The sequence below is a fragment of the Citrus sinensis genome, chromosome 1 (genome assembly GCF_022201045.2).
Source record: "Citrus sinensis cultivar Valencia sweet orange chromosome 1, DVS_A1.0, whole genome shotgun sequence".
Lineage (NCBI taxonomy): Eukaryota > Viridiplantae > Streptophyta > Magnoliopsida > Sapindales > Rutaceae > Citrus > Citrus sinensis.
Window position 1 is genome coordinate 18,834,969 of NC_068556.1, and position 72,089 is coordinate 18,907,057.

Here is a 72,089-nt window from a genome sequence, read left to right on the forward strand (position 1 = left end):
AGTGGACATTGAATTGAAATTGTGGGACCTATTTAAGAATCATTCTTATTGATTTCATTCCTTAGAGGTTTTCCGAATCCTTAAATTATTCATTTTATCTTATTAAATTTTTATAATTCCTAAATTACCCTCAATCAAGTTATGTAATTTTTATATTTTTGGTCCCTACAGAATTTATGAAAATACCTAAAATTTTTGTATTATTTGTAAATAGGTCCTTTATTATTTAATAATAATATTAATAATATCATTAATGCTGTCATTATTATTAGTACTACTACTACTACTATTATTATATTAATATTATTGTTATGAAAATTTACCAATTTTATTATTTTAATTAATATTATCATTATTGTTATTATTTTCAATTTTATTCTTATTTTTATTCGTATTATTGTTATTATTATAATATATGCAAATAATATTAAGGACAACAATTAACAAAGAGTATTTTAATAACTTGTAACAGTCCATCTCGTTCCAAGATAAAGTAAATACATCAACGAGAATGCAATTCATTTTGTTTCCGATTCTTACAGTTCAAGTATACAACTTATTTTAATTCTAATTTCTCATTCTAATTCCAACTCATTTTGATTCTTGTTTAGTAAACGCACTATTAGAAAAATTATGGATTTGACCCACTTTATGTTTTCTCACTAACCTATTTACATATTTCTTTAATAATAGTTCCACAATATATATATATATAGAAGATGAGCCGGGGGGCCCCGGGGGGGGGGGGGGGGGTTAAGGGTTTTGAACGGATGCATGTTGATACACTCAATTGGTGAAAGGGTTGATGATAAACAAAAGATTGCATTAGAAAATAGATTTGAGTTATTGGCACCCCTTTAAAATTTTGTTAAAATCCGTTTTCTTAATTTACCTTGTTAAAAAATATATAAAGAATTGTAAGATGTTTATTCCACCCCACTTAAATCCCAAAATTGCCTTGATTCACACCCCCAGTCTCCTTCATAAAACCCATATATTACTAGCAGGTCCACGACAAAGGAAAAACTATTAGTTTAAAGAGTGGAGATTTTTAGATCCCTTTAAATTCCTTATGAACCCCATGCCAATCATACTTAAACCTCCTTTACTCTGTTTTTTTTTAACTAAAATAAAATGGAGTCGTTCTTCTCTTGCAATCTTATTCCCTATCCTCTACATAAATAATTTTTCTAGGTAATAATTCTGATTTAAAATAAGCATATTTAAGCTTTAGTTTAAAAGTGGTGTTTAGGTACGAGGATGATTATTATTATTATTATTAAGTATGAGAATAAAGAATTTGTCAGCAAAGGAAAAGAAACAAGTTATTTCAATAATATTGGATAGATGAGGAATCACAAACATAAAAAAAGAATAGAAAATGACATGTTAATGTATTGAAGGAGTTTGCCGAGAAAACAAATAATAGAATGCGTTGGATTTGTTAAACGAGAGAGAAACAATAGATGAGTTTAATTAGAATTATATGATTTTCTAGAAAATGTAATTTCATAAGGGAAGTGGTGTTAATGGCAATACTTTACTTAAAAATGGATGGGAAGCCCAAAACGGAAAAGGCCCAGAACCTAATAAGAGAGTTGCCTCCTATGTCCTGCCGTCTGATTCAGTGCAATAACATTCAATGAACCAACCTTAAGGTGGCGGTGGATTTGATATACGGATTCATTTGAACCAATTAATTCAAGAAAATGACAAAGCTTGTATTTGATATATGGATTTATTCCTCTAATGGTATATTGTTAGTTTCATGAGGAGGAGGATCATAAAGAGAGTGCTAACAATGAAGTAGAGATGGTTATAATAGAGGAAAGGGTGTGTTCAAGCGGGTTAGCTGATGGAAATATCGCCATTGTCAATCTTACTACAGGATTATTGGCATCTTTCCCTCAGAGACCTGCAGATCCGGAGTGCTCCAGAAGGTTAAGAATTCAAAACCTATTTACTCTTTTGTGGAAACAACGGGGAGCTTTCTCAGCAGATGAGAGCACCAGTGCCAACAAAAGGGAATGCCGAAACCATTGATCCTCTTGCTCGTCAATTGAAGACTGTTAGCAGTGTTGTCCCCATGGCCATGGAGGAATCTGTAATGGCATTGGCTTCAAAGGAGAATTACAACCCTTCTAATAAAAGCAATGATATGCAGGTTGAAGTGTATGCTGCTTTTACTTGGTAGATTGAAACTTTGATACTGACTCTTTTCACTAAATTGCCTTGTTCTTTTATGCAGGAACCTACTGTTATTTCGAGCCCAATGCCATTAAATCCAATTGAAAACAAGCTGTTGATTTTGACTCCTCTGCATCTAAGTTCAAATCTAGGGATGACAACTGGATCGCTCCATAATGAATATCTACAATATCCATCTAATTGGATCGGATAATATCCATCCAAAATTTTTTAGATTTTAAAATGGATATTTTAAAATTATATCCAGATGGATATGGATGGATATGGATAATTATTTTTACCCAATGGATATCCGTTTAACCCAATACAAGTTTAAAAAGTTTTAATTTTATAAAATTAAAAATAAAAAATATAATAAACAAACAATTGTAAAAATATTATATTAACTATTGAAAAATTTAAATTCCTCTTATATTAAAAACTAAAGTTTTCAAAATTACCCTTTAATTTTTTAACTTATTTAATACTATTAATAATTATTATTTTATTTTATTAATTTAATATTATAAATGGACCTCCACTGGAAGGTCGCCGGACCTCCACTGGAAGGTCGCCGGACCTCCACCGGAGCTCGCCGGACCTCCGCCGGACCTCCACCGGACCTCGCCGGACCTCCGCCGGAATTCACCGGAAAGTTGCCGGACCACCGCCGGAATTCACCGGAAAGTTGCCGGACCGCCGCCACCGACCACCGAACCGCCATTTTATTATTACTATTATATATATATATATATATATATATATATATATATATATATATATATATTACTAATATAAATAGTGTAATAGTCAAATTTAATATTAGAATTTTAATTATTTTATATTATTATTTTTATTATATAAAAATAAAATATCCATGGATATCCGTAGTTATATGGATATGGATATATCCATTATGGATAATTATGGATTTGTGTTTGGATGGATATTATCCATCCATAATTGGATATTTGCCATCTCTAATCAAACCCCCTTAATTACTCTTAAAAGGGGCATTAGTTGAGTGCAGTGCGCACTGTGTGTTTTGAGTACATTGCATGTGTACTTAGTAAGCATTGTGATTCTGTTGATAATCAGATGCGCTTGATATGTTTCTTTTGTTGATAAACCAATGTCCATCTTTCTAAACAACTAATAGGTAAAAAACTTCAGCTCATTGTCTGAGTTGAGATATTCTGAACCTTATCTGATGAACTCATTGCTTTTGCACGATAAATTATCTTTCTTGTCTACATCTATAACTGCTCCTCAATATCTAATTTCCCTTTTCTTTTGGTTTACTAAAGTTTGTAAAACTGATACATTTTCGCTATTGAATTATGCGTATTAACCTGAAGAAAGGGATCTTGCATTTTCGATGATTGACCGGATAGGAATATTTGAACTCACTTTTTCATGAGAGTGTAGCCAATGTTGAACCTGTTCCTCTAAGCGCTCCCTAAACCCCAAGTACTTCTGCAGAAGACCGCATCCTTTTAACTAAAATATTATTTATTAGTAATTACAATTTCTTAAAGGACAAGGTAATCTCCTCCATTCACAATTAAAAAGCGGAAGCAAGCAACTATCCTTGAAATGAACCTTTGGTTCTGTGCGTTCCTCGGGAAAAAAGGGCAAAGTTGGGACTTCGCCCATCTGGAAACAAGGTCCCATTTGGGATCCTTGAAAAAAAATTTGTTTCCACCATTGGTAAATCTTGTAATACTCATTTTCTTTTTTGGTGAAATCAAAGTGTCTCAACCATAGAATTATATAAACATAAAAATGACTCCTCTCAATTTCTCAACCATAGAACTGTATAAATAAACATACGAAGAAAAACGTCTTGTGCAAATAAAAAAAACACACAATTCAATTTATTCCTAAAGCTAAATGTTAGGGTTTTTCTTTGTGATTTGTTAATTGTATGAGTGAGTTGTAACGTGTGATGCGTGTGTGTTATTTAAATCTTTTGCTTTTTTTTTTTAATTCAACGGTTAAGGTTAGGTTAAGACTTTTTGGTAGAGCTCAAATCTTGATTGGAATGTAACCAAACCTTAGTTATTAAGCCTTAACTTGACCTTTAATTCTTAAATTAGTATCAAAGTACAAAAAATTTAGATTGGCTTAATTGAACCCAAATTGAGTTGGGCCATTTTTACCATCCCTGAGTAACTTAGTGGTGAATGTCGGAAGATGTTTTGTTCCATTAATATTGGTTCTAGGAGAAGTACTTAATACTTGCATTGGTTCTTATAATAGCTTCTTGGGTCATTAATTAAGATCCAATCATATAGCTTTAGGAGATAAATGAAGTTAAATTGAATTTGCATTCTGTGCAGTATTATTATAATAGAAAAGCTTCATAAGTCTTCTGCACATGTTTTAACCTTGTCTGACCTGGATTATGTGCAAAGATTTATTGTTACATAGTGTTAAAATACAACTAATTCGTGCTGTGAAAGAAAGATGGCTTTTTTTTTTCTTTTTTTTTTTCAAGCGGCGGGCATATTTGGTTGTGAATATATTTGGCCTTGTGAAAGAATTGTTGACAAGATTCTTGCGTTTTAAGTACGGCGCTGTGGAAAATCGAACCATTTTACAATAACGAACAGTCGGTTATGTTTTTATATCTAAAAACTCTTGTCCATAAGTCTGAAATCGTTTTGCACCATTCTTGATTATACTCGTCCAAAAGGTCTCAAATCATTTTTCCTTCCCATCTTCTTGCGCCATTCTTGATTATACTCTAGCCCAATATGTCACAAATCATTTTTTCTTCACCTCTTTTTGCGCCATTTTTGGTTATACTCTTGTCCAAAAGGTCTCAAATTAATTTTTCTTCACCTCTTTTTACGCCATTCTTTATTACACTCGTCCAAAAAGTCTCAAATTATTTTTTTCCATCGCCGAAGTCAGTGGTGTGCTGTGGCTTTTAGCCTGTGGGTGGGGGGGGGGGGGGGGGGGGGGGGTGGTGGGGAGGGGAGCTTCAGTCACTTCAGGTCTTCGAAATGACTCCCGTCTTTTCGAGTGGCCTCGCACCGCCCGCGGGAAGGTGTGTGCAGAGGCCTATTCCAAAACTCGACTTCTATCCCGAGGGGACGTGGCAAAAAATGTGCCGAAGCCGGTGTGCTATACCTTTGGCCTGTGGGAGGAGGGGAGGGGGGCTTCAGCCACTCCGAGTCTCCAAAATGACTCCCGTCTATTCGAGAGACCTCGCGACGCATGCAGGAAGGTGCATCTAGAGGCTCGTTCTAAAACTCGACTTTTGTCCTGAGGGGCGTGGCAAAGAAGGTGTCGAAACCGGTGTGCTATAGCCTTTAGCCTGTGGGGGTGGGGAGGGGAGCTTCAGCCACTCTAGGTCTGCAAAATGAATCCCGTCTTTTTGAGGGGGGTCTCGCCGCCCGCCGAAAGGTGCGTGCAGAGACCCGTTCCAAAACTTGACTTCTGTCCCAGGGGGCGTGGCAAAGAAGGCGCCATAAATTCAATAGTGAAGGGTTTAAAAGATGGAAGAGGATTAATGATGGAAAGAGATGTTCATTTTTGCATAATGAAGAGGGAGTTTCATACTGTTATATAACTATTTTCAGATATTTAGATTTTTTATTTTATTTGTTTTTCTTTTTATCTTATATCTTATTTTAACAGAGGATAGATGCTTGTTAGTTTGTATATTTTGACTTAAAGTGTTGTTTAACCCTTATATTTAAAAAAAATATATTATAAGACACCTATACTAATAAATATGTTATACTTTTACCCTTACTTTTTCTTTTCTTTTATGATAATACCCTTTCAATAATATTCTTGAAGATATTAATAAAAAAATCATAATTTATTAAATTAACCTCAAAAGTAGCATAAGAACTTATACAAACTTCCATATTATTATTTTACTTTTATAAATGGTTATTAGTAAGACTATCATAAGGATTTTAAATATTGCTTTAAGTTGGTTGATATTAATTTATTTATAAGTAATTATCAGCAAGATTGTCGCACAAGTACAAAAATTACTAGTCATTTCACAGTAATATTTATTAGTTAATTTGCTATTATATAAATGCTGGTTAATTTAATAATTAATTTTTTTAGATAAAATAAGTAATGTCAAGAATATTGTTGGTGGGGTATTATTGTAAAAGGAAATAAAAAGGAAGGGTAAGAATGTAATATTTTAACTATAGGAATGTTATGAGATATTTTTTAAAATATAGGAAGTAAACGGATACTTAAATTAAAATATACGAACTAAATGAACATTTACCCTTTTAAAATATTTAGTTCTGAAGAGAAGAAGTTAAATTTACTAACTTTTGTTTGAATAGCAAAATATCTTAGTAGAACTTTACTATTCTCTTTTATTATTACTTCTATTAAACATATTCATTTCCTATTATATAAATGATCCTTTTGTTATTTTCTTTGATCTATCAACTTCTTTCTTTAAATTATTAATTTTTTTATTTTTTTAATACGGATGAGTATTTTAAACACAATAAGACTTTTAGATGAGTGTACTTTATAATAGATCCATCTTTTTGTAAATAACCAAAACAAACTAAATTATTTCTTGTTTTGAAAGGATATTCAATTGAATATTTATATAAATTATTCTGTTAATAAAATTTTTACACCCACCCCATTTCATAATTGATATTTATAATTAATATTTTAATTTAAAAAAATATAATTTTTAGAAACTTATAAAAAATTAAACTTATGGAAATAGAAATTATGTAATAAGAATAAACTAAATTAAAAGATTTTATATATAAAAACTCAAAGCAAATATAGTTTTTTAGTATGAAGTTTTATAGGAAGATAATAGATTTTAGTGTAGAGATTTACACTTTTTAAATAAAACTGGAGGTTTTAAGAAATAAAAGTTTAGAACTCCAATCATCTTTAAGATGGACGAGAAGCCCAAGACGGGAAAAGGCTCATAACCTCTTATAGTTAAGAGTTATGCTATTGGCACTCTTCTAAAATTCTTATGCAACCCTATTTTCTTCAAGTACCTCCGTTATTACATATTACCTTAGGATATGTTTTGCAGCATTGCATAGTACTATTTCATGGGCTCAACATTAATTGAAATAAGCTCATGTTTGACAATTAAAATGAAATGCATCGCACGACATTAACTAAAATAAACTCATATTTGACAATTAAAATGAAATGCATTGCACAACATTAACTAAAGCTTTAATACAGCTTTTGCCGCATCATCAAAACCCTGCCTCCCTCGGATATAAGATGTATTGCTAAATTTTAAAATACAAAATTATATAATCAATTAAAACGTATATTTGGTGGTTCATATGATTAAAATACGAAGATTGTGCTTTTTGGATTGTTTGGAGAACCTGGAAGATGGTGCCTTGTCTTAAATCTTAATAATGCTAATGTGGTTCAGAACCGATTGACTTTATAAACAACATGCAAATAAACGACCTTCATACAGCAAGATTTTGCCTATGAAATGTCCTTACGCTTTTCTTCCCAATCTCAACTCAAACTAGAGCTTAAACTCAATCACATTCACCTCTGCTATTGCCAAATTAATCTTATTTATAAGCATGGATTTTTTAGTTCATTTGAGGTTTCTATTTCTACCATTGCTAAATCTTCTACTCTTTTTTCTGCTCTCAAGTCTCAAGATCCTACCAATCATATAGTTTTTAATCCAATTTTAAAGGTTGAATTCTCGTTCCTGATTCTAGCAGTCGCCATGCCATTACTGCTCTTCCTCCTCACACCCATCAGAGTTCCACTCAACGTGCCGAGCCCATTTCCTTGAGTTGTGGAGAACTCTCTGTTGTGGTGGCTATCTCAGATGTTGCCTCATCTCATTTTGGCTCCATCTCTGTTCTTGGTGCCCTTTTTCCGCTCACGTCGGTGGGGAAAGACTATATAATGTAATTGTAGGTGCAGATTATTTGAACGCAGGTGCAGAGTTACACACCTTACTCCATCTCAATGAAGCAAATTTGATGAAAGTATAGGTGCAGATTACTTGAACTAGTAAGTAGTGAGTCATCAGGTAGGCATAGATTTCTCTTGATTCAAGTTATTTGTTTCACAGTTCACACTGCATATTTTTATTGGACAATTTCATTAAAACCTCCCCGTATAATTTTTTTTTTCTCGGATTCAAACTCCCCAAAATTTTTAAAATAACTCCAAAGGTTAGAATATCTCCAATGCTGTATCATACATTAAGCAACTTGTTTTAATGGATTACTGAAAAATTAAGTTTGTGAAGGCCAGGTTCTTTAATTTATGTTAGTACTTTGAATAACCGGATCTACTTCTGAATTAATTAGATACTTCTATTTACATAGATAAAAGTTATTCTAACCAATGGAGCTATTATGCCTTTCCCTTTTTTTTAATATATATATATATTCTCATTCGTGAGTGTCTTCATTTTTTTTATTGCAGCCGTGTGGCTTAATAAAGTTAATTTTCTATGTATTATAAAGCCGTGTGTTTAATAATGTTCTTCATTGACTCTATTAAGTCACACGACTGAATAGCATGTCTGAATGAAAAAAAAAAATGAGAGTGTCCGTACTAGAGAATGACTATATACACACGCTCTAATCCTGAATCCTAGATTTGTGAAAATTTGGGAAAGCTATTAATCCATATGATTAAATAGTGTAACATTCGTGAAATCTATTAAGCCAAATGATCTAAGGTCATGTTTGGTTGGAAGGAGAGAATGTATGAGAGGAAAGTAATTTAAATTCTCTTTTTATTTCTATTGTTTGGTTTAACAAAATGTATTAGAATTTAATTTCCTTTAGAATTTAATATCCATCATAATGTAGAATTTGAATTCCACACTAAGTAGTGAAGAATTTAAATTCCTCTTATATTAGAAACTAAAGTTTCCAAAATTACCCTTCATCTTTTTAATTTATTTAATGACATTAATAATTATTATTTATAATTATTATTTTATTAAATTAATATTATAAATGGACCATCGCCGAAAAATCACCGGACCACCGGCGAGGTCTCCGGATTACCAATGGACTTCGCCGGAATGTCGCCGGACCACCGTCGGACTTCGGCGTAAAATCGCCGGACCTCAGCCGGACTTTCGCCGCCAGCCACCGGACCGCCATTTTATTATATATATATATATATATTATTACTAATATAAATAATTTAATATTTAAGATAGAGGATAAATTTGTTTAAAGAAAAAAATTATAATTCATTTCCTTATCAAATTTTATATCAAACCAAACAACAAAAATTTAATTTCACTACTCTTTTCCATTCCTTTCTTCTCCCTTCCTCTCCATTCCACTCTTTTCCTCTCCTCCATTTTCTTCAAACCAAACATGACCTAATAGTGTAATGGTATAATGATATTAAATTATATGATTTAATAGCTTTTTTAGAGTTTAATATCTAGGATCTTGTCATGATTAAATAAATATCAGTAGAATTATTAGTTTTTTTCTTAATTTCTTTAAAATTTTCAGTAATCACATCCAATATGAACAGCTAAATCCATAATAGAATAAAAACAAATATTAACTAAATATATAAACATTACCAGTCAATGATGTCAACATGCGGAATGATTTTAGAATAACTTTGTTATATTATACCCACGTAATGCATGTATAACATATATAAATTTATTTTGAAAAATGTTTGTGTAATTACTAATTATATTTAATTTATGTGCAGATATCATGTATGTACTAAACGTTTGTAATACAGACGTTGTTTAAGAATCTCCCCAATGTGCGGTGCCATTGACGAAAGAGAGCAATCAGTGGGCATTACGTTTATTATATTTTTACAATTCAAAAGCATGCGGATAAGAGCAATTAAACAGCAGTTGCGGCGTGCTTGAAACTCACCAGAGTTTTAATTTTTATTTGTTATAAACTAATTATGTCTTATCACACTAATTTGTATAAATATTTGTTACTCTATATTCATTACTATATTTTTATCAACTAATTATGTCTTGTCGGTGTGGCTTCCAAAATCACATACGTAATTTTCTAATTTATACGAATTTGACTTGCATGTGATGAGTTTGTGCCGATCTTCAAGCAGTGTTTGACTTGACGTATGCCGGTAAAACAAATGAAGTGAGCTGTGTGTGATTGTGTGCGGGATCAGGATGGATTTTATTATTTAACAAATTTATTAAAATATTTTAGAATTTATTTAGAATTGAGATTAAATCATTATAACTTAATAGTTATAGTATTAAAATAATTAGTAGATAAAAACTGTTTAATTAGTTAAGTTAATTTAATTCACTATTTAGATTTAAAAATTTATAATATTTTTATCATTTTTGTCAAAATTTATTAATTTTTATTTATAATTACAACTTATTTTTAGGGTTAGCATCTTTAACCACCATTTTCATATTTTTTTAATATTTTAAAATACTTTAGCCACAGCAAAATTCGCCTCATTAACGTTAAAAGTAGTATTTTCCTGTAACTTTCTTGAGGACGCAAACCGAATACACGATGATTGGCTTCTTTAAGTACTCTTCTCAGCTGATCTATTTATTTACTGCAACAAAGCAGTCTCATTACATCGAAACCATTATGGATTTTTCTTTTGATTTGAGGTTTCTATTTCCACCTCTGCTAAATCTTATAATCTTTGTTCCGTTCCTTAAATCTCAAACTAGCAACTCTTGGGGCCTCAAAGATATAATGCAGAAGATTCTTTTGTGTTCAATTCTAAAGATGCCATTCCCAATCTTGATTCTTGTTGCGCTGCTTTTACTCCTTTTACTCTGGCAACACCAGTAGTTGCTTCTATCATTTTGGCTCCATCACTATTCTTGGTGACCTATTTGTGTCGTATAATGTTATCTCCCTGGTATGCAACAATGTGGAGGCTGTTTACAGGCTTTGTTATCGGGTTTCAGAGAGTTCTACGATCCATTCCTACTATTTTCATCAGATGTGTCAATCGGAATCAAGGAAGCATAGATGCAGACTCTCCTCATCAAGATGACAGAGAATGTAATTGTTATTAACCAGCTCATCCAAAACCTGCTTATTAGCCAGCTCATCCAAAACCTGCAGCCAAGTCCAGAACATTAAGGTCATAATTAACCTTGTAGTTGTTGTGGTTATATAGTTGATAGGTACGTAATTACATACATAGTTGTTGCCCCTGCTAGTCAATAAAAATGATTGTCTTGTTGTGCAAGTGTGTTACACTGTAAGGAATAGTTTTTTTTATTCTATGGGAGTTAGGCGGGACCCTTACCTGTCATTAAGAACAGATAAAGAAAATACATTTGGAGGGGGACATAAACCAAAACCTCCAATCAAGAAAAATAAAAATAACAGTAAACGAAATGATCTAGGCATAGCCTAACATAAGAAGAAAATGACTAATGCAAACGGTGATAATATCTCTTACGATACTTGCGGCCGGCAAGTAATTTAATGCCTTTTTTTGAATGACTAATAATGCTAAAATCAAGGCTACAGTCAATTCTTTCAGAATTCTCAGGAGCAGACAAGAAATGGTCATTATTCGCCAAATGATCGTCAGAACTATCATCATTATCAGTATGAGAATTGTAAAGCCTAAAATCTTGTGTTGGATGATCGATGAAGATGTGTATTATACTCACCTGGTTCTCGGATCCTAGAATCATGAGTCGTGACATCCTGGCCAATCGGCTCCTGAATGGAAGTAGAGTCTGTAGCGTTAGCTCGGCTCTCTGGAGGGGTGGGCAAAATCGGGTTCGGTTCGGGTTCGGATCAACCCGATCGGGTTACAGGTTGGTCAGGTTAGATAAGAACTCATTCAAATTCAACCCAAATCTATAACCCGATCCGACCCGATCCGAATAAAATTCGAATTGGATTGGGTCGGATATAAAAAAATATACATACACAATCTACCCATTTATACACACATGATCTACACATTTACAGAAACAACCCAAAGCTTTCAAAACTCAGCAGCTAAATGGAGCTTGAATCGGATTGGGTGATGGCAAAGGATTGGAGGTGTGGAGGTGGCGCAGCAGATCTGGTACTTGGTAGCAGTAGATCAGTAGATCGGGTCACCATCCTCGCGGAGTAGCTTCTGTTGGCGTTGTCTCTTGGCGGTTGCTGCGTCTGGTGGCCGGATCTAGCTTGCTCTGTGAACTTCGTGTGTGTGTTTGACTGTTTGTGATTGTGACTATGTTTTGTTTGTTTAGCTGTGGGCATGGGCTGTGTAACTGCCGCTTGTTTCCGTCGATAGTGGGATGCGAGAGAGGGAGGTTGTGGCCTGTGGGTGGGTGTGGGTGATTATGTTGCTGGTTGGCAGGGGGCTGTGGGTGTGTTAGTGTGTGTGGTGTTCACTTCGTGTTCCAGTGTGTGTGTGTGTGTGGTGTGTGTGTGTTCCAGTGTGTGTGTGTGGTGTGTATTTGGTGTTTAATTTTTTTTTTATTTTGTGTCAACCCGATCGGGTCAACCCAATCCGATCATGATCCACCCGATCCGATCCGATCGGGTTGACACAAATGCACCAGATCGGGTTTTATTTGATCGGGTCGGGTTGGGTATTTTGCCCACCCCTAGCTCTCCGTAGGACTGATCGGAGACCCTGCATCTGCAATCTGCTTAGTGATGGACGGCTCAGGTCGTGGAGTGTCCAAGGGTTGAGGAGTATCTGACGGCAGAACTTCTGACTTCTTATTATCTATTCTGGTATGCCAATTCCTATTGGGCCGCTGGGGATGGAGTCCCGGATTGGCCACGTAACACATCTCAATGGAATGGCCAAGGTGCTTGCAAAGCACAGTACATTGGGATTTTCTCAAAATTTACACCAGAATCTCCCACGCCGATTCGTCTCCGTTGTAACAGAGGTTGAGTGACATCATACTCCACTAACACCCTAGCTACATAAGGGCGAGCTAAAGAGGTAGTAGCTTGGTCAATTCGCAATGGTTTACCAATAGTTAATGCAATAGAAATTAATGCTTCCTTACAGTGCATGAAATGGACAGGCAAGTAAGGAAATGAAATCCAAACTGGGACTATAGGGGACTCCTCGGACCATCGAAAATCGTTGGTCCATTTAAAAATTTTCATGGCACTCCCATTGATGTACCATGTTTGCCTAACCCATAGGTGGGAGTAGTCCTCCTCAACATCCAATTGAATTAACACATGTCGATTATCTAAAAGGGACACCTTAAAAGTTCTCTTCAATCTCAATGTATTAAAAAATTTACGAATTAATTCCATACTAGGTCTATTGTAGGAAAATTTACCTACCAATGTCAGCTTGAAAGGAATGGCCATCGCTTGAATTTCCGCAGTAGAAAATTGCACGTTAGGCTCTCCCTCGAATGAAGTAACGGTTTTGATAGAAATTGTCGAGTTGGATGGGCCGTTCATAATATCTACCAAAGATTTTTTAGTGGGTTTATTTTGATTTAGATTGGGGACGGATTTCAAAACCGAGGCGTAGGAGGGTGCGGACGTGGGCTGAGTGGTATTTTGGATTAACGGATCATTTTGGAGGTTATTTAATAAAAATGTGGAGGGCATTCGATTGGGCTGGGTGTTGGGATTTATTTCCGAAATGGGTTGTGCTTGGGCTTGACTAGTGGGCAAAGCTAGTGGGGCATGGGAAGTGCTAGTGGGAGACACACATGGGGAACACAATTCTTGAGTTGCCGAAAGTGTTCCATGGGCATGGAAATTACCACTAGTGTGCAGACTTTTGAGCTGGAGTTGGTTGGATGTTTCCTGACTTTGGCTGGGTTCGATGATGGATGATGGTTGTATGCAGCTGGCTTTCGGTTGACAGCTGCAGCTGGCCGTGAGCACTGTTCCGAGTGCTTGCTTGTGATTTGCATGTGGCTTTTTGTCGTGCGGGAGTTGTTTATGTAGGTGGTGATTGTGGCTGGCTGGTGCTTGTAGCTTGAACTGAATCTTGAGGCAATTGGCCATGGAGTACACTGTAAGGAATAGTTATGTGTGAAGTATTTGGAGTTTCCTCATTGTAATAATACTACTCAAAAGTGGCTCACCAGTCATCTAGCTAGCTTTTAGTGAGAAGGTTTTATTAAATAGCAGTTATGGAGTGGAAGCAGGCAATAGCAGCGATTTTGGCTCCAACTCTTTTTCTTGGTTCTTGGAGGCATATTTGTGTCTCATAAACTTATCACTACATATGTTATCAATATTAGCTTCTCTGTCTTAAGCTCTGCTTCAAATTAGTTTCCACGTCTCACCGGCACTGTAATGGCATCCATTATTAATCCCACAGAGGATAATCTGGTAGTCTAATTCGTGGCTTCTGATTTGTTCTCTTGTTGGTCTATTTTATGTCTTATACTGTCGATGGCGTGTTGTATTTACGTCAACGAATAGAAATTCTGTGATTTATTAAAGAAGGCTGAATATAAATATCTGGAGACAAGCAAATTTCTGTCTTCACTAGCTGGCGTGTACCCAGGACAATTTCTTACAAACTCAGTTGTGGATCATATTTGGATCCACCAGCCTTATGAGAAGTTATCTTACATTACAATTACATTGCATGTAAGGTAGCAAAAGCCTTAATTCAATTTAAAACTCTGGAAAACAATCAATCTACTATTCGCATGTGATGATATTTTATGGGCATAATAGTAAATTTAGTATTTATTGTCTGAATAAACAGTAAAAAAAATAATAGAAGGAAATTTTGGTGTGTATTATTAAAAAATTTTTGCCCTTTTTCTCCTATTATATATGTTATCTTCTTATGCGGCACGCCCAAGAGATTTTTCTACAAAAGAAAATTTTAAAAGAAAAAGAATAATAATAAAGAAAACCGAATAACTTTGCATGACAGAGAAAAGTAGACAGTCACTCGACTCACCCCCTTTTTAGACGACCAGCTTTTTCTCTTCACTAGTCAAGGTTTTTGTTAAAAAAAATCCTTAAAAAGAAAAAAAAAAACAAAGAATAGAAACTGGAGGTTTCTGTGCAGTATCAATGGAGTCATCCAGCGATGAAAATCAAGCAACTCCCACTTTGAATTCTCCTGAAGAAGAGGTTTCATTTTTTTCAACTTCATTTGTGCTTTCACTGTAGTTTTGTTTTACTGTTTTTTTATTTTCTTTCCGTAGTTATCACGTGTTTTGCCATCTATTGACATAATTATTTTTTTTTTTGCTTCTGTTTCGAAATAGATTAAATGGAAATAAAAATGCATTAAACAGAGTGTTTTTGGGGTTAATTCCCTTTTTTAAACTAATTAGAAGTTGTCCTGTTTTTAGGATCAATTAGAATGTAGGTAATTACCAATTGTTTTAGTGATTAATTGAAGACCTACTAACTTGAGATATAGATTTATTCCTCTAATGCTTTATTAGTAGTTTTTTGAAGTTGTATTGTTCTGCTTATATGGGTTCTGAAATCTGAATCTCTTCTTTGGCCATGCGTTCTAATCTCTGTTTCTAGGTCCTGCATTCCTTGTGCGCTATATTCGAATATTGAAGGGGTATAAATTATTTAGTAAGGATTATTTTCAAATGAGTCTTGAACATATGATGGTAGGAAGTTAAAGCGAAGTTGCATTCTGTTTCTGTCCAGGAAGGTTTATAAGTCATCTTTTTCAACGCTGTTTCACCTGGATCATGTGCCAAACCTTGTTCATACATAGTGTTAGATAATTAAGTCTGTCTATTTGAAGTTTAATATTAGCTTTTGGAGATAATTGTCTCCTAAGTAAATGCTTGCAGATACATGTATTGTGATTGATCTCAGTTACAGTACAGTCTCCTGGCATTGCTCTTGAACTGCTATCATAGATGAGGAAATGGAGAATGTTATTGCTTTTGGGATGTTCCAAGTACTTGTTGCTCTTCTGTAATGGATAATGTTTTTGCTTTTGGATGAGGAAAGAAAGCTAAGGTTCTCTTGCAGTCTAGCTTTCTTCTGGGTTAGTTGGCAGGAAATGGGTTATTATGTTTATCAGTGGACACAAGAATTTGGATTTCATTTTGATCCTAGTTGTTTGAGGTTTTACAAATTTTATGTCACATGAGCATTTTGTAGATTTAATTAATATACTTTTTTCCAAAACCATTGGTAACAAGCTTGTATTTTTGCATATTTTCACTCCTAATTTGTTTTTTCTCTATATTTTCTCAGATAAACTTATACTTCACGCTCAAGAAAACAATAGCCATGAAGGTAAAGAAAACAGAAAAAATTGAAAAATTGAAATTGAGGATTCATGCAAAGGTGGAGGAAGAAATTTTAGAAGATCTACCGGAGCTCTTTTATGCAGGTCAACAGCTTGAGAATGGGCTTACAGTTATAGATTATGGCATCCCCAATAACTCTGTTATCCATAATGACAGCGGAGTAATGAAACTATATTTTAAAACTCCATCAAATGAGAAAACTTTTGAGCTTAAAGCGAACAGGAGTGATACCATTGAAAATATCAAATTCATCATTGAGGTAAGAGAGGGGATCCCCGTGCATGAATATGATATCTATTATGGTGGAAAACTCATTGAGAGTTACATAACTTTGGATGTACTCAATATAAACAATGAAGATACTCTTCAGATGATCTCTGTTCCGAAAGAACTGCAAGAAATCTTTGTGCAGACACCAACGTCCACGGTAAAACTTGAAGTTAGGCGCGCACACACTGTTCTGGATGTGAAGAAAATGGTGGAGAGCATGAGAATATGTATCCCTAGTGAAGATTGTGAACTGTTTAGGGGAGGAGAGCAGCTTCAGAATTTGAAGACCTTGGCTTATTATGACATCAAGGAGAATGAAGTTTTACAGATTATACGGCATGTTAAGCACTCAATATTTGTGAAATTGCTGAATGGAAGGTACATAATTCTTGAAGTGGCCAAATTTGATACGGTTCGTGATGTGAAAGATAAAATATTCAGGGAAATAGGGCAGGCATCTGATAGTCAAAGACTTGTTTTCAAGAGACAACAACTGGAAGATGACAGGAATCTTGCCTCTTACAAAATTGTGAACGAATCTATAGTCAACCTGACTGATCTGGGGATGTGATCAGGTCCTTGAAAAGGTAGTTCTGGCTTCTTTTATAAGACTTGTGCATGCACGTGTTAGGTCGGAATTTTTATCAATCTCCACAGATGAGATGATGAAGTTTTAGTTGTGAAAGAATTTAGTGTTTCTGAGGAAATTTTCTAGTCTTTAAATTGTATTTGGTATTTTATATGTGGTCTTTTGTACATTGATTAACTGTTCTTTGAAGCCTTGTTATTTTGATACATAACTAGAGATTTAATGGTACGATGGCGCTTCATGCAAAGAGATCTCCTCATTTATTTAAATTCAATGTATTCAAGTCAAGTAAATTTCTGTAAGTGAATTTCGATTGAACCAATATTTTTTAATTTCATGAAGGACCATGCTGAATCCCTGCCTGAAACCCTAGTGCTTTGTCCTGTAATAACTGGGGAAATGAGCACAACCATGGAATTATATTTCTTAGATGAGCAGTTCTCCGAAAAGCATTATGGTTCTTATTATATCACTCAATTCCCATTATTAATTTCTTTACTGGTTAATTGTTACTTGGCCTAACTTCACCATGATATGTTTTCTTATGTTAATCATCAAGAACTTGCATTTGGTGGACGAGTACTTGAGACACTACAAGAATCTTGTATTTTACAGCATCCAGCAGGAGTTCACACTCAGGGAGCTTATTAGGTGAAGCAATATATACAGCCAGTTGATCATAATAAATAAATGGTAAGCGTTCAAGAATTTGCTATTGTTCCGAATATGACTTTTGGTGTTTGGGAGTCAAGGCTGTGGACGTTCATGTATTGTGGTTAAGAATGAATGCAGCTCTAATTAATGAAAAGAGAAACTCAGGAAAATAGGTAGAATGTCAAAGGAATCTAATTAGAAAGGATAAATGTAAATCCTTAGTTTGCATATCTGTGTACTAAATGAAATTATAAACTCATTTACTTAATTGGACCTATAAACTATAAGTTTTCTGTGACTATCGATTTTTTTCTCAAACTAATTGTTGAGTTTGAACACAACAGAAGCCAAAAAGCAACTCCAAGAATGAAGCAAAGAATCGAGAAATCACTTGCAAGATCATACACCAGATCTTGAACACCAGTACAAGACACCACAATTCAAAGGGAAAATTAGCACTCTTTTATTACTCAAAGTGATTACAAATTTGTCAAGCCTTGTAGAAGAAATCACAAGCTTTACAAAGAACTCAGAATCACTCAAATTGGATGAAAAACGAAAGAGAAATGCAACACACGACAGATGCCACGAACCAGCTCTGTTTATAAAGCAAACACTGAGGATTCTCAAAAGTTGCTCAACAAACATAACGAACTATTAAACACGTCAGCATTGAAGTTGCACATCGATCCTCAAACTTAAGTCAATCTGCACAAAAGTCACATAAGTCTTAACTCTTTGCATTTAACCCCCTAAAATAGAAACTGATTCTTCACAATCTCCACCTTACAGACTTGATTCAGTTTGATTCTTAACCATAAAAGTTGCTTCAAAAAAACCTTTTAAGCACACAGCTTATCACTTGATTACACAAAGTAATCACTGTAAGTTTGCCATGATTCCCATCAAGTTTACACAAAACTTGAACTTAGCAATGGGAACCACTTTTGTAAGAGCATCAGCATGATTTATATCAGTGTGTATTTTGGTCACTGATACAACACCTTTAGTTACTTCGTCTCTAATGAAATGAAGCCTCACATTAATGTGCTTAGTCCTCTCGTGATAGATCTGATTTTTAATAAGGTGGATGACACTTTGATTGTCATAGAAAATGGTGAAAGTCTTCTGTCTTAACCAAAGCTAATTCAAAATCCCCCTAAGCCACTTTCCCTCTTTTACTGCCTTTGTTGCAGCAACAAACTTAGCCTCTGTAGAAGACGAAGTGACCATAGATTGAAGAGTTGCTTTCCAACTGATCAAACAACCATTCACCATAAACAAGTAACCTGAGATTGATTTCCTCCCATTCAAATCACCTGCAAAATCTGAGTCTATATCTCCCACTATACTATTCTCATCCTGTTTTGACCTTCCAAACATCAAACCATGATCAAGGGTACCTCTAAGGTATCTCATAATCCATTTCACAGCATCCCAGTGCTCTTTCCCAGGATCACTCATGAATCTGCTAACAAGACTAACAGCATAAGCAATATCAGCCCTAGTACATACCATTGCGTACATAAGGCTCCCAATTGCCTGAGCATATGAAACTTCACTTATCATAGACTTATCTTGATTTGTGACAGGAGCTTGCTCTTTTGAAAGTTTGAACTGAGATCTTAGTGGTGTCTGAATAGACTTTGCATCCAGCATATCAAATCTGTCAAGAACCTTTAAAATGTACCTCTCTTGACTGACAAATAGAGTTCCAGCAACTCTATCCCTTATAATGTCCATCTCAAGAATCGTCTTAGCACATCCCAGATCCTTCATTTCAAATTCTGCATTTAACAGGTTTTTGAGCTTCTTGATCTCACTTCTATCCTTGCTAGCAAGTAGCATATCATTAACATACAGCAGATGGTAAACAGCTCCACCTGAACTTGAGCTTCCAGAGTAAACACATCTATCATATTTTCTTATAAGATATCCATTGGAGATTATGAACTCATCAAATCTCCTGTACCATTGTCTTGGAGACTGCTTTAGTCCATAGAGAGATTTGTTTAAATGACAAACATGATCTTCCTTTCCTTTGATTTCAAAACCCTCTGGTTGTGTCATCAGAATTTCTTCCTCAAGCTTCCCATGTAGAAAAGCAGTCTTTACATCCATCTGATCAAGCTCCATATCAGTTAGAGTTACCATTGACAATAGCATCCTTATGGAGGTATGTTTAACCACAGGTGAAAAACCCTCAGTGAAATCCACACCTTCTTTTTGTGTGAAACCTCTAGCAACTAATCTAGCTCTGAATCTTGAAGCTTCAGCTCCTATGATTCCTTCTTTTCTTTTGAAAATCCATTTACAGCTTACCAACCTTCTGTTGCCTGGATTTTGAACAAGAGTCCAATTCTTGTTCTTGATTAAGGAATCCATTTCTTCTTCCATAGCTTTGATCCAGTTACTATTGTCACTACCTCTCATAGCTTCTCTGTAGCTTGCTGGTTCTTCAATAGCTATTTCCTCTGCACTGTTAAGAGCATAAGCTATCATCCCAGCATATGCATATCTGGAAGGTGGTTTTGTCTCCTTTCTTGCTCTGTCCCTTGCTCGCTGATAATCTTGTAGCTCAGTCACTGAAGTTTTTAAATCATCCACTTCAGACCTTTCTTGAAGATCTTCTATGGTACCCATATCTTGATCCCCTCTGTTACTGCTATTGGATGACTCCACGTCAATTCTGGAATCCTTCCCTTTTGCAGCTTCCTTCATTGATTCATCAGTATAAGGGCTGAAGTTAAAGATGGCAGAGTCTTTGTCCTCCAGCATAGATTCCTCATGAAATGTAACATCTCTACTGATGATACATTTATGAGTGGCACCACACCATACCTTATACCCTTTAACCCCCTCTGGATATCCCACAAACACCCTTTTCAAAGCCCTTGAATTCAGCTTTCCTTACTTAACATGTACATAGGCTGTACATCCAAAAATTCTCAGATGTTTGTAATATGCAGATACACCAGTCCAGACTTCTTCAGGAGTCTTGAACTTGAGAGCTGCAGAGGGACTCCTATTAACTAAGTAACAGGCTGTAGTTACAGCTTCAACCCATAAGCTTCTTGGTAGCTTGGAGTTTATGAGTAGGCATCTAGTTTTATCAATGAGAATTATGTTCATCCTCTCAGCTAATCCATTTTGCTGAGGGGTGAACATGACAGTCTTGTGTCTGGTGATTCCATACTTTTGACAGTACTCATCAAACTCTTTATTACAAAATTCAAGCTCATTATCAGTCCTTAATGCTTTCAGCTTCATCTCAGACTGATTTTCAACCAGAGCTCTCCATATTTTGAATTTCTCAAAAGCTTGATCTTTAGTCTTGAGAATGTATAATCGGACCTTTCTTGAGAAATCATCTATGAATGTTACAATGTATCTGCCACCATTTAGGGATGGCACTTGAACAGGCCCCCATAGATCAAAGTGTGCATAATCTAATACAGCTTTGGATTTATGCAATCCCCTTTCAAACTTCATTCTGTGGGCCTTCCTAAAGATTTAATTCTCACAGAACTTTAGCTCTTCAACCTTATCTCCACATAACAGCCCCATTTTACTCAGTTCTTGTAAGCCTTTGGCACTCATGTGCCCAAGCCTTAGATGCCACATCTTGGCTTTATCTACATCAAAAATAACATGCAATGCAGACAACATAGGTACTGATAACCCTTCCAACACATACAATCCATTATTATTGACTCCCTTCATTACTATACTGAAGTTTTTCATTACCTTTAAGCCTCCATGGTCAGACTTAAAGATATAGCCTGAGCTATTTAACATGCCTAAGGATATCAAATTCTTCTTCAATCCTGGTACATGCCTAACATGCTCTAAGGTTCGTCATTCCATCATACATTCTGATTTTGACATAACCTATACCCACAATTTTACAAGTATTGTGGTTTTCCATTAAGACTCTACCTCCATCTATAGTTTCATACTCATGAAAAAGAGTTTTATCATGACTCATATGGAAAGAACAACCAGAGTCTAGAACCCACTAACCTTCAATATTTCCATTTGATGCCACCAGTAAGTCTGCACTTTGATAACCTCCATCAGATGATTCATCAGATGCTACAACAGCATCTCCTGATTTTTCTTTGTTGTCTCTCTTCTTCTTAGCACAGTCTCTGATGTAATGACCTGTTTTCTTACAGTAAAAACATTTTCTTCTTTTCATATTTTCTTTCTCAGACTCATCTTCTTTCTTAAACTGATTATTGCTCTTCTTTTTCTTTTTATCTTTCTTCTTCTCAGCTTTTGCCATTAACCCTTCACCAGGGTTTTGATCTAGATCTCCAGAGTGCCTTTGTATTTCTTTTGAACACAAAGAGGCCTTCATATCTTCTAGTGTGAGAGTTGTCCTCCCATATAGCATGGTATCTACAAAACCCTCAAAGGATTTTGGCAGTGAACTCAGCAAGAAGAAGGCCTTATCTTCATCACCTATCTTGATGCTTTCCACTCCTTCGAGATCAAGAATGATCTTGTTAAACACATCAATATGCTCCTGTATTGACACACCTTCTTTCATAGAAAATGTATACATCCTTTTCTTTAAGAATAATTTGTGAGCAAGTGATTTCTTCATACACAGAGCCTCCACTTTGTTCCACATACCCAGAGTTGTTTTCTCCTCTAAGATTTCTCTCAAGATCGAATCACTTAGACTCAAGATCAGGGTACTGTGGGCTCTATTGTGTATCTGCTTCATCTTTTCATCAGATCTCGAACTTCCAGCAGTTTATGGATCTTCTTCTTCTAAAGTTGACTCTAGTCCTTGATGAACAAGGAGTGCTCTCATTTTCATCTTCCAAAGTGAGAAATCACCACCAATGGTGAATTTCTCAATCTCGGGCTTTGGAAGTGACATTGTTGCGATCCCCCTAAGGTTCTGATACCACCTGTTGTGTTTGAACACAACAGAAGCAAAAAAAAAACTCCAAGAATAAAGCAAAGAACCGAGAAATCACTTGTAAGATCATAAATCAAATCTTGAACACTAGTACAAGACACCACAATTCAAAGGAAAAATCAGCACTATTTTATTACTCAAAGTGATTACAAATCTGTCAAGCCTTGTAGAAGAAATCACAAGCTTTACAAAGAATTCAGAATCACTCAAATTGGATGAAAAACGAAAGAGAAATATAACACACGACAGATGCCACAAACCAGCTTTGTTTATAAAGCAAACACTGAGGATTCCCAAAAGCTGCTCAACAAACATAACGAACTATTAAACACGTCAGCATCGAAATTGCACGTCGATCCTCAAACTTAAGTCAATATGCACAAAAGTCACATAAGTCTTAACTCTTTGCATTTAACCCCCTAAAATAGAAACTGATTCTTCACACTAATCAATTGCGTGCTGAACCCCAGAACCCCAATTAACTCTGGCTTTTGTTATCTATTCCCAACATGTGGTTCATGAATAAAGTATTATTATTATTATTATTTTTCCGTTTCACGTATCTGTAATGAATACTGGTAAAGCAATCTGATGCAATAATGGATCACTATTTTAAACTTAATTTCAAGTGCATGCATGCATATGAGAAGACTATATATAATGAGATCAAGCACCAACGTAGTTAATTGATTACTCGAGCAAGAGTTAAGAGGGACAGAGTCTTATATAAGAAATTTTCTTTTGAAGTTGGACTTTACTCTAATCAGCAACCTTCTAGCTGGTTAATTTTAATAACCAAAATGGTAGTAGCCACGAAAACTCCCTGTCAAATGAAGCCGACGAAGAGGTATATGACTTTCATTTAATCAATTTACATTAACTGGAAACGTATACCGTTTAACCATTTTTACATGAACTAAATATCCTGATCATCATTGTTATTATTAATTATTAATAGTAGTTCAGTTTCAGAAATTATATGTGCTCTTCCATATTTTTGTGGAAATAATTTATGCTTAAAGCCCATCTTGCAAATCCGTCCAAGATTGTACCTTGATTGGCCATGGATGAGCTTGCTGCCAAGCTCCCTTCGTGCTCGTGAATTTGGCTACTGTCTTCTTCAAATTTTTTGCAAATCTCAGCTTCAATCACAACTGCAAAACGAAGCTCCTCACCCAATGTACACACTCAATCGGGGTGAGAAAGAGGGAATGCCGAATGCTAAACTCTTGCCAAGTATCAATCGCGTCAACAGTAAACACGCAATAGGCCTGAGTCACTTTTATATTTGGTTTAGCTAAGTGTGGGGACTCTTCGTAGTTCATACTATAAAATTTCTCATCTTATTATGAACTAAAATTGCATAATTAAAAATTATATTTGTTCATAATATATTAATATATAAGGTATAACACAATTAGACATATTAATACAATATTTAATCACTTGATAAATGAATCTATTAAAATTACTTTTTAATATTTGATATTAGTCACTTAGTAATCTAATAAAACATAGAATAATTAAAATAATTTTTGTTAGTCCATAATATGTGATAAATAAATCTAACAATTTTCTCTCATGACGCATTATCAATTGAAGTTTCTAATAAGTCAAGTAGTTTTGTTTCTTCACGTACTCTGAAAATTTTCGCAGATAAACTTATATGTTAAGGTCGACAAAACAGTTTCCTTAAAGGTTAAAAGATCAGAGACAATTGAAAATCTCAGGGTATTGTTACGTCATAAGGAAGGGGTTTCAAAAGATCTTCAGTTACTCGAATTTAATGGCAAAGAGATCTGTGATCGCAGTGGTTCTGTTACGCATTGTGGCATTCAAAATAACTCCACCATCAGTCTCCGTCAAATGTCTGGGAAGAAATTGTATTTCAAGTTTCCGTCAAACAAGGAAACTATTGAACGTCGTGCTACATCAAATGATACGTTTTCATCAATCAAATTTGGGATTCTAATGACGAAGGGGATCCTCTTAAACCAGTATAGTTTATATTATGCTGGAAAACTTATCAAAGATTTTATGACTGTGGCGTCACTTAATATACAAGGAGCTGAAGCTACAATTAGTTAAAATTGTTTTAATGACTGTTTGGTTAACAAGAAAATGAAAGAAAGTTGAGAGAATAAAACTGAAGTTCAGAGGATTCTAGAATATCATTTGATTTATTCTGAATGAATACAATGTGATTACATTGTTGTTTATATACACAGCTGAAGATAACAGCTCAGCTAATTATAACTAATCAAAACGAATCTTCACGTGTGCTGGTAATTACATAATCACCAGGTGCCACCTGGACAGCCATGTCATCAACCTTTAACCGTGTGCTGTATTGCTGCAATCCTCTGCTTTATCTTCTGTTTTGCTTATTGTACAGCAAGCAAGATGAGCTTCCTTAACATTCAACTGATCCCTAATCCAATAGATGAAAAAGTATCATTTTCTGGGGAGACACCAGCTGAAGATACAATAGAAGTTGAAGTAAGGTGCATGCACACTGGTCTTGACCTGAAGAAAATCGTTGAGAGCATCACAGGTTTCCCTAGTGATGATTGGGATCTGTTTCATGGAAGAGCAAGGCTCCAGAAAGTGAAGACCTTAGCTTCTTATGACATCCAAAATAATGATCAATTAAAGATGATGCCTGCTAAATTTTGGTTAATGGTCAGGATTCGCACTGGGAAAGTTGTAACTCTTTTGGTGACGCAGATGGATACTATACGTGTTGTGAAAGAAAAGGTTTTCCAGAAGACGGATCATCAACAGCTTGTGTTTGGCGGAAGAGTTCTTGAAGATGACAAGAGCCTTGCATTCTACGGGATTGAGGAGGATTTCACTCTCTCGGATTCTACCAGATGAAGCAAATAGTCGCAGGCAACATGTGTTTTGCGTGTGTAGTGAAAATTTCTTTTTCTTTTAGTTTCAGGTTTGATTGGTTTTTATATTTGTGTAATTGTGTATCAATTTTCCAAGATTGATGGTTGTATGTATCTTTTGGTTCCAGATTTTTTTTTTCCCTATTAGATTGTCCTTAAATGCGCTAATTAATCACCCCAAGATCTCAATTTACTCGGGGATGATCAAAGCAATCCTATCGAATTAATCAAGATCATTAAAGTAAATAGAACTAAAAACATAGGGATGACGAAAAGGGTTTGGGGCCTACACAACCCAAGTCCAATGGACTTGAGCCCGGGTCGGTTAATAAAGGCTGTGAATCCAACATGTACGCTCTACACGGGGCCGGGATTTCGGCTTCCGTGTAAGATTGGAGCTTCTAGCACCCTTTCAAAATTCTTTTTAGGATGACTGGGATGATTTATGTAGGTTACTACCAACTCTTCGAGTGATCATTTAATTGTAGACCTATTTATTCATGAAAAAGGCAAAGCTTCATATGGCTAATTGGGATACATATGAAGTTGTTTTGTTTCATTGTTAGCTTTAGGTAATTAAATTATGCTTCTTGGAGATATTGGTTGGGAAAATAATTGTCGAGTAAACCAATGCTTGTTGATGTGTAATATAGACGATGGGTGCCTACATATTTTATTTATCTTTTGGAGTGATGGTACCTACATATAAGCATAGAGAAATTTGGGATTTATGTACGTGTTGGCTTTCGAGCATGCCTATAGTGATTGACATGGAAAGCTATGTAATTTCTTTTCGTATTGTTTATACTTATGCCATATTTTCTGTATTATTATGTTACATTCTTAGCGTAACTTCACATTATATGTTTTTCTTTTTATTAGAAGTGCCAATGGTTGTCTCAAAGGGGTAGCCCAGTTGGTTTGGCCTCTTGCAGCGGAAGCAAGAGGTCGAGGGTTCTCCTTCATGCTAACCTTGGACCGAGAATTATTTAATATCAATAAGCTCCAGCTGAAATGAGCTTTCCAGGTTTTATTGAAGTCACTCTTTTCGCCCTGGTTAAAAGTTGTCATGTGAGGTGTGCTTGTATAAATTCATTCACAGTTCTGTTAATTCTTAATAAGTTTGTTTGTTCTCTTAATTTGTCGCAGATAAATATAAATGCTAAGGTCAAGAAAACAAGAGCAATGAAGGTAAAAAGGACACAGACAATTGGCAATCTTAAATTTTTCCCCATGATGTTCTACTTTTCAAGGAAAAATGCGCCCGTAAGCATAAGTCAGTTGCGGATTGTGGCATTCATAATAACTCCACTATTAGCCTTGAGAAGCGTCTGGGCAGAACTTATATTTTAAAACGCCATCAAATGAGAAAACTATTGAGCTTGAAGCGAACAGTAGTGATGTGTTTCATAGGATTAAATCCATCATTGAAAAGAAAGCTGGCATTCACTCATATGACCATTTGTTCTATTATAATGGAAATCTGATTTCTGATACACGGTCTCTAGACTCGCTCAGCATATCAGGCAAAGAAGCTACCCTTCAAATGATCTTTGAACCAAACGACGGCGTAGTATCCTTTTCTGTGGAGACACCACACCAGCCAAAACTATCATAGAAGTCCAAGTTAGATGTCTACACACAATTCTTGATGTAAAGGAAATAGTCGAGGACACGACAAATCTCCCTAACGAAGACTGGGATCTATTTATAGGAAGAATCCGACTTCAGAATGTGAAGACCATATCTTATTACGACATCAATGAAAATGAAAAGTTAAAGATGTTGCCTGCAATGTATCAGATATCACTGAGAACTTGTATTGGGGAAACCATAACTCTGGAGGTCACACAAGTGGATACTATTTCTGATGTGAAAGAAAATTTTTTCAAGGAAACAGACGTGCCAGTTAGTTAATCATCTAGTCTTGCTTTTTATGGTATTGATGAGGATTGCACACTCCATGAACTCACAAGGTGAAGCCAAATTGCGGGCTGGTCAAATGTCTATTTATGTGTTAGGTTCAAACTTTGAAAGTGTGATCTCAAACATTTTAACATCATGTTACTATGTTTTTGACTGCTCGGGAATTTAGCCAGTAACTTTTTTTTTCTGTATTATAAGATCTCATGTAGAAATTAATCGTTATATGTTTCTTTGGCTCCACCCTTACTTCCAGCATAGTGGCCTAGCCTGGTCAAATGAAAATTTTTGGGCCTTTGATTGCACAGAGAACTAACATAGGTTGTTAATGATACGCATGTGCCATTGTACTTGTTAAGTTTATTAACGTACTATGGAAGGTTACACCCATTGGACTGTCATTTGGGGACAAACACATAACTCACGAGGATTTCATTCATTTTATGGGGTTCCATCAATAATTTCTTATAAAATGAACATCTGTTGGCAGCAGGCCTACTCCATTGTAGTCTTTCTGTTATTAACTTGGTTTGTAGAGTTCCCTATGTTTGATCTTATAGCTCAGTAGCAGCATTTATCACATGGATTCCAAAGTGCCTGAGCTCCAATCGGGATGATATCACGAAGGATTTGATTTTTCTAAGATTCTTAATTTCTGAAAAAACGATGGTCGATGGATCGAGTACTGACCTCAGGGCTTTTACGGGCGTGGCCAACCTCTTTGTTTGCCTAGACACCCCAGTTTAAACCTTGGGGAGATAGAGTTCATGTTCAGTGCGGAACCTTGAAGCTAAGAAGAAAAATCTGCTATGATTTGACATGATGATATTTCTGTATATGAAGTTCAGAGGAAATTGGAGGATGTGATAATTTGAATTATCAGTTGTTAACCTGAATGCTCTCAGTTAAATGCAATGGGATGCCCCAGAAAAAAAAATACTTAATTTCTACTTTAATTTCTCTAGCTTTATCGCTAATTCGTGACAAAGACAAATCATTTAGTTTTCAATTCATTTAGTAATTTCACTTTTTGTTTTGTCTTAGAATAAAAAATAATTTATTTCAAAAATACGGATTATTGGACGAAGGAAAAAGAGAACAGCGAACAAAATTTTTAAACACAAATAGGCAGTGAAAACTGAAAGGAATCAAAAGTTTTCTTAGATTTAATGAATTGAAATATTTTCACTTAAAATATTTTTGGTTTAAATTTTAATATAAATTTTGAGCCATTAATCTCGAACAATTGAATGGTGAATATTCAAAATCACTATTTCAATTATGTCGATTCATTTATCTTATTGGATGAAATCATCGATCCAAAATTTAGGGTTAAAAAAGCTCAACTCTTTGCACAATATTATAATTTATTGTAAGCCCAACTTTTTGGTGGCATGACCGTAAATACATAGTTTTTTTACAGGACTCGACATCTCGTATCTCGTATCTTATCCTTATGTAAGCTTGATTACTTATTGCCACTTACCTCAACATATTATATTCGTGAATTTTGTATCTAAATATAGTTTCTTAGATCCTTTTCTACATGGCTATATGATAAGATAACAAGATATAAATCCTATAACGAGGAAGTACCAAATTTTAGTATCTCAAATGCACGTTTCTAGCGCTTTTATCGTAATAGCGCGATCATCAATTACATACGTTTATAGTCCGTTTGAGAGTGTAGTGAGGTACCTGAGCTGTCAAAGCCGAACTATTAAGGTGTTTGATAACACTTGTAACTGAGTTTTAGTGGCTTAGCAAATTTGTTTTTCTAACTTCTATTCTATAGTTGTACCTTTTATTTCACAACAGCTGCAGTTTAAAATTTACAGCACCTCACTCCTAAACACACCCTTAGTAAGACAAACCCAACATTACTAACAGAAAAAAATAAATGAGATACCGGAGGTATACTATAAATTATATATAATATTTCATAGTCGATGAAAGTTTTAGAAAAACAAATGTAGAGGAAATTGGTCACGATTCTACATTTCATACTTTCTATTACGCAATTTATCCATTCTTCTACATTTCATACTTTTCAATATGCAACTTTTCCATTCGCCCTGAGTGATATTATTTATAGCAATTAGGGTTGCAACATATGGTAATTGTGCTAGATTGAGATTGGCCAAGTCCAAACTCATATAAGTTATACGACAGCCCTTATCCTTATTACCCCCTGCGCTCAGCATCTCGACAACATTAAGAATAATGTATTTCTGGCAAATCGTGGAACTGGGAAGGGTGCAAATGAGCAGAGTTACAAAATGTTTGTTTTCTGTGGACCGAGCAAATGTGAAACTTTATGTCAGTTAGTCAAAATCTGAACAATTTCAACACAGGAAACACATAAAACCGAGAAAACCCATGACCAACCTCATCAAATCCCACATAATTATCACTTGCATGTATGTAATCTAACATGTATCGAGTAATTCTCCAACAAAAAAATCCACATGAACAACATTAATACCTCACCTCAATGTGTGCAGACTGAAGCTGCAAAACCCAATCTATCCCGCTCTCTAGGGGTGGACAAAATATCCGATCCGATCCGATCCAACCCGACCCGATCCGATCCGATCCGAAAAATATTGGGTTCGGATTGGATTGGGTTGTGGATATAACCCGATCGGATGTATTCTTGCTAACCCGATCGGATCATGATCGGATCGGATGAAACCCGATCCGATCCGAAAAACCGATCGGGTTGCCAAAGAAAAAAAAGAAATTAAAGGTCAAAAAACGAAACCTAAACCCAAGAGCACATGCAATCATGCACACGAAGAACACTCAACACTCTTTAATAGCTAAAGACAAAATCACATTTTAGCCAAGCCAAGAACATTCTTCAGTTGCATCAAAACGGAAAAAAAAAAGAAAAAAAAAAGAGAACCATATTCGGTTCACTCTAACAGCCACAACCACACCTTTTCTCCCTTCCTCAACTTCTCAATCTCATCTCAAGAACACTCTTCACAATTTCATGCACACAGCCACGCACACATATCAGAAAAGTAAGGGGCAGCCGGATCGATTTTGCCCGCAGTCACCGCCGACGCTAACTGCTCCGCGAGGACCGCAAATGGATCTGCTGCTACCGGATCTGTTGCTACCAGATCTGTTGCTACCGAATTTGCTGCTACCGGATCTGCTGCTCTACGCTGCCAGTCCTCCACCATCACCTGATCCGATCTAAGATCCATTCAACACGGTAATTGCAAGGCTGCAACCCGAGTTTCCTTTTCCTCTTTTGAAGCTTTATTAGTATAATAGTACTATACCAAATTATTCGCCATTTAGCAGTAATATATCATATATTATTATATTACATGTGAAATTGTTAATTTGTAATTATGTATTGTTAAATCTTAATAAAAAAAAGAAAATTTGTAAATCCGAACCCGATCTGAACCGAATTTAACCCGATTTATTGACCCGATCCGATCGGAATATATATCGGATCGGATTGGATCGGGTTATAAGTTCGGGTTGTGTTCGGATGAATTTGTGTTCAAACCCGATCAATCCGAAATCCGATCGGGTTGATCCGAATCCGACCCGAACCCGTATTTGCCCACCCCTACCGCTCTCACGACCCAATAAGCTGTGTAATCCTCAAGCTTCTTGAAAAAGGAACATGTGGTAGGTAAGAGATCAAGCAATTGGCGCGAAATTGTCTCCAACACGCAATATTTTCCCTCCATATTATTGCTTCGATATTTGTTGGTACATATTACATTTTGCAGAGAAGAAACTGTTTTTCTGAAATGACAACACTATTCTCTTCCTTGTTCTCTTTCTTCTGTGCAACAACTTTAACTTAATTTTTTATTTGTTTATTACACAATCTCCATTTTACCCTTGGCTTGTTAAATTAAACAGGAGAACTTAACCGAATGGGTGCGCGGCGATCATTGTTGAAACAAGTGGGTGCACAGTAATATTTGTCGAAACATATGGGGGGTAGCGAAAAATAACCCTTCTTACTTCCATTAGAATTATTACAAAATAACCAACAACTAAATAAGAACTATAATAGATATGGACTTTAAGTTTCAAGAAACTAATTTTTTATTTTTTAAATTAATTAATGAATGTAATAATTTTCTTTGTAAAGAAAGGAGCAAGAAATTTTTTTATCTAGTAATTTTTTAGATTATAAGGTTTTAATAGAAATTGAAAGGAATATTAAAAGTAAAAGATTTTAATGTTAAATAATCAAGTTTTTTTAAGAAAAAGAAAAAGTAAAGAATTTAATTTTTTTCCTTAGAAAGACTAATAATGAATGAATTAATGGTTAAACAATATTATTAATCATATATTTTTAACAATAAGATTACCAAATATTGATTTTCTATAAAAAACAATTCTTAATTGTAAGATAGTTTATTAATTAGATAATTATTAAGAAACTACTAAAAACATGAGGCTTTTAAAAAAATATGGAGCTTTAAGTGACCGCCTTTTTGGCCTATACTTAAAGCCACCCATTTATTGAAGAGTTTGAGCCCGCTTAAAATTGCAATAAAATTTAAAATTTGAGTGAAATAATTAGAAAATATTAAAATTAAAGTTTGAGAGAGTATAAATTATAATTACCACAGTGCAACAATTTTATTAACTACTTACTCAACAACTAAATTAAACACTTGGGCAATAACTTTCTGGAGTGGGAGTGAGGAGTGTGGATTCCTTCCACTTCAGTGTTTACTTCAACAAAATAGAGAAGGATTGAGAATCACACTCCGTGGGTCCTGCTCATTTTTGGAGTGGAGAGTGGGAGTGGGAATCCACTCCCACTTTGCCCTTTTCTACCTTTTTTTAAAAAATTTAATTTAATAAAATAAAATAATTTATAATTATATTTATTTAAATAATATTATTATATTGATTATAATAATAATATTATAATATTATTATTATATTTAACTAAATAATAATTTACATTGATTATAAGTTAAAATTACTTAAAAATAATATTATTATATTAATGGAGAATTAATAAATATATGCTATCTTTATTTAATAATATAATATTATTATATTTATTTTAAAAATAATAGTACTATATTTATTTAATATTAATAATTAATAATAATAAATAGTTTATTCTAAGAAAATATTAATTTTGTACTAAATAATATTATATTAATAAATTTAATATAAGTATATAAAATAAAATAATTGTTCATTTTATATTTACCCTTCTTTTTATTAAATTTACTATAACTATATTTAATAAATATTTAAATATTATTTTTATATTTAACTAAATAATAATTGGGTTTGATTCTAAGTTTAATTTACTTAAAAATATTATTATTATATTAATAGAGAATTAATAATATTACTATATACAATCTTTATTTGAAAATATAAAAATTATTAACAATTTTTAATTTATATAATTAAAATTAAAAACAATTGTGATGTTCATAATTAAGAATATTAATAATTATTATAAATTTATAAATATAATAAAATAAATGTTTATTCATTAAATATATTTTTATTAACTTTGTAATTAAAAACTATAATTGTTTACATAAGGATAAAATTATAATTTAAAACTATTTACTCCCAATTCAAGACAAAGTAAACACATAAATTGGATTCTAATCTCCATTCTATGCTTTCATTCCGGTGCAAGTAAACAACCTATTCCCACTTCCACTCTACACTCCCAATCCTAGGATTCCCACTTTTCAAGATTCTCACTCCAATCTAAAAAGTAAACGCTACCTAAAATAATAGTTAGATTGATAGAGAAAAATATAGTTAAATTAATCACGTGATTGACCTAATTCCTTTATCTTTAATTTAAAATTGTGGGGCATACAGATCATGCCATTAATGATTAAACTAATTTCTTTAAACTGATTAAATATTACTATTTAGCATTTATTTTAAAAAATCCATACAATTTTTTTATTTAATTTTCATAGCAGGTGGGGCCGAGCCTACGCTTTTTAATGGAAGCTCGAGTTTGGGCATGAAAATGATGGCCGAGGCTCAGGCCCTTATGTACTGGACTGGGCTCAAGTTATGCGAGTGAATTAGGCTATTCCTTTCAGTCTTTTCCGGGAGTGTGGATTAGAAAAAAAAATTATATGTACCTCCATCTTATAAAATATAATTTTATTTTCTTTGTTTGGTTGCCGAGGGATTAAAATGGACTAAATGAGGAGGAAAAATGGAAAAGATTGTTTGCTGGCGTTTGAAAATGGAAGAGAATTTAAAATGTAGAATAATAATATAAAACTCACTGACATGAGATATTTCCTGAACCATGGAAAGACTTGAGAAGTTATACAAATTATTTCCATGCAAGATTATGGTCCTAAGAGATTTGGTATATGGCAATAACAATGGGTTTCCGTTGATAATATGATATGTTTTGAACTTGAGTTAACATCTTGGTAAGAATTTTGGGAAACTTGGAAGAGTTAACAAGAAAATTAATTAATTTGAACTAAATTTGGTTGAAGAAAAAAAAGGGTCTCGCAAACCAATGCTGTGCTGATGGAGAGGTTGGTCCTCAATTATAGGGTAATAATCTTCGGGACTTTTATTCTCTTGAACTATTTTGACCAATAATTCATAGACTGATGCACAGTGCCTGTGTTTTAAGAATTCCTTCAAAATTTTTAGTTTTTAGTTTTCAATTTACACTTCTTTCAGATCCATGTTTCCCATTGCCTCATATTTTCTCATGGAGATCAGTGCTTCTAAATATCTCCCAAGAGTTTGTTGTATATGTTTCCCATCTGTTATGCCAGATTTCCACTTTTATTATCAGGATAGATATGAATAACTGATGCTTCAATCAATTGAAGGCTGGAACTCAGGAAGGTAGCTCAATGCTTCACAGCATTGGTAAAATGCTGCACGGTTGAATTTTGAAGTAAGCATCGTAAAATGGGTTTCTAATGTTTTCTGTAAAAATGACATGTTGTCAAGTATTCTTCCATTTATAAGATTAAATATATGATTATATTTTGTGTCATTTCACGCACTCTAGATGCTTTTTAAGATATTTTTCAATCCTAGATTCTCTACTAATTAAAGTTTCTGATAAGTTCAATAGTTAATTCTTAGTTCCTATTTGTCATAGATAAACTTTTATGTTAGGGTCAACAAAACCATTGCCATGAAGGTGAAAAAAAAAACCGAGACAATTGAGAATCTCAAAGTAATATTACGCGAGAAGGAAAGCATTTAAGAAAATCTTCAGGTGATCCATTTTCGATGGTCAAAGGCTCGAGGTTAGCAATGGTTCGTTCTATCATGGATTGTGGCATTCTCAAGGACTCCACCATCAGTCTTCAAGAATCATCTTGGAAGAAATTATATATTAGAATGCCATCAAGCAAGAAATTATGTCTCAACATTGAAGGCATTTTCTTGCTTGATCGGTGAATCAATCCCACAGTTAGCCTGAGAATATTATCAGGCGGTGTTTGATATGAAGAAATGAGAGGACGGGGAGGACAAGATATAGAAAATTCAATTTCCATTGTTTGATTCAGCATGGATATTGGGAAAGGAACAGGAATTGTATATTCTTTATTTGGACGAGTTTAACTTGTGTTGTGGGATTTTTTTATTGCTACTAAAATTAGTATAATGATTTTGAAGATGCAGATTGCATCGTTTTGAGTATTGGAAAGGACAAGAGAATGATAGTTTGGAAAAATGATAACGATTTTTGTTCCAGAGTTTTGTGCATCCAGAGGAAACTTTAGAGTTAAATTAGTGGAGATTTGAATGCGGAAATAATATTGTTATTAGCTTTCTTTAGGTTCATTCTTGTGTTAAATACAAGAAATGCTTTGGTGGCTTAAAGTGAAGAGTAAAGGCATAAGAGACAACTAAGACTGGAATAAATTTATAAGGTCGTTCCGTGGATCCTAAAACCAGATCCATTTGGCTCGACATTCAAATTTAGTACTTTCTATGTTTAAGGGATGGCATTTTCGTCAAATGACTTTGACGCTAATAGGTACACTTATGACCATAGTCTTTACAGAATAGCAGTTTCTTAATTTTGTTGACAATGATATCTTCGCTTATTGGGTTTCTTCAGTGATGGAAAATTTCCAAGAGCGGACGTTTAATGCGGATTTGAGTTTTCACTATGGTTTATAATATGAAAGCCATCCACACCAGTGTGAAATCCTAAATTCGATCTAAAATTCATACCAACATTAGCAAGAGAGATGCACTATTAAAGTTTTAATTATATATATGTAAATAATAGTATATATTGATATTGTAAAATTTACACGTATACAAATAATTTATATATTTACATTCTGAAAGTTCTAATCTATATAAAATGTTATAAATGAAATATTTTGTATATGTTCATTCTTTAAAAAAAAAAAAGAAGAAGAGGAAGAAGAATAAGAAGAGAGAATTATGTCTAATATTTAAATTTTAATGACAATAATGTACAATCTAATTTATAATAAAAAATATAATCATATTATTGATCGAGTAAAAAGGGTTCAAAACTTTAACCTTAACCCGACACAGATAAAATTGTGTCAACCCGGACCCAATTTATTTAATAACTGTGTCAAATTTAAAAATCCATACCCATGTACTCATGTCGCTTTCATGTCGGGTGATCAGATCGTGTCAAATTTTATCAGCTCTAAGTTGCTATTTAATGATGCAACATAAAACATGAGGGTCCAAATAGTGGAATAGAGTAGGTGTGTTTCGTTAGTGGATTATAGTTGATGTGTCTGTTGAGTGGAATGCAGTAGGTATAGCTGATTAGGAGTACTATAAATATGTGTTAAATCTAGCTATTGTAAAAATCAACCAATCTTCAATCAAATTTGAGTTTTCTTCAATACAAATTCTCGTTGTGAATTTGTAATATCTTCTTCTCTCTGTGAGAGCACAAGTTAGGGCGAAATCTAGCAAACCACTGCGTCATTTAATCAACAAGTAGAAAAACTTATTATAAGGAAAAAAATAAAATAATCAATTAACAATATAGCATTGTATTCTATCTTCCTTCTCTCTATCTTTTGTATCTTTTCTTATGTACTCAGTGTTTGGACAGGACAAATTCCTGAAAGATATGATTTTACCCTTTTTTCCTTTTTTTTTTCAAAATTTATTCCTCCTTCACAAAGCAAATATATGATTCTTGATTCCAGTGTACGTGACAGAAGTATAAAAATAAGAGATTTGTAGTTCTGTAACTTAGATTTGAGTCTGAGATGTCAGCATCCAGGTAAGCTTCACCAAACTGTTGAAAAGTCAAAGAATTGCTTGCCAATTTCAAAAGGCAAAGTTGGTGGGTTTGCCAAATTCAAAAAAGCAAAGTTGGCCGGCTTGCTAATTTCAAATGACAAAGTTAGGTGTTGAAAAGCTTGTGCATGCAATACAAGATCCAACTTAACATTTTGACCAATTGAACCCAACTTGGAGCAGAATGAACTCTATAAATAGAGAAGCATTTTGCAATTGTAAATCATCCCAAAATTGTTAAGCTTATAAGTTTATAAGCTTTTGAGAGAAGTGAGAGAAGTGTGTCTGGGAAATTTATCTTTCCTGCAGAGTGTGAGAGTACTGGGTATATTTGGGTTTCTGGGAAGTGAGATTCGTTACTCAAATATTTGTACTCTATTAATTGTTAAATAAACAATTATTTTTTCTTGCCTCCGTGGATGTAGGTTTAATTACCGAACCACGTAATTCTTGTGTCCTTTATTTTTCTATAATTATTTGGTGCGCTCAATTCCGCATTTCGCGCACAACAAGTTGTATCAGAGCTGACGGTTCGTACTTGGGGGATACGGTATTGTTCACGCATACGGTACTATTCATGTATACGGTACTACTCACGTATACGGTACTGTTCACATACGGTACTGTGCACGAATACGGTGGAGACGACCATTTGTACTTGGGAGATAGTCTATTGTAAGTAGTGTGTATTTTTACATGTTTAGAAAAGTTCTGTCAACAAAGATGATAAGAGTCTAAGGATTCTGGTTTTTAATTGGGACCGAGTTCCTGTCCAGTCTCCTGGGAACTTTCCTGGTGCATTTATTCACGCGAAATTAACATCATAAAGACTGTTTTTCAAGTCGAAATAGTTCGTTGAGAAAATGGTAGAAGGTGAAACTTCCAGAATTTGGGAGAGATCTACCGAGACTATTTTAAGAGACACTTCAGGTGGGAGGCGAGATTTGTCAAATCGCTATTCAGCACATGTTATAGGAGGCCAGAATATCGATGTTGAAAAGTTTGATGGGAAAATCTACTTCGACATGTGGAGGCGCGAAGTGATGGATGCCCTTATTCAAATCGATCTCGATGTTGTTCTGAAAAATAAAAGACACTTGTATGATGAAGAAATTTAGGATCGTATGAATGAAAAAGCTTGTGGTTAGATCAGATCTTGTTTGACCAAGGAGGTGAAATACTTGGTGAAGGATGAGTAGTGTGCAATGGCTTTGTGGCGTACATTAGAGGAGAAGTACTTGCTAAAAAGTCCTGAAAATCGCCTTCATGCAATGAGCCAAGTATATGGCTTTTGAATGAAGCCTGGGGTGTCAATGCACGATCATGTATCAAGATTTGAAAAGTTACTTGCTAATTTGAAGAATCTTGATGAAGAGATTAAGGATGAAGTCAAGGCTATGATTCTGTTACACTCACTAACAGAGGAATATAGCCATTTTGTGATTACCTTGATGTATGGGAAAATCGTGATCATCTTCAAAGATGTTTACACATCATTGACTAACTTGAGATTAACAAAAGTCTGAAGCTTTGGTGAGCAGAGATTGGGCGATGGAGAAAAAGAAAAAGCGTGGTGGAAAGAATTCTCAATCCAAATCGAGAAATATAAATATAGCTCGAGACGAGTGTGCCTTTTGTTATGAAAAGGGCCATTGGGGGAAAGATTGTCCAAAGGCTCAAAAGAGAGATGAGAAGAAACTAGTAGCAGCAAACATGACACTAAAAGATGAAGATTCTGATTATTCACTAAGTATTACTCCTGCAGCATACGTGGCTAGTTCGAGTGAGTGGATACTTGATATTGGAGCAACCTATCATTTTTGTCTCATTAAGGAATGGTTTACGGATTTCAGCGAATTGGAATCTAGTGTAGTTATGATGGGGAATGATCAACCTTGTCGCACAATGGGGATATGAACAATTCGACTCAAAATGTTTGATAGAATGATCAGAGAACTCAAAGAAGTTAGATTTGTTCCAGCTTTAAAGAAAAATCTAATTTTTGTGGGTGCTTTAGAAGCTAAAGACTACAAGGTTACTATTGGAAATGACACAATGAAGCTTACACATGGGACTATGGTGATTCTGCAAGGGGTTCGACGTCAAAATCTGTACTATTTAAAAGGAGGTACAACTGATGAAGCAAATGTTGTTAAGGCGCACAGTGACACCACCAAGCTATGGCATGTACGATTGGGACATGCTGGAGAGAAGTCTTTGCAAACTCTGATGAGGCACGAACTTTTAAAAAGTACCAAAATCTGTAAATTAAATTTCTGTGAGCATTGTGTAGTAGGCAAGAAAACAAAGGTCAAGTTTGGTACAGCTAATCACTATACTCGTGAGATCCTTGAATATGTTCATAGTGATGTATGGGGACCAACCAAGACTGCATCAATTGGTGGAAGTCATTATTTTGTTACATTTATAGATGATTTCTCTAGATGTGTGTAGGTGTACACCATGCAAAAGGATGAGATTCTAGAGATTTTTGTGAAATGGAAGAAATTAGTGGAGACTCAAATTGGCAGAAAGATCAAAGTATTACGATATGATAATGAGGGTGAATATACTTCTGATCCATTCTTGCAAGTATGCCAAAACGAGGGTATTAAAAGACATTTCACAGTGAGACATACTCCATAACAGAACGGTGTGGCTGAGCGTATGAATCGTACTTTACTAGAGAATGTACGGTGTATGTTATCTAATGCTGGTTTAGATAAAAAGTTTTGGGCTGAAGCTGTGAGCTACACAAGTCACTTGGTAAACTGGTTGCCTTCTGTTGCAATTGGAGGTAAAACTCCTATGGAAATATGGTATGGAAAGCATGCACAAGACTATGATTCATTTCATGTATTCGGGTGTCCAGCTTATTATTATGTCAAAGATGGTAAATTGGATCCTCGTGCTAGAAAAGCTGATCTTTGTGGGATTCAAAGGTGGAGTAAAGGGTTTCAAGTTTTGGGATCTCAAAAACAAAAAGTTTGTGTGTAGCAGAGATGTCATATTTGATGAAAGCTTCAATGATGAAAGCTTCAAGTTCTCAGCAAGTGGGGAACAAGACCAAAGAGGTATTGGAGCGGGTGGAGTTTGATGCAACTCCATATGTACCACTTAGTTCTACATCAAAGAAGGATTCAACTGTAGAGGTGACACCTAGAGTTGAAGAAGAGGTTGTTTCTTCTGATGTCCCACAAAATAAAGAAACAATTGATATGTAGATAATGATGATTTTATAGCAATAATGAGGCCAATAAGAGAGATAAAGAAATCCGGATTGCTTACTAAAGATATGGTGGTAGCTTATGCACTTCCAGTTATTGATGATGACATCCCCAACACTTTCGGTGAAGTATTACGCAGCAGTGAAAGTGATCAGTGGAAGTTAGCCATGGAGGAAGAGATGAAATCTCTCCATCAAAATCAGACTTGAGAACTTATAAAGTTACCAAAGGGGAAAATGGTTATTGGCAATAAATGGGTCTACACCAAAAAGCAAGGATCTCTGAATCAAACAACTTCTCGATACAAGGCAAGGCTCGTGGCAAAAGGTTTTGCTCAAAAGGAAGGTATTGACTACAATGAAGTTTTCTCTCCAGTTGTAAAACATACTTCCATTCATATCCTAATTGCCTTAGTTGCAGAATATCAGTTAGAGTTGGCTCAATTGGATGTTAAGACGACGTTCTTACATGGAGATTTTGAGGAGGAAATCTATATGATTCAGCTTTGTGGTTTCAGAGTTGCTGGAAAGGAGAATCATGTGTGTAGGTTGATTAAATCTTTGTACGAACTGAAACAATCGCCAAGGCAGTGGTACAAAAGATTTGATCAATTTATACAAGGGCATAAAATCACCAGAAGTGAACACGATCATTATGTTTACTTTAGAAGACTACCAGATGGAGCTTTTATCTATTTGTTACTCTATGTCGACGATATGCTTATAGTTTCGAAGAATAGAAATGAGATCGAAAGATTAAAAAAGCAGCTGGCTTCTGAGTTCGAGATGAAAGACTTGGGTGATGAACAAAGAATACTTGGAATGGAGATTCGTAGAGACAATAAGAATGAGAGCGTATGGTTGACTCAAAAGTCTTATTTGAAGAAAGTGCTATAAAGATTCGGTATGGATGACAAAACTAAACTGGTATGTACACCTCTAGCTCCTCATTTCAAATTAAACTCTTCTTCATGTCCTAGATCTCAAGAGGAGCGCGATTACATGGCTCGTGTTCCATATGCTAGTGTTGTGGGTAGTCTTATATATGCTATGGTATGCACAAGGCCCAATATATCTCAAGCAGTGAGCATGGTTAGTAGATAGATGCACAATCCGGGTAAAAATCAATGGCTTGCGGTAAAGTGGATTCTCTGATATATGTATGGGATAATTGATGTTGGGTTATTGTTCAAGAAGGATTGTGGTCAACAATGTGTTGGGTATTATGATTCTGATTTCGCTGGAGACCTTGACAAGCGAAGATCAACAACGGGCTGCATATTCACATTGGGTGGAGGTCCGGTTAGCTGGAGGTCGATTTTGCAATCGACAATTGCTCTGTCCACTACGGAAGCAGAGTATATGACAGCAACTGAAGCTGTAAAAGAAGCTATCTAGTTGAAAGACTTGTTAGGTGATTTGGTAGTAATCTAGGAGAACATTGCGGTCTTCTGTGATAATCAAAGTGCGATATTCCTTGCGAAGAATCAAACATATCACGCTTGGACGAAGCACATAGATGTGAAATATCATTATGTGAGAGAGATTATCGAGAGCGGTGTTGTGTTGTTAAGAAAGATCGATACCAAAGATAATCTATTAGATATGTTGACAAATGTAGTTTCTGGAGTTAAGTTTCAACATTGATTGAAACTAATTCAAATCCTTCGATTGTGTTAAGATATGTCCTTCGGGAATTTTGAACTACGATTGGCTTGATCCCAAATTTTGGATATGTAGGCAGTCATAGAGATGCAGCCACTTTGGGGATGATGATTGATTGTGAGTCGGCTCAGATTTGAACAAATATTCGCCGAGGTGGAGAATTATTGAAAAGTCAAAGAATTGCTTGCCAATTTCAAAAGGCAAAGTTAGGTGTTGAAAATCTTGTGCATGCAATACAAGATCCAGCTCAACGTTTTGACCAATTGAACCCAACTTGGAGCAGATTGCACTCTATAAATAGAGAAGCATTTTGCAATTGTAAATCATCTCAAAATTATTAAGCTTATAAGTTTCTAAGCTTTTGAGAGAAGTGAGAGAGTGTATCTGGGGAATTTATCTTTCCTGCAGAGTGTGAGAGTACTGGGTATATTTGGGTTTCTAGAAAATGATATTCGTTACTCAAATATTTGTACTCTATTAATTGTTAAATAAACAATTATTCTTTCTTGCTTTCGTGGATGTAGGTTTAATTACCGAACCACGTATTTCTTGTGTCCTTTATTTTTTTATAATTATTTAGTGCGCTTGATTCCGTATTCCTCGCACAACACAAACATTATGCAAAAACTTGCAATTTACAATCCAAATCTTAAATCCAGGCAAAGGACACTACGGCTATAGACTTGTATCCATGGGATAGCAACCAAGGATCCGAAGAAATGTAGCAAATTCCTGCATAGAAATAAAATAAAAATGAATGAAGCTCTGTCATCTCCATAGAGTCATATTTACGTATCATTAGGACCAATTATCATGAAAAAAGTCAGCGCTGGGCCAAAAATAAATTTTGGTTTCATGGTCAAAACCATAGCTTCTTCTCCACTGTTTGAATTATAAAAGCACAATGTCTTCAGAGCACAACCATAGCTCTAGCCCAATACAGTCTTGCAGTCAGACTCAGAGGTTGCAACATTTCATTTGGGATTTTCAACCGAGGTTGCAATAGAGCAAGTATAATAAAAGATTCTGCTTTTAAACAACGAATCAAAAAAAATTCTTTAATTAAAATTGCAATTAATTAAGAACAAACCTGTAGATGCCCTAATGCATTTTGCGCGCGGGGATCAGCCATAGAAGCCTCAAAATCGATATAGAAAAGGTAGTCGAAGTACCTGAAACCATGAATGAGTGAACTAACCGCACAATCATTTAAATTAGCCCCTGAATTAAGGTGCTCTGGCTGATTCAATTAAATAACGATATAATACTCACTTGGCACGCCCAGTATTAGAGTCGTCAACCACCCTCAATGCCCTCATTTTTTGTGGACGACTCTCAATCTGGCATCACATGGTGATGGAAAAAAAGAAAGAAAGGTTATGTCCTGTGCTTTGATGCAAATCTCTGAACTAACAAAAGTAGACTCTTGCAACAAATACCTTTGTTAAATTTATTTCCCTCAATGCAAACACAGCCAAGGCTTTAGTCAGTACACCTGGACCTTCGTCTAAAGTAAAGACGATACTTGTCTGGAAGCAAGGAGATATTCAGCTTAGCTGACTTTGAACAACTGTAATCAATGACATTGGTAAAGCAACATCTTAATTACCTTAAAGGGTTTATCAGTCCTTGGCATTATAGGATCCCTTGCAAGCACCAGAAAACGAGTTATATTATCAGGGTCATCCTGCATAAGCATAAAGCAGCATAATTTGAGAAAAGCAAGAATTATTTCTTATGAGGCGCGCGCGCGCGCGCACATTTATATGGTATGCATAACATGACTGAAAAAAAGAAAAATCCCTTTCCGACCCATTTAAGACTAATAAATCTTTATTGCAACTCAATAGATATGTATGAACCAAAAGCTCCCAATTACACGACAAGTGCCAGGCACGACGACACAATGAACAGATTTAACAATGTTGACCACCTCTAATTACATTCCTTCATTTTGTTGGGTGGGGAAGTTGAAATGCTCTTCAGTACTTGCGTGATTTCAGTTGTCAACAAGAATAATGACTAGGTTTGGCGGCTGAAAACATTTGACCTTTTGATTAGTATATGGGGGACCTAGATTATGGTGCAAAGATGTTTGAAGGTACTAAGGCAGTTGAATCAGAGAACCGATATTTGTCCATGTCCCTTTGGAAATACAAAATAGCACCGAGAAAAGGGTAAGGTAATGCAAATACACTATATAGAGGTAGTTCAACTGCACAGACAATTAACGTACAGCTGCGCATGCTACATTATTAATCCTGAAATCAATTGCAGGATGAGAGAATATGCAAATTAATTGGATCTAAAGAAAAGAAAATTTACCTGGATCCTATCGGCAAGTATGTTAAGCCCATATATCTCTGCAGCTCGAGCACTTGCAACAACACCAGCATCCCTCAGGCCATTTGAAGCGACATACTAAACCAAAATTCCGTGAATAAGATAAAAGAACGTACCCTTATATGATAAGGGAAGGCTGAAAGCAGTATTAACGAGATTTCTATAAATCACCTGAGCAGCACCAGCTGTATCATCAATGTTTTCTCTGGCAACACCTAACTGAGTTAGGACAATATCACTTGAAGCAAGTGCCTACAAAAAAATCTATTTGTTAAAAGAAGAACTTGCATTTAACAAATTCCGCAACAAAAAATAGTCTCGTGGCAATAGAAGTCCTCCCTCGAACAACTTGCATTTAAAAGAAGTCCTCAAACCTCCCTCGAAGAAATTTACAATAGAAGAAAAAAGGTATAAGCCTAACCTGTGGATGGCTTAAAACACATTTTAACTTCTCTTCTCTGATGCCTGGCAGAGCTAGTGGGCAGAAATTGGCTACAAACTGCACCTCACCCACAATGTGAAGTCTATGACGAAGAAGCAAGTCATAGTTATGATGAATACTTTCACCTGAAGAATTCTCAATTGGAAGAATGGCTTTCTCAGCAAGCCACGATTCAACAGCCTGGGAAAAACAAGCATTAAAGAAGCATATCATTTTTTATTTTTGTTTTATGAGGCTAGAAGAAAGTACCATTTGGCTTCCGAAAAACATGCGGTAACATATCTGTTTTGTCTTGAACTGGGTTGTTACTAAATAACTGGAGGCATTTTTTAAGAATGCAATCCTCATCTTATGGTGATGTCAAAAGGATTTATGAAGAATCATTACATGACTTCTAGAAAGCTGTAAAATATCAGTAAAAAATATCACATAAATATATTATACTAAACCTTAAAAGCTTCTTCAAACTCATCACAGGGTATAGTTTCACAATTTGGGTAGGCTTTGAGTGCAGCATCTTCAGTAAATGAGCCAGGTGACCCCTGCACCATTAATATAACCAATATAAAAATGATCAAATGTATCTTCTCAATGGAGATGAGAGCAAAATGCATCAGAGTGACAGCAAAAAGTTGATCATTTTGCAAAGCACGGGTATTTCCTTTCAATCATCTCACCTTAAAAGAAATTCGCACCTTGGTACCATCATTGGGAGTCACAGATATAGTTAAAGGTTCTGCAGTGATCACAAGAAAATTTGAAAGCACAAAGACAGCCAAATTAGACAATGCGAATCAGAAATTTGTCAAAGAATATATAATTTTGGTCAGAGGTTGGAACATTGATACACCTTAAGCATTTCAACTTTTCTTTAATCTCCTCATTGCTTCCCATATCATATGCACAAAATCCACATGTGCATTTTAAAAAGATAGGTAAGGCCCTGTTTGGAATTGAGGTTGGATAGTTAAATTTTAAAAGTTACGGCACTAAAGTATTTGATAAATATTAACTGTTATAGTTTTAAAACTAAGTTAATTTGATTTTATTATATCTTTATTAATCTTGTCAAAATTATCATTTGAAATTGTATTTATTATATATTATCAATTTTTATTTTATAATTACAATTTTTTTTTCTACAGCACTTCAGGACTAAGCAAGGCGTAGGTCAGATATGGCATGAATCCTAAGAAATATGGTTAGGTGATTTTTTGCTAACAAAGCCCTAGCTTGAACATTATTCCTTTATTTTATGTGATCCTTCTTATTTCGAGTTTTGATTCTGTGAATTTTTCTGTCAAATCTGTTTAATGCACCTCAGTTTATAATTTATGGCCTAGTTAAAGTCTGATACTAAACTTATGACAAATTGCAAACAATTTTTATTTTTAAAAAATTTGCGCTTCCCGAATTCAAGATTGTTCACATTGTCAAACCTTTATGAGCAATATATAAAACAGACTCCAAAGAACTTTTTTTTATGAGAGTTGGCTAGTAATCCCTTAACTTACATACTCAAGTTGGCATGTAAAACACACACACACACACACACACACACACACACACACATATATATATAATTTTTTTTTTCCAAAAATTGAGCTTAATTCTCCAAAATCCATGATATATACTTAATCTTATATTCAAGTCTTTTTTTCCCCTAAAGAATAGTGACGTGAAAATGCTCCGTTTCAGCCTTACTTTAAAAGCAGGGTAGCTGAAGTGTTTAATAAAATTGCTCATTGTCCCCTAAGAGAGGGGAAAAAAAAATAGAGAACAAGCACTAACAACAACTTCTAGATTAATAAATGCCAAGATACCTCAATCCCAAACAGTTTACAGGATTTGAATTTGGGAAAAAAAAAAAGAAAAAAAAATGAAACAGGGCCACTGACATAAGCTAAACTCACTTGGAAGGGAGACCAAATTCCTGCACAATTTCCCAGGAACATCGTTTCCAGTTGATGATTTTCCTGTCTTCTGATTGTCAGCAGGACCCGAGAACCGGCCAAGACTGACAAATATTTTACGCGGCTCCCCATTCGAATTCCGGACCCCATGAAATACAACACCAGATGCAATCGACCGGCCAGAATCTGGCCAGCCCATGACAGCCACACACTTCAAAGCCATTACACTCAAAATGCGTTAAAATGTTCCCTTGAAACGAGGAGCACTTGAAAGTTGTGTTTGAAAGAAGTTTAGGGTGAAGATGGGACAGTTTAGTTTGGTGGTGGTGGTTTGTTTGTTCAAGTTTACAAGCTCTGTGTTGTTGTTACTTGTTACAGTCTTCCAGAAAGAGACGTTTTCAATTAGTACACTAAAACTCCTAGATTTTCATTTGCTTACCAAATATTATATCCTCGTCAGCTTGAAAAGTCAAATTTTATTTTCTCCGCAGAACTTTTCGGTTGCAAATATTTATCCGAAATTAAATGATAAAGTCGGTCTCTTGGCCATTGATCATTGGTTTCCTGTCAGAATCACTACAAACAATATGTCAAGTGAATTAGTACTAACACAAAAATTAATTGAAGAATAATATCAATCACACCACAAAGATTTAACTGTTGGAAAACTCTAAATTTATCAAAAAAACTACGGTTGTTTGTCAAAGGATAATGAAAAAAAAATCGTAAAATTATTGCGATGAAGTGACAACTTGGTGGTGGAATTTTACTGGGCGGCACATAATCGCAGCACAAGAAAACTATTTGGGAGTTGGTTAAAGTCATTTTCTAGAGAGTAGTTGGGAATTTCTGTGTGAAAAAATATTATATCATTCATCTAGCTGTAAAAGACAATTCGCGTTCTCTTGCATTTTTATGAAAGAAATTTCCGTACGGGAAGCAAATTATTGTTCTTTTAAAATGTATTACAGGCGATTAAAAAACACTCATTAATTGCTGGCTAGCCAATTAATACTGATTCCGACAAACTTTTAAAGGATAAATCTACCCACACCCCTAATATTTACTTAAATAGTCGTACAAACCCCTTAATTTCGTAAATAATTATTTTATTCTTTAATTATATAACCCAAATAAATATAACTATAATAATAAAATAAAAATAATAAATAAGGATCATATGATACAAATAAAATATTACAATAAGTATAATTAATAAAATAACGTACATAATGAAAATTATTTTTAATATTAAGTTATTATTAATCTATCCCGATAGATTTTATTAATACTAAAATCTATTAATCCAAATATTGATTTTAAGATTTAGGCTAATATTGACAAAATTAAAAGAGACATTGTAAATAAAATAATATAAAATTTATAAATAACGTGAATGTTATTTATTATTATTAAAAGAATATGACAGATTAATAATGTTAAAATAACTTTTTTAATAATCAAAATAATTTATAAATTTTATCTTATTTTATGTATTATATTATTTATATTTACATTTTTTTATAAATGTTTATTTAAAGTTAATTATTGAGTTGCTATAATTAAGGGTATAATAGTAAAAAAAAGGTTTGTGTGACTATTTATAAAACTAAGAAGATTTGTGTTTTTATTTAAACAAATCCTGAGGGTGTGAGTGGTCTTTCCCAAAAATTTATTTATATATTGATGAATTAAATTTGTTGAAGCTAAAATGATTGAAACCTAACATACAAAAAAAAAAAAAAAAAGACAAAAATGCATGCAAAGTAATCTAATTAATTAAGGGTGCGTTTGGGATTGAGGTGCTGTAGCTTTTAAGCTACAGCTGCTGTGAAAAAAAAGCTGTAATTATGAAACAAAAGTTAATAATATATAGTAAATATAAATTTTAAATAATAATTTTGATAAAATTATTAAAGATATAATAGATTTTGTATTATACAAGTGAAAAATCATATCAATATAGCTTAAAAGCTACAGCAGCTAGTGTTTACCAAACACTTTAGTGCTGTAGCTTTTAAGCTACAGCTGCCCAACTTCAATCCCAAACGCACCCTAAGAAGCTCATTTGAGACGAATCGTCACTTTATGATCAGCTTGAAATAGAGTCAAAATCGCCGAGCTCATTAATGTGGGCTTGTGATCGAAGGTGGGCCAAATTGGTTCATTCATATTGGGCTAGGTCCAGTGAAAGGGCACAAGGTGAGGTGGTTTTACAGAGCCTCCTGCTCCTCGGCTGATGATGGATTACAGGCTTGGACCCAATATGGCCCAATGGGTCCTAAAGCGGAGCCAATAGCACCTTTCGTTATCCTAATAAAACCCTCCTTCACCAAAATTACATTTAAGGACTAAGTTAAATCTAATTAAAGCAATCAATATTTTTATTTTTTTTTCCGAACATTTTAAACTCCACGCAAGCTTAGAGGATAATTTTTTTCTGCGAACTGATTCATCATCCATCTTTCCCCCGCTTTTTTTTTTTTTTTTTCCTTTTTTTAGTTAGTTGGGATACGACCTCTCATATATCTAATTTGCTTACCTAAATCTAAAACAATTTCTTTTCATTTTTATTTTCTTTCATTTGCAGATTAATTATTTCTACACTTGAAACTATTTTCAAACCATAATTTTCAAGTCAATGATTCTCATTCATAAATTTATCAATAAAAAAACTTCTTATTGAATACTTTAAAGAAAATAAATAGGAGATTATGATTTTAAGAGTTAAAAATAACTACTTTAAAAAATAAGAAATAATTGTAAATTAGGAGTGTTGATTAAAAATGTATTTTTGAAATTGAAAAACATATGACTGGGTGTATGAGAGGTGACAATAGTCCAACTTTTTATTTTTTTTATACTTGTTAGGGTCCCTCTATGATACTGTAATTCTTTTACAATACCAATAATGTAAAAAATATATACCATTAGATTTAATTAACGGTGGACATTATTTTCATTAATTAAAAATTTTAATTATTTTTAAAACAATATAACTGGTTAACAAGACTGTCTGACATTATATGCAGTTATGCACAATTTTCCTATGTTTGTGCAGGTTCTCTCTTTTGCTTTATTTATTTTTATTTTTTTTCGGTTTGGACAAATAATCAAACAAGTGTGTGATTGTAAAGAATTGTTCATTATATGATTACATAGCCCAAATCTCCACACAATCCTCTCTCTACTTAACAAAAAAATAAATATAAAAATTATAAATATCAAATTACAAATATTGTATACAGTACTAACCTTACTAATCAATATCCATATTGTTTCAAAACTAAGAAATTTAATTGATTGATGAAAAGCTGCAATCAAATTTCATCTTTCATGAGGTATTGTTTGTTTGTTCTCAATACTCTGTAGAAAAATGAGTCCAAGTTCTGTTTCAGTGCTGATGAAATTTAATTTTCCAACGTTTTTATTGGCTAAAATATGGGAAATTTGTAACCTACCCCCAAATTAATTGACATTTTGCACCGCGCACCCAAAAAAAATGACGTGTTGCACTGCACCCCCAATTCTGTTAGTTTTTCGGTTATTATTAACGGGGTAAGGGCAAAAATGGAAAAGCAAAGTGATATTTAAAAATAAAAAATTATATTGATCGAAAACCGCGCCAAGTCATTTCATCTATGATTTTACTTGTTAAGTCGGCAATGACTGGCATAGAAAAAGCAATTCCATGGATCCAAAATCAAGACGATGATATGTAATTGGGCGCCAAAAAAACCACATAACCCAGACTCATATGCAAATGAGATAAATTTTGTGAGAGTCATAGTGGATATTGGTGTGTGGCTATGTGCATTTTACTAACAAGAGAGGAGAACTCAGTGTTTGGTCGTTGAAGAAGCCCAGGTTAGTAAGAAATCTTTATTTATTTTTTGTTGATTTGGCTTTCCATGGTGGGTGGGTCTTTATTAATTTTTTTTTAACACTCACAGTAGCTCCATTTTCACTCACTACCCATTTATTTCCTCACCATCTTGGTCTTGGTTTTCTTCCCTGCTTCTCATTCGATTCCTATCATAGTGCTTTGTGGTAAATTTTTGTTTAATTTTTCTTTTAAAGATCGAATTTCTTTGATGAAGATTTTATTTTTATTCATAGCAATTAATAGAATTCTTTGAATGCTTGCTTTTGCCTACCCATTTTATTTTAATTAACTGAAACTATATGCATGTTATTGCACTATGTATGTGATTGGATCTTCAATTTCACTTTAAATGCTTGCTTTTGGTAATAAATTTTAGTTTAAAGTTCATTATTTGCATGTTATTGCATTATGTATGTGCAACTCGAGATTTTCGGGCTTATAGTTTCACTATTTAACGATAATGTCAGGAGAGGATTTAGGTGAATTGTTTGCACCTTCATCTTACAGAATATAATATCTATATTACATGACACCAGCTGTAAACATTAGGTATTTAAGGACAAAATCTACTTTGTACAGGTGAAAATGGATGATGCTGATAATACAACTTTTTATGTCACATTCAAAGACACAACACATAATCTTGGTGTCATTGATCCTGACAAGTTGAGTATAGTCTCTGTTATCAACAAAGTTCTAATGACAGTGTATGGAAGAAGGATGACTCATGATGAGAAGTTTAATCTAAATGTTTGGCAATCTTGGGAGAGGAAGAAGGTTCAAATTGTGGATGATCATGATCTCATTGTTCAGTTACAAGAGCACCACAACAGGCTGTGCTATGATGTGCAACTTTACCTCGATGAGATACATTCAGTTACAGAGTCAACAACAAAAAGAGCGTTATTCCAAACTTCTGAAGATATCACTTCTGCAGCCCCTAAAACCAGCATTCCAGTCATCATTGATCAGAATAATCTTGTGTCAAATGTCCCTCCTACTAGGATAAGTGCCAACTCTGATTTGTTTGAGGATTTTATGGACATCTATTTTAGATCATCAACAGGCCAGCAAACAGTATCACCAAATCAGAGCAATAAAACAGACACTATTGATACTACTAGTGATAGTAGTGTTGATAAAACCTCTTCAAATTGTTTTGATGAAACCCCACAAAGGAACAAAATTACAAAACATTGTTCCATCTCTCTTTAGCTTCAGCAACAACAACAGATGTCGTATCTACGTGAACCAACACCTGATACCCCAAATGCCTTCCCAACCAAGCCAGCACAGAACCCTGACTCACAGGTCTTCCAAACATGTAATGTTTTTCAAAGTTGTGCTGATAATGGGTAGAAATCCACAAGAACTGAACCCACAGCTTCCACACACGACTTTGATGACAGTGATTATTGCTTGACTGAATCTGAAGAAGAAGATCCATATCATCCACGAGGTGCTGCAAATGTTATTAATTCCGTAGCCCCTCCTATTAATCAAGCTAATGAGGGCTCTATTCATTCTGATGATAGTGATGTAGATTGCATACTATCTAATTGTGACAGTGATGATAATGAATTTGGTGAAGATTCTAATGATGAGACTGATAAGGTTTTGGCAAAGATGGATGCAACAATGAGAGAAAACATGTATGTTCCCAGTGAAGACCCTATTGTATTTAGAATTGGACAATATTTTAGAAACTTTAAGCAGCTAAGTTGGGTTTTAAGAAATTATGTAGTTGAAAATAGGTTTAAAATGTACAAGCACAAGTTTGAAAGATCTAGAATTACAGTTGGTTGTGCCTTCTTTCAATGCCCTTGGTTTTTACATGCAGCAAAGACCAGATTCGGACTACCATTTCTTATTAAGAGACTTCACAATGTCCACACATGTCAAAGAGATCTGAAAAACCCTGAATGTACAGCAGAGTTCATAGCTGTGAAGTTTGCATCAACATTTATAGAGCAGCCAGACACCAAGGTTGAATGGTTTATAAGCGAACTTAGAAGAAGATATGGTGTGAAGGTCAACAAACATAAGATATACAGAGCCAAAAAGAAAGTTTTAGAGCGTCAAGGTGCTGATCATGAGTCAAGTTATCGGCTAGTGAGGAGTTATGTGCAGATGATACTTAACAAGATGCCACAGGCTCTGGCACTTATTAGTGTGATCAGGTATCATGCAGAACAACCCAAGACTTACTTTGACAGATTTGTCGTATCCTTCCCTACATTAAGAGAATGCTTTAACCAAGGTTGTAGACCTTTCTTGGGCATTGATGGATGCCATTTGAAGGGCCCTTACAAGGGTGTACTGCTATCAGCTGTGGCCATTGATGCAAATGATGGAATCTTCCCAATTGCTTTTTGTGTGTGTAGTGTTGAGAGCACTAGCACATGGACATGGTTTCTCAGGCACTTGAATACTTTTTTAGGAGATAATAGGCAGCTCACCTTTATGTGTGATAGGCAGAAAGGTATTCAAAATGCTTTAGCGTTGGAGTTCCCCAATGCACATGTGAGGTATTGTGCCAGACACATTCTAGCCAATCTGAAAGCAAAGCATCCACACTCTGATTTCAAACCACATTTTTGGGCAGCAGCAAGGGCTTCAAATCGAAGAGCATTTGATAGAGCTATGGAAGAGTTGAGAAAGACAGATGAGGGCGTATATGAGACACTAAGGAAGCTACCAGCCAAGTTTTGGTCCAGACATGCTTTTGACAATAATTGCAAGTCTGATCATTGTACTAACAATGTGACTGAATCATTTAATGCATGGGTTGGGGTTCAAAGGAAAATGCCAATACCGATAATGCTAGAGTGGATCAGAAAAAAGCTTATGAAGAGACTGATTAATAGAAAACAGAAAGCAATGGCTTGGGGGAATAAGATTCCAAGAAGAATTTATGACAAGATGATGAATCATTTGAAAATTGGAAGTGTAAATCCAATTTCAAGAGCTAGCGAATGGTTGTATGAAGTGGATGACAGCTACAGAACCTATATTGTTGACCTTGAACATCATGTTTGTGACTGTGGATATTGGCAAGTAAGTGGGATTCCTTGCATCCATGCCATGCCTTGTATAAGCCACAGTCATAAGGACCAAGCTGATTTTCTCAGCCCATGGTTAAAGAAGGACACTTACATAAGAGGTTATTCGAGGATGATTCACCCAATTCTAGATAAGGATTCTTGGCCAAATCCTGGTGGTGATGAAATTTTACCTCCTTTAATGAAAAGGCCTCATGGAAGACCTAAGATTAACAAAAGAAGGGAAGCTGATGAGGTACCACCAGAAAGTAAAAGATACAGGCTCCAATGCAAGTGTTGCAAAGAGTATGGTCACAATAGAAGAGGTTGTCCTACTAACCCTGAAAATTTAAATAAGAGGACAAGATTGTACAAGGTCAGTTGGCTAGCTTCCGTTGGAAGTTATAAATTTTTTTTTAATGCTCTTTACAAGAGAGGACAACTATATAACAATAAATTTTTTTTGTTTGCTTATGATTTGTCTTAGCGTCATCTGAGAAGGTATTTAACAAGGCGTGAAGGAGAAGAACAAGGTCGGTAACTATTTAACACAATTTATTGTTACATTGTTGCTGAATTTAGGCTGCCCTGCTAAATTAATTAATTCCCTGCTAAATTAATTAATTAATCTTACTTGCTACGTTAATTAAATACCTAATTACTTGATGACATGAATTGTTTGATTAAACAATTAAATTAGCATTCTAAATTGCTACATTAAATACATGTCAAATGGCATTATGCATATGATTTAATTTATATTAAGTAAAGTAGCAATTGAAAAATGTTTAATGCCATAGTAAAAGATACAGCTGCAGCATTAAAATGACGTGCTTGTGCATCAATCGTTGCTCCAAGACAGACAAGTGATAACATCCAAGTGGCTGTAGAAGTTGAAGATATAACAACATACAATCTGCGTAATTCCAAGAAGCATAAGACTGCCACTCAGGCAGGCCCATCAGTTTCAAAGAATTTGGTTAAAAGGAAAAGGATGGAAGGAAGCAGTGATGCTACTTGGGTGGGTGTGCAAGGCAAAAAGATTATAACAGCTGCTGGAATTGACCCGAGGGAAGACTATCGAAGATATGAGCATAAAGCTAAGAAGAAGTTGGACAAAGGGAAGGCATTGGCTTTCCCACCATGAAGGGTAACTTATCTGTTTCCTAGGCCAAAAATTAATTTGAATACTTTATAAATAGAAGTTTTATGGTATTTGTAAACATATCATCTACACTTATTATACATGAGTATTAGATACATTCTGCATAATATTTCATGTATATTATTTTAACTTGGTATGATATTTCAATAATGTCATTTTGAATGCAGTGATCGTGTATGTTTGCTTGAAGCATTGGCAGTAGCAAATTTGCTAACAAGTAGTGGAGGTAGTATAACCATTTTTTGACACCTTCCACAATGCCATTTTGAACCACCCGACCGACATGAAGATCAACAGGCTTGTATTTTGACTTGCTCTATTTTTTACATGAAATTGGAGCTGTAGTGTGCATTTTGTGATAAGTAGTATATAAGTTATGAAAGGTTCGTAGCATTTTGTAAGTTGTTGGGCATAAGACTCATATACAAGTATTAAGGATTAGACCAACAATTCATTTTGTTTTTTGGTTTCAAATGTATGTAACCATAGAGGTTCTAATTAGAATGTATAGGCTTCTGCCAGTGTTTGTTTGAGAATCAAACAGTAATTTATATTAGAATGCTCAAATCAGATCAGATATTACAGTTAATATATGGCTTGCTTTTTTATTACAATTAATCATTCTACACTATTATAACTTGCATTATAATGTATTACAAACAACAAAACTAGTAGCATCAATATGGTTGTGAATTGATACTTTTTCAGTTGATGAAGTATGGTTTCAATGTTGGTAAACCTATGATGAAAGGCGTCGATGTCTAATTTGCCACTAAAACTATGGCTGTTGTGAACAGCTTCTTCGACCATGTATGGATTTGCTTGTTCTTCAAATAGGTGTGATCTTGCTTGAATTTCTCCAGCCTCCTCTTTAGTTGGCTCCCACCATCTAAAAAAACCACATCCATGGTCATTATGACAACAGTAGTATAATCTATTGGGATTTGGTATAGATTCTGAAATTTTGATTGCTGCTCTGCGTTGACAGTAGCATATTTTGTTGTGAAACTTGATAATGCCCCCATTGATTAAATTCCTCCGTGATGTTGGGTGGGTTGATGAACTTGATGAACTCCTCGAACTGGACATCTCTTCTCTTATTTTTCTATGGATTATTCCTTGTAATGTTTATGATATGTACAAAGAATGGAGTCACAACTGAAAGTGTTATGCTTAATTGTTGAATGTGGTATGTTGTTATTGTTGCTGATGTTTTAAGCTTGCATTGGGTGAAAGTTGAAGGTATGAAGTTACTGCTGATGTTTATTGTTGAATGTTGATGGAGGCTGGTTGTGAGGGTGTGTGTGTTGAATGTTGATGGGGGCTGGTTGTGAGGGTGTGTGTCTTGAATCTCTATATATTTGGGTGCTTAATTTGACCATTGGAAACATATATAGCCGTTGGATCGAGGCTTCAGCATTCACTTAAGTTGAATGTTGCTTCATTCATGTGCTGCCACGCGGCAATGTAAATAATCCATATTTACTTGGCCATTTAAACAAATGTCTATCACTAGCCTCATCAACGATGTGCAAAGCCTTCATACAGGGATAATAACGTCAATTAACACAATAAAAAAATGGTCTTTTGCAGCTTAAGTGTTTGAATTTAAAAAAATGGGTATTTTCGTCATTTCATTAAATTTCACACCATTCTGTTAATAATAACCGAAAAACTAACGGAATTGGGGGCGCGGTGCAACACGTCATTTTTTTTGGGTGCGCGGTGCAAAATGTCAATTAATTTGGGGGTAGGTTACAAATTTCCCCTAAAATATTCAAAATTCTTATGATAGCTGTCTTGGATAATGGAGTTGGCTTAAGTCTGGGCAATTTCACTGGCCACCCCTATACCTTGAAGTATTCTCACATTTAACTTAAATAATATATTCTATTTAATAACTTGAAATTAGCTAAAGTATATGAACACATATATACAAAATTGATATTCACAAGAATTTTTAATTAGACTTTATAGTTTATTTTATCCTATATGTCATGTACCATTCATTATTGGTGTTTCGTAGCTTTAATAAGTGGTAATTTCAAGCCAATCACGAAAGAATGGCAACATATGATGAAAACTGAATGCTAAACTCGAAATTGCTAAAGTGGTACTTAGATCAAATCCTTAGTGCTATAAGATAATTTGATTGTCATATAATCAACCAATTTTATAATCTATTGTGAAAGCATGTGAATAGATATAATCTCTATTGTGAGATTTTTTGTTCTAAACATCTATCCGTTCAAGTATGTGTGTGTGTGTGTATCTTATGATGAAATATAAACAATAAGCCTTAAATTTTAGCATGTGGTATGTGTCATTAGCTTATAAAAATAATAAGCAATTGTTGGAATTGGACTACTATATAAAATATCATATATATATATAAGTTCTAACTACAAGAAAAATCACCTAGCATTTTTTTTTTATAAATTTGGCCAATTGTCATTCTATAATAGCATTTTGTAAAACAAAGTTACCATTAGCTATTAAAAAGGGTTATTATATATTTTGTTTTGTATTTGACATTAAAGTTGTAGTAATTACATTTACATAGTACCATTTTCTTAAGTGCTATGCATTGATATAGAGTAGTATAGTACGCTTTTTTATTTTTAACGTTATTAATTCAATAGTTGTGTATCTCTTGCTCCCTTTTATATTCTTCAATAACCAATTGAAATGGAAATAAGAGTATCTCCCTTTTTTAAAATGGAGATACTCTTATTATATACTAGCAACCGTAAAAAAGCTCTTATTGTAGAACTCTTCAAGAACATAAAATTTGGGAAGAAATTGACTTGGATGGAAACGAAGTCTCCCAAGCATAATTGAATTTCAGTATTGTAAATCCATGGGAAGGATCTAATTTAAAATTAAAAACTAATATTTACCTACAACTTGTAAGTTACCTACTCTCTTTTAGTTAATTATCTATTTATCTATTATATTAAATCAATGATTAAGATTAAAATACACAAATCTAAGAGTCTATAATAACCCCATTATCAATATTGTAAACACACATACAACATTATAGAGAAATTCAGAAAGCTACCATACATATAATTGTTCCCATGTTATCGGAATATTTAGCCTTAGATTATTAATTTATTTTTGGTACTCATCGCCCACATATTTTCTCCTTGGATCAAGTTACAGTAATTGCAGCCATTTATTAGCGGGGTTCATGGTTATTTGGAATCAAATCATAGTGCTTTCGTTTTTTGGAAAAAAAAAAAAAAGATGTAGTCGATATATGGAAATTTTTTCAATTTAAGATTTTAAAGTGCGGGAAAATGTAGAAAACTTTAAAACCATGCAGTTTTAAAACTTAATTTCATAATACTATTAAACCTCACATTTTAAAGTTTTCCCATAATTTCTTTCATTTTAAAATTCCGAACTAGAAAACTATTACATATAGAAAATTCATTAAGAAAGTGAAAACAAGAAGACATTCATAGTAAAAATATAATTTTATGAAAATGTATTAGGGCTAGTTTGGGAATGTTATAGCTTTTAAAATAATTGTTATTAGTTGTGTTGTAGAAATAATCAATGGTGAAGAGAATCAATTAAATGTTTGGTAAATTTTTTTTTCAGAAGTACTGTGAGTTTTGAAAGCAGTTATGGACGTTTGATAAATTTTACTGTTAAACTGCTGAAAGAAAACAAATGACTAAAATGTACATAATGTAGGATAAAATTTACTTATACATATAAAAACATGTACATATAATATTTTTAATTGTGTATTATAATAAGTTTTACTAAAAATAAAATTTATAGTATATTGATTTTATTTTTTATTTTTTATCTTAAAACAATTGATAATTAAATTTATAATATAGTGAAACAGATTTAATAGTAATTTGACCAAAAATTTGACATTAATAAATTGATATTGATGAATTATAATAAAAATTTATTAAAACATAATTTTTTTTTTCAATTTGAACAAGGATAATTTGGAGTTTAGGTAATAATTTTAAGAATATTTATGGAATTGTATTAAAGGATAAAATTAATTCTTAAAATTAGAATATAAAGGTTACTCCTTTCTTGTTTTTCAAAATTTGTTGCAGGAGGGGCTGATTTGGATCAAAGTGATTTTGATTTTTTTATACCAAACACTAAAATTAACGTTAAGATTTTTGAAATCATTTTGAAGTCTCCTAAAAGTAATCCCAAACGGGCCCTAACAATAAAAAATGGATTTATCATTCATTGAAACAAAAGCATACAATAATAAATTCAAACACATTAGGCATGGTGATGAGTTCGGTTCGTGGGAGTGTTTTGACCACTTCAATTAGCAAATTCATCACTCCTCAGCTTTTAGGATGACTAAGATATAGATTGCATTGTTTACGTATTGAAAATGACATGAGATATAGAAGTTTGCGAAAATGAAATAGTAAGCTATTTATTTTTGGGGTTTTAGGAATGATTTTTTTCCCCATATTTTAGGTGTGCAAAGGAAGCATTGATTTATTGTGCATTTAAGGGTAATATGCAGCAATTGGGCTGTCAAAGCGCAACTGCTAAGCAGCTAAGGTGTTTGGTTACACCTTGTAGTTGAATTTTGACAGTTTCGAAGTTTTTTTCTCTCTATTGTGTATTAAATTGCTAAGTTACCCTTACATGTTATTTAATTTCAATTTTATACTCCTTGGTTTTTAACCTAATTTCAAATCGATTTTTTCTACAAAACAAACCCTAAATATCCATTTTAATGTTCTCATCAACACGATTCCTTCATCGACAGTTTCATTGATCCAAAAAGGGACATCAACCCATGTAATACTATAAATGGGACGTCCCTTTTTGGGTCATAAAGAATTGTTCAACTGCAAGTACTCTTTCTTAAGAAGTGTTATTGAGCATACTTTGGGGTTTGGAAGAATACATGAAAGATATTATGAAATATGCCAAGCTACACATTCATGAAGCAAGTGAAGATAGTTATTGCTACCATGACCATACATAATTACATCATAAGATATTTATAAAATCATGAAAATTTTGATGAAACAATGGACGAGCGAAGTCATACTGTTAGTGAACATTTAAGCAATATTGCATCTCATGAAAAAAGTTATTATATAGTTGATAACACAGCTCAAGATATAATAATCTTGAGAGATAGCATTGCTACAAGTTTAATCCAGGTATGGCAATGGGGAAATGTTTATAAGAATTTTGTAATTAATTACATTTTAATTTCATTGTGTTATGTTGTACAATCTTTATTAGACATATTTGGTATAGTTTTATTTCTTCAATCAATGTGTGAAATTAGAATTTCTTTATTTTCATTTTTTAATTATTTTGTTTTAAAAATTATTTATTATAACTTATGTAGAAAAATTAATTTGATTAATTAAATAGTAACTTCATTTGTCAAAGTAGTAAACGTAATCATATGTTAATATAATAATTCAAAGTATGAAAAATAATTTGATTACTTAACAATTAAAAATAATGTTACTGAAAATTAGTTATTACAAAGATTCATAACTTTCACTCTATAACTATTAAAATTTACCAAACACCATCAACTTTTACACCACAACAACTACAATTTAAAAACTACAATACCTCACTTTCAAAGCGCCCTTCAGCTGGGGGAGATGTGAATGAGGTGATAATAACTTTCATTAGTTGTCGGTGCAGTAACATTTAAAATAGAAGAGTAACCAACTTTGATAGAATTAAAAAGTAAAGGCATTAAAGGCAAGGTGCTATTAAATTCATAAGCTTGTTAGCTGGATTTAAATAAAGATCATTTTGCTCTATGTTTGAATTTAATATATTCTATGTTTTAAAAGGATGAGACGGCATGTTGGTAAAAGGCTTTGATGTCATGTTAAATTTGATTCAATCCAAAATTTTATGCTAATGTGTACGCAAATGATTTGAGCATATTATGGTAGTTGCAATCTGTAAAGATTGCCTGATGATCTGGTTGTATCTATTTGCTGGTGATTGTTCCCTGGAGCATTTAACTCTGTCAGCTTGATCATATGGGTCAATCTTGTTGTTACTCAGTGCTTTGATTCATCATGTTTGTGAAAACCTGCTAATGAACTAAAAATGATTAGTCTTTCACAGGTACGGCTAGACATGACATTTGTTTCATTATTAATTTAGATGTTTTTTTCTCCTAGTCTGCGTAGTTGTAGAATATTATATTAAAAATTGATTGGTAAAGCAAGACCATAACTAAAATGAAAATTGGAAAAAAAAATAAAGAATAAGCACACAAATAGGATACCAAAATTATTTGGTTTGACCTTTCGCTTATATCCACCGGTGGAGATAGAATGAAATATTTTACTAATGATGTAGATTATACAAGTATTGAAATATTGTCTCATAACCCAGGACCGCAATACACCAATTACTCTCATTCACTTAAACTCTCAAGAGCTTTATAATTTTAAGCTCTCAAATCTCTTAAACCCTCGGTTCTCTCTCTCAAAAATGGATTAATGCTCTGAATCGAGATGCCAAGCTTTCAAATGAGAGGTTCCCTTTATAACTACTTAAAAAATTCCACAATTGCCGGCTTCACAAAATCAAATAATGCGACACTGAATGCACCAAATTTAAGCATTGATTTCGATGCTGACTTTGATAATTGAAGCACTAAATTCAGTACTGACTTTGATATTCTTCCACATGGAGATTTGATTGAGAACCAATAATATCTGCATACCATTCTTTCTGCTTTGTCATTGTTATATTGCTTATGTCTCTGCTAGGCCACATGAGGATCTACTTCATACAAACTTGTTAGCATTGATTGGCTTCCTCAAAACATCTGTTGAGTTCTCCTTAGTATGGATTTTCTGCAGATATTGTACCCGTATGTGCTTTGCTCGTAGAAAACCAAAATCATATATGAGTTTTTCATGAATTTTTTTTGAAGGGCACCACCTACATTCGAATCTTGGATGGATAGAGAACTAAAAAGTTAATATGAGTTTTGCTGACTTTATCTTAAGACTATAAAAAATAAATTTAACTTAAAAAACTTGTGAAGGTCAAAATATTAGAAGTATTTTGAAAACTGATTTAAATATTGTGAGGTTAGGTTTTGATAACACAACATGGAGAAAGTATAGTGTCAAATACAAGCATTACAAAGTTGCCATAAAAATTATAGGAGGTAATTCAAAAGCTCCCTTTTTTTGGATTTTATTTTAGTATATGTAAATTTTTTTGTTTTTAAATCTTGATGTATATTTATCTGCTTTTGAATTATAAAGATTAGAAAAGTCAACAACAATATAACTTGCTCTTGCATTATCTTTGTGGGTCTTTGTTCGGATATGAGGATTGATGTGGCTTCTTACAAAACAAGTTAAAATCTATTCCAGAAAGATATCTTTAAGGCATTTTTCTGGATAGTACGTTGATGGTTTTTCTAATACACAGAAGTGCTTTTTTTGAGCAAATAAAAAGTGATTCTCTCTTAATTATATGATTATTTAAATACTCGATTAATTTATTAAAAATTCCCCCCATGATCCTTTCCCCCGTTATTTTTACTTTAGCAGATCACAACGTGCACGTGCGGACGCGAGCAAATGGATAACTTATTGCTTGTAGTCGTGTATTTCCTGTACAATAGTTTTACACTTTTTAAACAATATCTTATCAGATTTTATCTTAAATGTTGAAAATTGTTCATTAACCATCATATCATCTAATGAATTAATGTATATCTATGTCTTTATATGGAATACATAAATACATTTATGTGTTCATCATATACACATTACAAAGAGTAGATAAAAAGTAATTCTATTTACTAAGATTTAGGTATGTGGTGTATTGGATTGATAAATTTCTACTGTCTAAAGTCAAAAAATTAATTGAATGAAAACAATTGTGAAATTAGTGGATGAGGAAGAGACTAATTAAATCGTGAAGTGCAGGAGAAGGAGAAGCCGTGAGCTAAAAGAAACATCCAAAATTGTGAAATTGGGAGAGGTCATAATAGGACAGTGATTTAAGCTTCATTTTGGCCTAAAGTTGAAGGTAGTTCCCTACCCCTGTGGTCTTTTAATTTTATCCTCTATTTGGTAGTAATTTAAGCTCACTTGTGTGACTCATTTATTTATTGTATGTATTGTTGTGAACCATGAATGATGTGATTCTTGATATCATTTACCTCTAATATCGAAAAATAAAAAATTCAAATTCAAATATCACCTAAAGAGGAGTTATTATAGTAATTCCATTATTTACATGGGGTGCACTTGGCAGTTTCTATTACAGTGTATTACATTTTATCAAAATATTGTTCTTATGTTAACCTATGTTTGACAGTAATTTTTGGATGTATTACACTTCATTAAAAGATGGCTAATACAACGAAATATGTATAAAATAAACCCATGAAAGTAAGATTTATGTTGTATTGCGTTAAAATATTGTTCATATTTTGAACATAATCATGTAACTTTTATTATTTAATAAATTATAATAAATTTAAATTTATTAAATACTAATTTACATTTATTTAAAAACTTAATTTAAAAAATAATATAAGAGAGTAATAACCTAAATATTCAATAAAAAATGATAATACATTGTTTTAATTTCATTACATAAAATCATTTTTAGTTATTTTACTTTGAATATGTAAAAAGTATTTTAATTTTATTTAATTATTTATTATTTAAAAAATAAAATAAAATAAATTTATAATTTAATATTATATTGTTTTATAATATAATATAATTTATATTATGTAATTATATAGTATTATATTTTTATAAAATAATGTTAAATTATACTATATTATAATAACTTAGATATTGAAATATATTATATTATAACATAATAATATTAATAATATAACTTAATATTTTACTATTTAATAATAGTGTGTTATTAAATAATTTTTATATTATAAAAATTAATATATAAGAACAATTTTTAATCCTTAATTTAAAAATTAATAATAAATCCTAAAATACTAACAAATGTAAATAACATTAATTTAATTATAACATTAATATAAAATAATATTATCTCATATAATATAGTCTATTTTACATCAAATATAATATTACATTACAACTTATGCTGTATTTACTAAATGAAAATTGGAATGAAATAGAATCATAATGAGCTGAAATCAAAATGAGAAATGAGAGTCAAAATAAATCATTTACTTTAACTATAGGAATCAAAATTGGAATAAATTGTATTATCATTAATGTGTTTACTTTATTTTGGAATCAAAATCGGAATGAATTAGACTATTATAAATTACTAAAAAGTCTTTAATTAACTATTGTCACAATTATTATTTTAGATTTTAATTATTATGACTATTATTATTCAAAAATAGTAATAATAAAATAAATTTATTATTATTAACATTAATAAATTATAGTATTTTTTATCATTAATATATTAATATTAATGATAATAATCCATTTCAAAATAATAATAATCAAAATCAACATCAACAATGACAACAACAAATTGAAATCAGACCAGTTGTTGCTGCTGGATAGCGATATCATCATCATCGTCGACATCATTGACAACATCATCAGTGACAACTATTGTTGCTGGATTGCAGTCAGTTGCTATTGCTACTCGAAAATGGTCCAAACGGAGACAAAACTAGCAATCAGGTACTACTCCACAGCCGACGACCAGCGACGACAATGACGGTCCTTGATTTTGCCATCATCCATTTGGCTGCTATTGGATCGCGATGTGTTTGGCTGTGAATTCTTATTTTATTTTATTTTTTTTTTATATTTATAGGGAGTCTATTTTCGAAATATCAAAATGTTAATGAGGATAGTATTGCCGCTCATGGGAATGCAAGAATGATTTCCAACCCCCCTAGAGAAATTAGTTTTCCATTTTCCAAACTCGTTTAAATGTGGGTCTGACCAATTTAATTTTGATTCTTGCTCATCATTTGTGAGGTAAATGCTGTTAATGATTCCGATTTTAGATTTTAATTCCCTAATTTGATAAGTAAAGACATCATTAATGTAATGCATTCTAATACAATATGCTATATTGTAATATAACTAATGCAGTATAATGTAATAAAATGTACTAAATGTACTAAATGTACTAAATGCACTTACGGTAAAAGTCAACTTGGATAATAGCAAATTAAATGAGAACTAGATCAGTTGCACAAAAAAGCCGTGGGTTAGTTCAAAGATTGTGTATACCTAACTATGGCCAATGGGCCGTGCCACCAAGTGTCGGCCCACAAGGGCTCGTGGGCCGGCACGGCACAGCCCACCAAATTGGTGGGCCGTGCCGTGCCGTGCCTATATTTTTTTCAGTTGAGCCCGGCACGAGCCCTCTCGTGCCGTGCTTGTGCCGTGCCGTGGGCCGTGCCCAAAAAAAGCCCACCAACTTTTTTTTTTTTTAGCGTGCCTAGCCTGTTTTATTCAAGCCCACGTGCCTAGCGTGCTTTATTCAAGCCCACGTGCCTGACGTACTTTTTTAAGCCCACCAACATAATAATAATAATAATAATAATAATAATAATAATAATATTCACAATCATAATCATATTAATTTTTATTAAGAGAGCAATTAACATTTTATTATTAGTTTATCACAATTTCACAACTATATATTTTATTTCACAATAATCAATCATAATTCATAACACAACAATACATAAATTTAATTAAATTTAATTCCATAGATCATAATAATAATTAATTAAAATTAAAAATACAATCCTCGAATAATCATTATAATAATTAATTTCTAGATGAACATCGGTCAAGATTGTCATCAGAGACATTAGACTCTTTGTTGTGTTTGAAAGATTGGGAAGATGCTGAACGCCGAATGCAACAAGATTGGCAAAATGCTTTAATTAAACAAATTGAGAGTTTGAATGTTAATCAAGATGAAGTGGATCCAGATTATGCAGAGTACTGAACATTGAAGCCACTTCCAAAGACTAGAGATTTTTTTTTCTTGTAACTTTTTTTGTAACTTTTTGAAACAATTTTTATTAGTGAGAAGGTTGTAAATTTGCAAATGATAGATGGTTCAGTAGGTGCCAACCTAGTTGGGATGTATTGTTAACTGTAGTGATGCAAATTGCACCTAATTTTATTTGAATTACTAATATTATAATTGTACTTTAATTTCATTTAATGAAAATGTAAATTTTAATTTATCATAATTTTTCTTGTGTATAAAATGAAAAATATTTCATTCACAAATGAAACGTATCTCTATTCAATATTAACTAAGTTATGATTTAATATTAATATGAAAAATATTTAATATGAAAAATATTTTATTATTAATTTTGTAAAAAAATTTATTTTTTATTTATAATTTATAAATTTATGATATTTATAACCTTATTTATTAAAATCATGATATTTAATTATTTACTTATTCATTTAATAAATTATAAACATAAATAAATAATTAAATAAATATCATAAATAAAATTAAATATCATAAATAACATTATTCATTTAATAAATATCATAAATAAAATTATGATATTTATAATTTTATTTATTAAAATCATGATATTTACTTATTCATTTAATAAATTATAAACATAAAAGATTAGAATATTTATTTAAACTAAGATTTAATGATTTAAATTAATTTTTAAAAGTCTATGCTAAAAAATATATTAAAACATTTAATTTCAAGATATTGTACTTTAATTTCATAACATTTTATATTTACTTTTTGTTAAAAAAAATTTACTCAGATATATTTTGGCCCACGTGCTATTAATGGCTCACGGGCCGCGTGCTAGCCCACTAATGAACCGTGCTTATTATGTGCTTTTTCGGGTGCCGTGCTTTGGCCCATCTCTAATCGTGCCGTGCTTTAAGGCTCGCGTGCCTAAAATTCTAGGCCCGGCACGGCCCACGTGCATGCCGTGCCGTGCCTCGTGCCTCACCGAAACGTGCTCGTGCCGTGCCGTGCCAGTGTCGTGCCACGTGCCGCCCGGCCCATTGGCCATCTTTACGTATACCAAAGGTAGAAAAGAAAGCCAAGCGAATATTCTTGGGAAAAAATTGGAAACAATTTTCCAGTAGTCAAATAACCTAAAACAAAGCAACTTGTTGACAAGACTTGTGGGTGGGTAGTGAGTTTTCCTTCCTTTCCCCTTTCCAGCCAGGCATAGATTTCGCTTGATTCAATGTATTTGTTGTTTGGAAAATATGCTCTTTAAAAGTATATGTGTTTATTTAATTGTAATAAACCATTTTTCTGATTAATAAAATAAATGTGGTATTTTATTCAAATATCTTAATTGCATTAATATTTGTATTAAAGTCCATTTAATCATATTATATGTATTTATGTGATCACCATGTGGATTCACAGAAGACATAAATACAAGTTATCTTATGATTAAATAAATTTAGTTCGCAGTTGATAAATAAAGTTGGACACTTTATTTAGGTATAGACTGTAATAAATTCATTGAATGATTTGTCTTAATCATGTATGAATTTATTGATGTAGTACGACTACATTGAACAGGATCATATATGAGATTTAATTAACTTTGTAATAACTGTCAGACTTATTAAATCTCATAGGCGTTGATTTTACTGTAATCTTAATCTTAAGTTAATTATGATTTCATGATTGTAATTGTTATTCCATTTGAGTTACCAATGGGCCCGACACATCCTTGTGGTCAAGATTACCCGGTATCTTGGTAGGAGCAATTATGAGTATTGAAGTTATGGATTAACAATATAGAATTTGTACAACACATCTCTTGATAGGTTTTCGGCACTTGATCATAGAATTCTCTGGCCAGAGTGTGTCAACATATTTAGTATGCTGAAAATGATCATTAGAGAAAACCAGTAAGGATCAAGGAATAAGATGTTATTAAATTGATTGGACAGTTGAGATATCAATTTAATTAACGATGTGGTACAAAGGATTGTGCAGTAAAGAAATCAATGTGGCTTGGGACGAATTATTATTCGAGCATACAATTATGGAAGTCAGTTCCAATCTTTTAGTGGAGTAGATTTGGAATTAAATAATTAGGCTGGTTTAATTACATGCCTAATTATTGTAGCCACTATTGTATGTTCCGAAATGATCCCCGGGTTAGCTCATTTATTTGACTGCTCCACTACTGGACTAATAAGTAAGATAACTAGCTATTTGGGTCAAAAGCCTAAATATATCATTTAGTGGGAGGCTCCATTTAATTAGTTTTTGTGTAAGGGGCCTTATGTTATTTTACAAGGTGGGTCCCCTATTGAAAAAGCAAATAACGTGGGTTTTACGTTTGATTATTTGGAGCCTAGGGTTTTCACTAAAGGGTGATATAAAAGGCTTATTTTCTCTAAAGAAAAGGGAGTAGCCACTTTATACAGATCAGAGAAAAAGATTTTTCTCTCTATTGTTGAGAGAAAAATTTTCTCGTGCTAGTTGCTTTGGTAGTGATAAAGGCACTCACACGTCAAGTGCAGATCGAACCTGAGTCATAACCTGGAAGATCATTGGTGACAGTTCGTGATCTAACAAGCGTGGTGGTGACGGATCGTGATCTAACAGGAGTAGTGGTGGCGGATCGTGATCTAGGATCCTAAATCACTTCAGCGGAAAAAGCCAATTCAAATTTTCAAGGTACGATTTCTGGATTATGTATTCCTATATATTATATGAGAGCGGTCCTTAAAAGGTTTTATAAAATTTTAAAAACCTGATTTTTTCCCAACAATTGATATTAGAGCAGCCTCATATTAATATATAAGAATTTCGTATGAAATTAATCTTGAAATTTATGTATTAGAGTGGCACATTTTATTCAGATATATATTATTTGTTTAATATATGAATAAAGCATGTTTATGGTTTGTCTTAATTCATAGTTAGATGTTCTACTGTATTTTTCGTTTGGATCTGTAACAAGAAAGGTGGTTTCTTATCACCATGTTTCCCTCTTGAATTATTTTAATGTAATTGAAATTTTGTAAGCCAAAATTTGTGTTGAAAATTTGTAAATCACTGAAGAATCATCACTGGAAAACGAGCTGTAAGCGACGGAGGCCGGAAATTTCGACATCGACCACCGACCAGTGCACTCGCTGCAGCCAACGAGCGGTACACGCTGCAAGCGCATGCTGGCAGTGCGCGCAGTAGGCAGCACACGCTGCCAGCAGCGCGCGCAGAAGCAGCGTGCGTTCCAGCAAGCAGCGCGCGCAAGGTTGGCTTATTTCCGGCGTATCGGCGATGGCTCCTCGTTAGAGATGTGTCGGAGACCGGCTGGCGTCTCTGAACAGCGGCAGTTGACCGGGAACAACAGCTGGTGCTTTTTGGAGATGGCAGTTGGGGAAGAGAGGAAGAAAAATATGGATTTAGGGTTTCATGATTTTTATCATGGAGGTCCCTATGGTTCCAAAATTTTTTAATTTTTTGCATTTAAATCTAAAAATAGTTTTGGATTTAATGAATTCTAGTTTTAGGCCCAATTTCAATTGGGCTTAATGGATTAAAAATGCATAGATAAAATTAAATACATTAAATTTATTTTTGGTCCAAAATTTTTATTTTAATAAAAAAATTAATTATTTATTTATTTCCTTTCAAAATTAAAATTGGACCAATTATAAATTTAAAAGCCCAATTTCCCCTAGTCCATTAACAAAAACAAGCTTATGGAAGATGGACATTGACAAGAAGCCCAATGAAGATTAGGCTTAGAGTTAATGTATTTTTCATTATTAGGAAAGCCATAAATTAAGATTATTTAACTGTTTTTCTAAATGTTATGTTTTGGATGATAACATGCCATGATAACATGTCATAGAGAATAGGTAGTGCCACTCTATGCATAATGATACATGTCATTCATTAATAATGAATTTCATTATATTGTTTGAAATTTGCATATGCTTAATAATATTTGATATCATCTAGATAATATTATATGAAGCATGCAATTAACAATATGTATGTTTTAAAAAGAAAAAACCAATTTTAAAATATAGAGTGGGAGAGGGAAAATTCAAGATAATTTTTCCACGGGCTCCATTGTTAGTTCAATAATAAAATTATATATATACCTCGACTTCATGATACGGTGATGCTCCCTTCGGAGGGTATATATATTAGATATTTTATTTGATGAACTTCTTCAAAGATAAAATTGAAATATTTTTTAATCGATTGTTTACCCCAACGGTGACTATTGATATGAAAAATATCTAGATTGAAATAATGGTTATACACTCAACTAAAATTTGTTATTAACCTTCCCAACGAAGCTCTGTTAACAAATTTAGGCCCAAAAGGATAACGATAATTATTTATCATGTCTCTACATGAAAGTAAATAATCCAATGGGTAATTGGGTCTAGTAAGTATAGACATGACTTCCCCACTAGATAGCTTGTCAAAGCGGAACTAGATTATCATTACAATAAATTAAAATGCATTTATAGTTTTATGCATTTTTGTCATTTATTGTGAATATTATTTCAAATTATTTATGCATGGATGTTTTATTTTTCAAAAAATGTCTTCCTTGAGTCCACTTAATATTATTCTGAGTCAAAACAAACTCACTGGAGAGAACTATATAGATTGGAAAAGAAATCTATTCAATGTCCTGACTGCTGAAAATTATAAATGTCTTAACCCAGCCATGCCCCCCAGTTCCAGCGGATGATGCTCATAGAAATCAGAGGAGGCTTTATGAGAAATGGCAAAAGGCCAATGAAATGGCAAAGTGCTATATTTTAGTCTCAATTTCTAATATTTTGCAGACCAAACATCAGAACTTGGAGACTGCCACTGAAATAATGGATAGTCTCCAACAGATGTTCGGGCAGAGTACTCACTCTGCGAGACAAGCAGCGCTGAAAGGAATTATGAAGAGTAAAATGGAGAAGGGCACAAGAGTTCGTGATCATGTCCTCAAAATGATGGACTATTTGAATGAGGCTGAGATTCAGGGAGCGCAAATCGATGATAACTCAAAGATTGACATGGTGCTAGAATCTCTGCCAGAAACATTCAAGGAGTTTAAGGTCAATTATAACATGAACAAAAGAAACATGACTTTAACTGAATTGATGAACGAACTCCATTCTACTGAAGAGATCTATCGTGCTGAGAAATCTCTAGGAAGCATACATATTACTGAAAAAAGTTCATCTTCTGGGCCTAAGCCGAAAGGCAAAGGAAAGAAGAAAGCTGGGAAAAAGAGACTGTCTACCAAACAAGATGGCAAGCCGAAAGGCAAATGCTTCAAGTGTGGACAGAAAGGTCACTGGAAAAAGGATTGCCCTAAGATTGTGAAATCAGGTATGGGAAATGTTTTTGTAATTGAGGCCTGTTTAGTTCAGAATCCTATTGACACTTGGGTGTTGGATTCAGGAGCAACTATTTATATTTGTAATTCACTTTATTGGTTTCAGGAAACTAGGAAAATAAGTGAAGGAAGCGTCAAGCTACAGTTAGGTACAAGACAGTTCGTGTCAGCAGTGAAGACATGATCTGTTTTATTATCTTTTAATAATGAGACTTTAGTTTTGAATAATTGTCTTTATGTTCCAGACATTAAAAGGAATTTAATTTCAGTAGCTTGTTTGTCAAAGCAAGGGTACACTGTAAATTTTAGATCCTTTGTTTCTATTTTTCATAATAAGAGACTTATTTGTTCTGGTACATTGGAAGATAATTTATATCATTTAAGTCCTATGATCTATTCTATGCATGACACAGTGATCAATAATGATGAACATACACATTTATCTAAGAAAAGAAATATTTCTTCCAACCAATGTTACCTCTGGCATTTACGCTTGGGTCATATAAACCAAAATAGGATACAGAGAATGATAAAAAATGGGCTCTTGGGTCCGTTAGAAAATGAATCATTGCCACTATGTGAAACCTGTTTAGAAGGGAAAATGACCAAAAGGCCATTCTTGGCCAAAGGAGTACGTGCAACAGTACCACTTAAATTGGTACATACAGATGTATGTGGACCAATCAATGTACAAGCTCGAGGAGGTTCTGAGTATTTCATCACTTTCACTGATGATTACTCAAGATATGGTTATGTTTATCTGATGCGTCACAAGTCTGAAACTTTTGAGAAATTCAAAGAGTATATGGCTAAGACAGAAAAGCAATTAGATAAGAACATAAAGAAACTTCGATCTGATCGAGGTGGTGAATTTCTCTCAGGAGATTTCAAAGAATATCTGGTTGAAAATGAGATTATATCTCAGTTGACTAACCCGGGAACACCACAACAAAATGGGGTAGCTGAAAGAAGAAATAGAACTATTTTGGATATGGTGAGATCTATGCTTAGTTATTCGTAATTACTAATCTCTTTTTGGGGACTAGCATTGGAAACTGCAGTTTACCTCTTGAACTTAGTTCCATCCAAGTCAGT

The 72,089-nt window shown here is 33.6% G+C and overlaps 3 protein-coding genes across 5 annotated transcripts; 2 read left to right on the plus strand and 1 right to left on the minus strand.

The window, feature by feature from the left end:
- The first annotated feature begins 15,007 nt into the window (after positions 1 to 15,007).
- LOC102622806 (polyubiquitin-like) lies at positions 15,008 to 18,155 on the plus strand. Of its 3 annotated transcripts, none has more exons than XM_015533732.3 (3): positions 15,008 to 15,254; positions 16,356 to 17,268; positions 17,830 to 18,155. In XM_015533732.3, the coding sequence occupies exons 1-2, from the start codon at positions 15,195 to 15,197 to the stop codon at positions 17,250 to 17,252; spliced, it is 957 nt and encodes a 318-aa protein (XP_015389218.2). In that variant the 5' UTR covers positions 15,008 to 15,194; the 3' UTR covers positions 17,253 to 17,268; positions 17,830 to 18,155. The 3 variants fall into 3 exon arrangements, with proteins under 3 accessions (XP_015389218.2, XP_052290137.1, XP_006489695.2); XM_052434177.1 differs by lacking the exon at positions 17,830 to 18,155 and adding an exon at positions 17,613 to 17,759; XM_006489632.4 differs by lacking the exon at positions 17,830 to 18,155 and having other exon boundaries at positions 15,012 to 15,254; positions 16,356 to 17,605.
- A 7,108-nt stretch (positions 18,156 to 25,263) lies between these two features.
- On the plus strand, positions 25,264 to 25,737 carry LOC107178462 (ubiquitin-like protein-NEDD8-like protein RUB3). The gene has a single exon (XM_052444119.1). It carries the CDS (start codon positions 25,264 to 25,266, stop codon positions 25,735 to 25,737), a length of 474 nt encoding a protein of 157 aa, XP_052300079.1.
- Positions 25,738 to 42,312: 16,575 nt separating this feature from the next.
- On the minus strand, positions 42,313 to 46,976 carry LOC102623111 (arogenate dehydratase/prephenate dehydratase 1, chloroplastic-like). Its single transcript, XM_006489633.4, has 11 exons — positions 46,552 to 46,976; positions 45,316 to 45,374; positions 45,088 to 45,180; positions 44,618 to 44,818; positions 44,368 to 44,448; positions 44,179 to 44,274; positions 43,463 to 43,540; positions 43,293 to 43,382; positions 43,126 to 43,193; positions 42,944 to 43,025; positions 42,313 to 42,585 (listed from the first exon to the last, which is right to left on the minus strand). The coding sequence occupies exons 1-11, from the start codon at positions 46,772 to 46,774 to the stop codon at positions 42,529 to 42,531; spliced, it is 1,128 nt and encodes a 375-aa protein (XP_006489696.2). The 5' UTR covers positions 46,775 to 46,976; the 3' UTR covers positions 42,313 to 42,528.
- Positions 46,977 to 72,089: the final 25,113 nt, after the last annotated feature.

Bases quoted from the DNA above. Each gene is read 5' to 3' on its own strand.
- LOC102622806 (XM_015533732.3), top strand. From the start codon at position 15,195: ATGGAGTCATCCAGCGATGAAAATCAAGCAACTCCCACTTTGAATTCT. The intron at 15,255-16,355 runs GTTTCATTTTTT...ATATTTTCTCAG, and splicing joins TGAATTCTCCTGAAGAAGAG to ATAAACTTATACTTCACGCT.
- LOC107178462 (XM_052444119.1), top strand. From the start codon at position 25,264: ATGAGCTTCCTTAACATTCAACTGATCCCTAATCCAATAGATGAAAAA.
- LOC102623111 (XM_006489633.4), bottom strand. From the start codon at position 46,774: ATGGCTTTGAAGTGTGTGGCTGTCATGGGCTGGCCAGATTCTGGCCGG. The intron at 44,819-45,087 runs GTTTAGTATAAT...TGTTTTTCCCAG, and splicing joins AGTTTGAAGAAGCTTTTAAG to GCTGTTGAATCGTGGCTTGC. The intron at 42,586-42,943 runs GTTTGTTCTTAA...ATTTCTATGCAG, and splicing joins ATGCATTAGGGCATCTACAG to GAATTTGCTACATTTCTTCG.